Genomic DNA, 60,948 nt, shown 5'->3' on the forward strand with positions numbered 1-60,948 from the left:
GTCGATTTCGAAGTTTGTATCAAATCTACTATTTTTGTCGATTTCGAAATCTTGATCGAGTTGACGATCTTTGTTTATTTCACCATTTTCTTCAATTTGACGATTTCTATCAACTCCACGGTTATTTTCGATTTTGGGATTGTCATTATTTCGGTCATTTCTGTCAATTTGACCATTTCCGTCATTTTTGCAATTTCCATCGTTTTCATCGTTCTTGTCGAATCTTCGACTCTAGTCAATTTTCTGAATCTTATCGTTCTTGTCATCTGCGTCGACCCTACCATTCCCGGTCATTTTACTAACTTTGTTAATTCTGCGGATTCCATCAATCTTTCAATTTCCGTCGATTTCACGAGTTTTATGAATTCCACTATTTTCGATAATTTTTCACTTTTTCTCGTTTTTGTCATTCCTGTTGATTGAATCATTTTCCCAGATTCCGCGAGTTGTATGAATTTCACTATTCTCGTTGAATTTATGGATTCCATCGATCTCTCAATCGTCGTCGATTTCATGAGTTGTATGGATTTCACTATTTTCGTCAATTCCGGAATTTTCATTGTTTTCGTCATTCTCGTCGATCTCGAAGTTGTTATCAATTTCGCCATTTTTGTCGATTTTGACATTTGGAATGTTTTAATGATCTCCGTTAATTTCACCAGTTTCGTCGATTTTACGACTCTGATCAAAATGACGATTCTCGTGGATTCTGCGGTTTCCATCGTTCCAGTCATTCTCGTCAATTCGACCATTTTCGTCATTTTTGCGATTTCTATCGTTTTTATTGTTCTTGTCGAATCTGTGACTTCCGTCAATTTTTCGAATCTCATCGTTCTGGTCGTTAATCCACTATTTTGATTGATTTTGCGGATTCTATCGATCTATGGATTCCCGTCGATATCACGAGTTTTATGAATTTCACTTTTTCCGTTGATTTCGCGATCTTCATCGTTTACGTCATTTTCGTTGATTGAACCATTTTTTTCGATTTCACGATTCCATCTATCTCTCAATTTTTATTGATTCCACGAGTTGTATGAATTCTACTTTTTTAGGTAATTTCGTAACCTTTATCGTTTCCGTCATTTTCGTTGATCGAACCATTTTTTTCGATTTCGCGATTCCATCTATCTCTCAATTTTTATTGATTCCACGAGTTGTATGAATTCTTCTTTTTTAGGTCATTTCGGAACCTTTATCGTTTCCGTCATTTTCGTCAATCTTAAAGTTTTTATCAATTTTTTTATTTTCGTCGATTTCGGAATCTTGATTGAGTTGACAATCTTCGTTCATCTCACTATTTTTTTCGATTCTACATTTTCGATCAGTTTCACGATTATCGTCGATTTTGGGATTTTCTTCATTTCAATCATTTTCGTCAAATTGACTATTTTTGTTATCTTTGCGATTCCCATCGTTTCTATCGTTTTTGTCGAATCTTCGACTCGAGTCAATTTTCCGAATCTCATCGTTTCCGTCAACTTCGTCAATTCTATCATTTCTGTCAATTTCACTATTTTCGTTGATTCTGTGGATTTCATTGATCCTCAAATCTCCGTCGATTCCACGAGTTTCATGAATTCTATCATTCTTGATCATTTCGCAATTCTCATCGTTCTCGTCATCTGCGTCAATCCCACCATTTTCATCAATTTTACTATTTCCGTTGATTTTGCGGATTCCATCAATCTTTCAATTTCCTCCGATTCCACGATTTTTATGATTTTCACTTTTTTGATAATTTTGCAATATTCATCGTTTTTGCAATTTTTGTTGATGAAACCATCTTCCTCGATTATACGTTTTTGAAAGATCTTTTAATTTTCATCGATTTCACGTCGTCGTTTCCATCATTTGTGTCGAATCTTCGATTATAGTCAATATCTCGAATCTTATTGTTCTCGTCATCTGCTTTAACCCTACCATTAACGTTGATTACACTATTTTCGTTAATTGCGCGGATTCCATCAATCTTTGAATTTACGTCGATTTCGCGAGTTTCATGAATCTCACTTTTTTCGTTGATTCCGCAATTTTCATCGTTTCCGTCATTTTCGTTGATTTAACCATTTTTTTTTGATTCCGCAATTTCTATCGATCTTTCAATGCTCGTCGATTTCACGAGTTGTATAAATTTCACTATTATTGTTGTTTTCGAAATTTTTATTAATTTGGTCATTTTCGTCGATCTCAAGGTTTCTATGAATTTTGCCGATTTTGTCGATCACGGAAACATGTTTCAGATGACGATCTTCGTTCATTTTACTATCTTCTTCGATTTCAGTGCTCTGATCAATTTGACGATTTTCGTGGATTCTGCAGTTTCCATCGTTACGGTCATTTTCGTCTATTTGACCATTTTCGTCATCTTTGCGATTTCCATCGTTTTTATTGATTTCGTCAAATCTTTGACTTTTGTCAATTTTTTTGAATCACATCGTTCTTGTCATCTGCGTTTACCCTACCACATTCTTCAATTTTACTTTTTCCGTTAATTTTGTGGATTCTATCAATCTTCGAATTTCCGTCAATTTCTCGAGTTTTATGAATTTTAATTTTTTCGTTCGATTCCGCGATTTTCATCGTTACCGTCATTTTTGTTGATTGAACCATCTTCTTTGATTGCGCGATTCCCATCGATCTTTCAATCGTCGTCGATTTCGCGAGTGATATGAATTTGACTATTTTTTTTAATTTCAAAATTATTGTTATTGTTGAGAAAATGAATAAGACGAGAAGGACGTCGAACTCCTTGCAATAACTTAGATTTCATTCGCAGTTCACGATTACAAAAATAAGCGAACGGTGTGAATGAGTTGACTGAATAGTTTATTATAGAGTTGATCAATTGAGCAGTAACTGATGATTATATTAATCACATGAGATGTCGTTGACCATTATGAATATCATAAGCGGTCTAAACGATTATATTAATCACTTGAGTTGGGATTACTTAACACCAAAAAAGACGTGTTCTAACGGCGAACCGGTGAGTTCGAAAGAATTAGTGATGGCTGAAGCCAGAGACGGAACAAGGGCGCCTCTTTCTGGGACGCGGCAGCGTGTGGCGAGTTCACGCTGATCGACAGCAACAGGTATCGCTATTTTGAGAGGCTTGTTTCCCAAACAGTTATTTTTGTCATTTACATCGATTTCGGAGTTTCCATCACTTTTGCCACTTTTGTCAATTCTGAAATCTAGATTCAGTGAACAATCTTCGTCCATTTCACTATCATCGGCGATTCCACGATTTTCGTAAATTCGCGGGTTTCATCGATTCGGTCTTTTCTGTCAATTCGACCATTTTCGTAATCTTCGCAATTTTATCTTCATCATTTTTTTTGAATCTTCGCATCGGGTCAATTTTGTGAATCTCATCGTTCACATCATCCCCGTCAATTCTATCATTTTTGTCAATTTTTTTATTTTCGTTGATTCCGTGGATTTTATTGATCTCTGAATCTCCGTCGATTTCACGAGTTTCATGAATTCTACTATTTTCGATAATCTTGCAATTTTCATCGTTTTCGTCATTTTTGTTGATGTAACCACTTTCCTCGATTCCGCGATATCCATCGATCTTTCAATTTTCAACGATTTCATGAGTCGTATGAATTCTACTATTTTAGTTGATTTCGGAATATCGATTGTTTTCGTCATTTTCGTCGATCTCGAAGATTCCATCAATTTTGCCATTTTTGTCGATTTCGAAATCTTGATTGAGTCGACGATCTTCGTTCATCTCACTTTCTTTGTCGATTCTACGACTCTGATCAATTCTACGCTTTTCGTGAATTCTGCGGTATTCATCGTTTCGGTCAATCTCAAAGTTTTCATCAACTTTGCCATTTTTGTCGGTCTGGGAATCTTGATTGAGTTGACGATCTTCGTTCATTTGACCATTTGCGTCGATTTCACGATTCTGATCAATTTAACGATTATCGTCGATTTTAGGATGTCCAGCATTTTTGTAATTTTTGTCAATTTGACTCTTCTCATTATTTTCGCGATTTTTATCGTTTTGATCGTTTGTGTCAAATCTTCGACTATAGTTGATATCTCAAATCTCATCGTACTCGTCATCTGAGTTAACCCTATTATTTTCGTTGATTTTACTATCTTCTTGAATTGCGCGGATTTCATCAATCATTGAATTTTCGTTAATTCCACGAGTTTCATGGATTCCACTTTTCCCGTAATTCCGCAATTCTCATTGTTCTCGTCATTCTTGTTAATCGAACTATTTTTCGTGATTCCGCGATTTCCATCGATCTTTCAATCGTCGTCGATTTCACGAGTTGTATGGATTTCACTATTTTCGTTAATTCCGGAATCTTCATCGTTTCTGTCATTTTCGTCAATCTTTCAGTTTTCTTTAGTTCTATTATTTTTGTCAATACTAAAATCTTGATTGAGTTGACGATCTTTGTCAATCCTACCATTCTCGTCGATTTCACGATTCTGATCAATTTCACGGTTACCGTCGATTTTGCGATTTTTATCATTCTTAGGATCTCTGTCAATGTTACGAGTTTCATCGTTATTATCGATTCGACGATTCTTGTTGATTTTGCAATTTTCATTGTTCTCGTCAGCTGCGTTTATCCCATTTTCTTTGTCGATTTCACTATTTTCGTTGATTCTGCGGATTCATCATTCTGTTCCGTTGGTCAACGCAGCCACCAATTTGTTAAGTAGGTAAAAGGTTCACCGGCGTTATTATTCAGGTTCGTTCTCGTTTCATGCAACAGTTTTTAGAAAAGGATTCGAAGTGATAAAGGTGATTGAGAGTTTGTAGATGATTATGACGCGAAGTATATTTATTTGCCAAGCTCGGAAAGGCTTACAGGCGTAATCAGACGTGTTTCAGTCTCATAGAGTGATGATTATTATCGACCAGGCTCGAGAAGGGTTACAGGTGTGTTTAATGAATATTTGTTGAGTGACCGATCCAGGATTTCGGTGTGTGTCTAAGGAACTTTGTCCTGAAAAACCGTACAGTTTGGTTTTATGTTCAGAAATGATTTTGATATGGAGACTAAAAATAGGGTGAACTCGGTTTATTAAAAGAGGGGGTTGGTGAAGTGGAAGTGCACGTGTAGCTGACAGGGTTCAAATAAGAAAGTCATCGCACTTGCATGTCATGCTGATGCAAGGTCGAGCAATGACTGATGGCAATTGTAATAGTCCGGCAGGAAAAAGGATATCGGGTTGCATCCGGTAGAATTGGTGGCAATAATTGATATGTATTGAAAATTGGTAAAAATGGTGTGGCGAGACGTTTGGACTATGGTTCGGACGTAACAAATCTTTCAATTTTCCTCGATTAACCAAGTTTTATGGATTTCACCGTTTCCAATAATTTTGCGATTTTTATCGTCTCCGTCATTTTCGTTGATGTGATCATTTTCTTTCATTTCACGATTTCTATCGATCTTTCAATTTTCATCAATTTCACGAGTTGTATGAATTCCACTATTTCTAGTAATTTCGGAATCTTCATCGTTTTCGTCATTTTCGTCAATCTCAAAGTTTTGATCAATTTTGCTATTTTCGTCAATTTCGAAATTTTGATTGCGTTAACGATCTTTGTTGATTCGATCATTTTCGTCGATTTCACGATTCTGAATTATTTCACGATAATCGGGAAGTCATTACACTTGCATGTCATGCTGATGCAAGGTCGTGCAATGACCGAGGGCAATTGTGATAGTCAGGCAGGATAGAGGATATCGGGTTGCATCTGGTAGAATTGATGGTAATATCGGATATGTTTCGGAAATTGGTACGAATGATTGAGCAAGACGTGTGGACCATGGTCCAGAGGTAACGGATCCATGGAATTCGCAAAATCATCAAAAATAGTAGGATTCATAAAACTCGTGGAATCGACGGAAATTCGAAGATTGATGGAATCCGCAAAATCGACGAAAATAGTGAAATTGACGGAATTGATAGGATCGACGGATATGACGGAAACGATGCGATTCGAGAAAATCGACCAGAGTTGAAGATTCGACGAGAACGATGGAAACGATGTAAATTGCAAAGATAACAAAAATGGTCAAATTGACGAAAATGACCGAAACGGTAGAAACCACGGAATTCACGAGAATCGTAAAATCAATCAGGGTCGTGAAATCGACGAAAATGGTAGAATTAACGAAGATCGTCAACTCAATCAAGATTCAAAAAATTGACGAAGATTGCAAAATCAATGGTAACTCCGAGATCAACGGCAATGACGAAATCGATAAAAATCGCGCAATTAACGGAAAGAGTGAAGTTCATGAAGCTCCCGAAATTTACGGAATTTGGAAGATAAATGGAATCCGCAAAATCAACGAAAATAGTGAATTCGACGCGAATGATGGGATTGACAAAGATGACGAGAACAATGAAATTCGAAAAATTGTCTTCACTCAGAAATTCGACAAAAACGATAGAAATCGAAAGAAAAAACGAAAATCGTGAAATTAAGGAAGATGACCGTCACGATGAAGATTCCGAAAATTAACATACTCGGTGAAATTCAAACAACTGTAGAAAAATTGGAAGATTGATGGGAATTACAAGTTCGACGGAAATAAGTGATTTAAGGGAACTGACGAAAACGATGAAAATTGCAAAATTATCAGAGATAGTAAAATTGATAAAACTCGGGGAATCGACGGAAATTCAGAGATTGATGAAATCCGCGAAATTAGTGAAAATAGTGAAATTGAAGAAAACGATAGGATTGACGGGGATGACGAGACCGATGAGATTCGGGAAATCAACTAGAGTCGAACATCTGAAAAAAACGATGAAAACGATGAAAGTCGCAGAAATAACGAAAATGGTCAAATTGACAAAGATGACGAAAACGATGGAAACCGCGGAATCCACGATCATCGTGGAATTGATCGAAATCGTGAAATCGACAGAAATAGTGAAATGAACTGGAATTGTCAACTCAAGCAAGATTCCGAACTTGACAAGAATGGCAGAATTGATGAAAACTCCAAGATTGACGAAAATTACGAAAACAATGACGATTTCGAAATTAACGAGAATAGTGAAATTCATACGACTCGTCAAATCGATGGAAACTGAGAGATCGATGGAATCCGCAAAATCAACTAGAATAGTAGAATTTATTCTACTCGAAAATCGATGAAAATTGAAGGATCAACAAAAATCGCGGAATCGAGGAGAATGGTTACATCAACGACAATGACAAAAAAGTAAAAAATTGTGAAATTATTGAAATAAAGAAATTCATAAAACTCGTGAAATCGACGAAAATTCAAAGATTGTTGGAATCCGAAAAATCAACGAAAATCGTAAAATTGACGGAGATGACGAATACGATGAAAATTGCAAAATTAACGGAAAAAGTAAAATTCATAGAACTAGTGGAATCGACGGAAAATAAAAAATTGATGGAATCCGCAAAATCAACGAAAATAGTGGAAATAACGGAAATTATAGGATTGACGCAGATGACAAGAACGATAAGATTCGACAAATTGACTAGAGTCGAAGATTTGACAAAAAAGATGGAAACCATGGAAATCGCAAAGATAACGAAAATGGTTAAATTGACAAAAATCACAAAAATGATAGAACTCCCAAAATCGACAATAATCGTGGAATTGATCAAAATCGTAAAATCTACGGAGATGATGAAATAAACGAAGATCGACAACTCAATCAAGATTCCGAAATCGACAAAAATAGCAAAATTTATGGGAACTTCAAGTTTGACGAAAATTACGAAAACGATGAAGATTCCGAGATTAACGAGAATAGTGAAATTCATACGACTTGTAAAATCGATGGAAATTGAAAGATCGATGGAATCCATAAATTCAACGAGAATAGTGAAATTCATACAACTCGAAAATCGATGGAAATTTAAAGATCGATGAAAATCGTCAAATCGACGGAAATGGTTACATCAACGGAAATTATGAAAACAGTGAAAATCGCAATTTCGTATTATTTGGATATTTCCGGGCGCTCAGTCCTCGAGGACTATTGTGCCCGAGCCCTTTCGGGCAACCTACATTATGGGGAAGGTAGTTAGGTTCGCAGCCCTGGCGGAGAGCAGGAGCCTACCAACTCCTATTCCCTCTATACCCACTTCGCCGATGAAGTTAGGTCCGAAGGCCTCCGTACGGGGGCCTACTAGACCCCTTCACCGCACTAAGAGGTTATGTGGTGTTTCCACTTCTTCGCCACACCTGGGACAGCTCGCCTCTTCTCTGAGTCCAAGGTGGACGAGGTGTTTGCCTGTGTACCAGTGGCCCTTGATAAGCCCTGTTACGCTTCTCAGTTCGGTTCTGCTTAGTTTGATCAGCTCCTCACCGAGTCCGCTCGAAGGTCCTTCAAACAGGCCCCTCGTGTGTAGCATGCCCGGTGCATTGCCCCAAACCTCTGCGAACTTATCCGTTGCAATCCTCTTTGCTAGTTTTTTGACATGTTCCGTAGGGACCCCGATTTGGCAACCCCTGTCCGGGCCATGTCGTGAAGCTCCCCCTTTAGCTAGTCGATACGCTTCGATGTTACCCTTGATGCCTTTGTGCGCCGGTACCCAGAGCAGTTTCACGCGGTTTGATTGCGCTAGTTGTCTCAGCAGAGCTGTGCATTCCTGCACGAGTTAGATCTCACCACGCATGCGTCGATCGATCTAAGCGCTGCTCTGCTGTCACTGCAGATGTAGATGTGCTTGCCCCTGTATCCCAGCGTCAGGGATTTCTTGACGTAGGAGAGTATAGCGAACACTTCTGCCTGAAATACTGTAGCGGTGTTCCCTAGTGCCAGCAAAATGCTTAGCCTGGGTCCTCCGGACCAGATTCCAGTTCCCACTCCTCCCCTTTTTTTTGACCCGTTTGTGAACCAGACGAGCCCTTTCGTGTGAAGGAGCGCAAGTTTATCCTTCTTTCAGGATATGTCTTTTTTGATCTGTAACTCGTAGGGCCTTTCAAATTAGTAGAGATTGGGGCATCTGTCGCCTCCCCCTGGAGGGGGGGGGCCCCACCAACTCCTCCATCAGTCGGAGTATACACGTGTGCCCCCTGCCCGAGCCTCGCCGTAACCCAGAGAATCTGAGTCGAAGGGCCGCCCTCCATGCCTCCGTCTCCACCGCAATGTGTGGAAGCGTCAGGTTAACAAGAGCCCCCATGGCGAGTGTAGAGGTGGTTCTCATGGCACCCGTTATCCCCAAGGTCGCTTGTCTGTAGACCCTTTCTAGAGCCTTACGGTTTTCGGCTCTGCCTGTAGCAGGCCACAATATCACGGCAGCGTATGTGATCTGTGGAAGTAAGATTGCCGTGTAAATCCACTTTACCGTTCTCGGCCTCAGCCCCCATGTCTGGCCTATCATCATTTTGCAGGCCCAGAATATGGCTGTGGCCTTCTGGGCCTGTTTCAGGACGTGAGCCTTCCATGTCAGTTTGCTATCCAGGGTCACCCCTTAATAACGTACCTCCGTGGAACGAGTCAGTTCCGCTCCGAAGATCCTGATCGGTCCTAGGTCGAAACGTCGTTTCCTCGTGAACAGTACCATCTCGGTCTTGCCCAGGTTGATCCTGAGCGACTGCGATGTGCACCAATCTTGTACGAGGTCGAGTGCTTTTTGCATCCTATTCGTCATACGTTGTGGGTGATCGCCTGTGACGACCAGAGCTATATCGTCAGCGTAGCCCACTGCCGTCACTCCGATCTCGCTGAGCCCCGTCAGAAGCCCGTCCACGACCAGGGTCCGCAGGAGGGGGGAGAGTACTCCCCCCTGCGGGCAGCCCCTGTCGACCTGAGCTCTAACCTCGGTCCCACCGAGACTGGCAGTGACTGTCCTCGTCCGCAGCATGTTTCTGATCCACTCAACAACCATGCTGTTGATTTTGAACCTGAATGCTGCTTCACATATAGCGTTGGAAGATGTGTTATCAAAAGCTCCCTCCACGTCCATGAACACGCATAAAGCTGCAGCCCCTTTCTGGGAGAGTGGCCCCTCCAATTCCCTTATGAGGGAGTGAAGAGCCGTCTCCGTGGATTTGCCTGCTTGATACGCGTGCTGTGTGTGTGCGATTGGTCTTTCTCCCAATGCCCCGTTTCTTACGTATCTGTCCACCAGCCTCTCCAGCGTTTTGAGTAGGACAGACGTTAGGCTGATTGGTCTCCAGGACTTGGCCACGTCGTAGTGTCCCTTTCCCGGCTTGGGGATGAAGACTACCTTGACGTCCCGCCACGCCATGGGAACGTATCTCATTGCCAGACAGGACCTAAAGATGATGCTCAGCCTGATGGCTAGGTTCTTCCCGCCCTACTGCAAGATTGCAGGAAAGATCCCGTCAGCTCGTGGGCTTTTGAACTTATCAAAGGTATCAATCGCCCATTTGGTTCTGTCTGGTGTCACAATCTCTGCAGCTGTTTTCCAGTCCATCGTTCCGCGCCCGGCACGGGTTGGGCCCGCCCTGATGGGCAGTCCCCCGCCGGCCGGCAACGACCCGGGAAAGTGGGTTTCCAGCATGTGGGTTAGGATTTCTGTGTGGTTTTCGGCTGTTCTGCCATTTGGCAGGGTGAGCCCGTCCAGCTTGATTGGCGGGCCGGAGGTGAATACCTTGCGAAGCCTAGCTACGAGTGACGGGTTCTCGGTCTCGCTGCAGAAATCCCTTCAGCCCTCCTTCTTTGACTTTTTAATCTTTTTCTCGTACGTCTTCTGAGTAGCTTTGTAAGCTTCCCAGTCCAAGTCTGTATCTGTCTTCAGGGCCCTGTAAAGTACTTTCGGAATCTGGTCCTTAGTTGGCCCAGCTCCTTATTCCTCCAGGTCACCTTTTTGCTGCATTTCCGCTGCCTTGTTGGGCACGCTGCTTCGTAAGCCTGGTTAATGGTGGTCTGTAGGGTACCTACTGCGCCCTCAACCATGCCTATCGTTCTTAGTTTGCAGCAGGGGCCCCTGAGTCCCTTTGCTAGCTCCTCCCTGTAGGAGGTCCAGTCGGTTGCCCTGGGGTTCCTGTACATTACCGTCGGTTCCCATGCCACGCCCCCGTCTATGTAGAAAGAGATTCGTCTATGGTCGAAGAGAGTGTCCTCTTCCCTTAACCTCCAGTTTTTGGTCATGTGTACTACCTTACTGGTGCACAGAGTTAGGTCAATCACCTCCCTCCTAAGGGAGTTGATGAATGTGGGCTTCGATTCCCTGTTGATAATTTCCAGCCGCTCCAGAGTGAGGTACTACAATAAAGCTTCTCCCCTCCTGTTTGTATTAGAGCTGCCCCATACCGTGTAGTGTGAGTTTGCGTCGCATCCCACCAGCAGTTCGAGCCCTTCGCTTGTGCAGTACCTTACCAGCGCCTTGAGTTCCTCCGTAGGTGGTGGATCCTCCGAGTCATAGGGCAGGTATGCTGATGCCACCACCATGTTGGTGGTCCCTCCCCGGGCAAGCATTAGTCTTACTAATGCTGCTACCAGGTCTCTGTTGCAGAACTGGTTCAATTTAAGTGCCTGGTGTCTACTCATAATATAAATAGCCGCCCTGGGGCCCGGATCGCTTGCCCCCCCTATTCTGCACAAAATTGCTTCGTTGCTTAATTCCGACACCCTTACAAGCCCCTTGTATACCCATGGTTTTTGTATGAGTGATATGTCTGTGTGCTTCACTGCAAGGTCCCTGCTATATACAGCTGAGGCCGCTTTGCAGTATTGCAAGTTAATCTGCGCGAAGTTAATCCTGCCTGCGGTCATAGGACTGCCTGCCATTCGGATGTACTTTCGCTGTGGGTGGGAGAAAAGGTGGGTCCCTGTTTACAGAGCCTCGCCTGCCCCCTCGGTGCCCTGGGCCCCCGCGTCAGGTGTTACCCCGGGTGCTGTGCCTGCAGAGCCTTCTGCAGCGACAGCAAGGGTCTTTCGGACCCCTGCTGCCACGTTAGCTAGCGCTGCCCTGCCTATCTCGCAGGCCCTAGTCGGGCGCCCCCTAGGCCTGCTTGATCCCCCTTCTACTTTTTTGTAGAGCGGTACCCCTCGGCTTGTGTGCCCTGGTCTGAGGACCTGAGTCCACGAGCTTTTGAGGTCCTTTCCTCCCCCGCTACTTGCTTTTGCGGTGGACGTAGCCTCGCCCCCGATGTCCTTAGCCGCCGATGTCGGCGGACCCGGTCCCCTGGTCTGCGTGACCCCGGCCAGCACAACACCCTAGCCAGTGGGCGCTGGGACCCCCTGTCCCTCGCCGGTACTCGGTCGGGTTTCCTTGAAGGTCACCTTTCCGAGTCTATAGTGGGCCATGAGGCCAGCCCCCCTCAACCAGTCCCTAGATTTTGCGTCCACGCCCAGCACCAGAAGGACGGATTTTGGTCCTTCCTTCCTGTCCCAGACCCGCCAGAGGTGAGTCTGAAGACAAGTGTTGAGGCGCTTCAGCCTGGTCAGGATGACTGCAGTCTTATCCGCCAAGCCGGGTATGACCGTCGTCATCTTGCTTAGCCTTGGGAGTTGTCCCCTCTCCAGGAGCTGGAGTAAGGCAACCTCCCAGGGCTTTATTGTAGGCACCACTCGCCTGAGCCATTCAACGGCGCCTTCGTTGGAGCCGGAAATCCAAAGCATCCCTTGGTCGCACCGGTACTCGTCGAAGCGAGGAATCTCCTCCCCTTCCGGGATAAAGTCCATCGCCCTGTAGAGCGCCTGCGCCACCAGGTCAGCTTTGCCTGAGCTTAGGGTGGCAGCAGGGTAGTCTGAGGATGTAATCGCCACCCGCTTTTCGCCCTTAGCTGCTTCCTAATAGCTCCTCGGCTTGAGGACTTCCCTGCCCCTCTTAGAAGCCGCGTAGGCCTCAGGCGGAGTGCTGTCAAGAGGCCTTGGCCTCTCGTTCTGTGGCACTCCGCTCCCAGGTTGCCCACTTGCTGAGCCTTCCTTGGCGGAGTGCACTGGTGGGGATGTTGCCGTACTCGCAGACTGGGTGACGTCTGAAGAGGTCACGGCAGCCAGCCTGGCCCTGCTCGCCCTCTTCTTCGCCGCCCCGGATCTGTTTTTGGGCTTGTCCCTGTTTATCTGAGTACTTGCGGCGGTCTCAACCAAGGTCGGGCCCTCCGCTGCACCCTGCTGGACCAAAACCGTTAGGCAGGTGCGGGCCCTCGAGGCTAGTGCCTTGATTTCCCCCACCACGCCAGCGGTTTTTTTCTCCAAGGTCCTCGAGTCCCCCTGTGTGGAAGCCTCTTCGGTCCTTGGTAGCTCCGACACCGAATCTGCGAATAAACTATCGCTGCTGAAGCTATTTGTTTTGGTTATACTTGCTGGTTTCATATCTGATCCCACGGGTAAGCAGGAAGGGGTGGTCCGCCCCTGCAGAGCCTGTGTTGCAGGGGTAAAGCTAGATACGATGGGGGGGGGGGGGGGGCGCATGGTACCCCAAGGGCATCGTTTGCGACACTGTGCCCCAGTGCCATTCAGCCCTCGGCACGATAGCTCCCACCTTCGCTCAGGGAGTTGGTCCGCGGTCAGAGCCTTGGTCCCTCTGGGCTGGTTTTTACTCCAGCCGGGTTTCCTATAGCCATCGACTAACCAGGTCATTCACAGTTCTGCTAACCTGCGTTCAAGTTGCCTTTCGACACTCTGGTTCTCGACACTACGCATCCCTGCTTTTATCCTGGCCGTTCTCCTATCCGCCACCCAAAAACGCGCTAAGTTGGCGTTCAACCGCGTCCCCGCCCTCCCTGCAAAGCTTAGGGCTCAGAGTCCCCTTGCTCCTTCCGGAGCTTAGCGAACCCCAGCTCTTCGTTTTCAGAAGTTTAGAGACCCGAAGGAGAATGGTTTAATCAACGAAAATGACGAAAACGATAGGAATCGCGACATCAACGGAGGAGGTAGAATTCATAAAACTCGTAAAATCGACAAAAATTCAAAGATTCAATCAATCCGCAGAAGGAACGAAAATAGTCAAATTGACAGAAATGATAGAAGTTGACGGAGATAACGGAAACGATGAGATTCGAAAAATCGACTAAAGTCGAGAATTCGACGAAAACGAAAGAAATCAAGAAAATTACGAAGATGGTCGAATTTACGGAAATAACCGAAACAATGGAGATCCCAAAATTAACGAGAAGAGTGAAATTGACGAGAATAATAAGATTGACAAAGATGACAAGAACAATGAGATTCGAAAAATTGACTAGACTCGAAAATTCGACAAGAACGATGGAAACTGCAAAAATTACGAAAATAGTGAAGTGAACAAAAATGACCGAAACAATGAAGATCCCGAAATAAACGGAAAAAGTGAAATTCATAAAACTCGTGAAATCGACGCGAATTCAAAGATCAATGGAATTCGCAAAATCAACGAAAATAGTGAAATTGCTGGAAATAATAGAATTGACGGAGATGACGGAAACGATGAGATTCTGAAATAAACAAAAATAGTGGAATTCATACAACTCTCAAACTCAATGAAAATCGGAGAATCGATGAAAATCGCCGAATTGGGAAAAATAGTTACATCAACGAAAATAGGAAAACGATGAAGATTGCAAAATTATCAAAGGTAGTGGAATCCATGAAACTCGTGAAATCGACGAGAATTCGAAAATTGATGGAATCCGCGAAATCAACAAAAATAGTAAAATAGACGGAAATGATAGGATTGACGGGGATGACGAAAACAATGAGATTCGGAAAATCGACGAGACTCAAAAATTCGACAAAAACGATAAAAATCGCGAAAATTACGGAGATGGTTAAATTGACAAAAATGACCGAATCAAGAAAGATCCCGAAATCAACGAAAAAAGTGAAATTCATAATACTCGTAAGATCGACGAAAACTGAAAGATTGACGAAAACCGCAGAATCAACGAAAATAGCGAAATTGACGGAAATGATAGGATCAACGGAAACGACGAAAACGACGAGATCCGGGACATCGCCTAGAGTCGAAGATTTGACAACAATGATGCAACGATGGAAATCGCGGAATCAACGAAAAAAGCGAATTTTATAAAACTCGTGAACTCGACGGAAATCCAAAGATTGATGGAATCCGCAAAATTAACGAAAATAGTAAAATTAACGAAGATGATAAGATTGACGGAGATGACGCGAACGATGTGATTCAAGAAATTGACTGGAGTCAAAGATTCCAAGAAAACGATGAAACGATGGAAATCGCAAAAATAACGGAAATGGTCAAATTCACAACAATCACAAAAATGATGGGAGTCGCAAAAATGACGAAAATAGTAGAATTAGAAAGATTGACTGAAACAATAAAGAACCGTGGAATTCACGAAAATCGTAGAATTGATCAAAGTCTTGAAATCGACGGAAATAGTGGAAACAATGGAGATTGTCAACTGACCTAATATTTCTGAATCGACAAAAATGGCAAGATTGATGGAAACTTCGAGATCGACGAAAATAACGAAAATAATAATCGAAATGAACGAGAATAGTAAAATTCATACAACTCGTGAAATCGACGAAAATTGAAAGTTCGATGGAAATCACGGAATCGAGGGAAATTGTCAGATCAACAGAAATGACAAAAACGATGAAAATCGCGAAATCGACGGAAAAAGTGAATTTCATAAAACTCGTGAACTCGACAGGAATTCCAAGATCAATGAAATCCGCAAGATCAACGAAAATAGTGAAATTGATGTAAATGATAGGATTGACGGGAATGATGAAAACGATGAGATTCGAGAAATCGACTAGAGTCAAAGATTTGACGAAAACGATAAAACGATGGAAATCGCAAAGATAACGAAAATGGTAAAATTGACGAAATCGACCTAAATGATGAAAAACTGCCGAATCTACGGAAATCGTAGAATTGATCAGTCGTGAAATTGACGGAGATAGCCAAATTGACGAAGATCGTCGACTGAATCAAGATTTCGAAATTCGACAAAGGAGGCCGAATTAATGAAAACTTTGAGAATGACAAGAATGACGGAAACGATGAAGATTTTGAAATTACGAAGATAGTGGAATTCATCCATTTCGTGGACTCGACAAGAATTAGAAGATCGATAAAAATCGTGAAATCGAGAAAAATGGTTGAATTAACAGAAGTGACGAAAACGATGAGATTTAAAAAATTGACTAGAGTCGAAGATTTGACAAGAAGGATGAGACGACGGAAATCGCGGAAATAACGGAAATGACCGAATTGACACCAAGCGGGAGAATGGTGAACCGCGGAATCCACAAGAAGCGTGGAATTGATCAGAGTCGTGCAATTGACGGAGAGAGTAGAATTCATAAAACCCGTGAAATCGACAAAAATTGAAAGATTGATGAAATCCGCGAAATCAACGAAAATAGTGATATTGACGTAGATGATAGAATTGACGGAAATGATGAAAACGATAAGACACGAGAAATTCACTAGAGTCAAAGATTCGACAAAAACAATAAAACGATGGAAATCGCAAAGATAACGAAAATGGTGAGATTGACGAGATCGACCTAAACGATGAGCAACTGCGGAATTCACGAAAATCGTAGGATTGATCAGGGTCGTGAAATCGACGGAGATAGTGAAATTGACGAAGACTTCGCGATTTCCATCGTTTTCGTCATTTTCGTTGATTCGACCATTCATCGCGATTTTGCGATTTCTATTGATCTTTTGATTTTTGTCGATTTCACGAGTCGTACGAATTTAACTTCTTCCATTGATTTTAGAATCCTGATCGTTTTTGTCATTTCCGTCAATTTTGAAGTTTACATCAATTTTGGGATTTTCGTCGATTTCGAAATCTTCATTGAGTCGACGATCTTCGTTCATCCCACCATTTCAGTCAATTTCACGACTCCGATCAACTTTACGAACTTTGCGAATACCGCGGTCTCTATCGTTTTCTTCATTTCCGTCAATCTCACTATTTCCGTTTATTTTTCGGATTCCAACAATCTTTGAATTTTTGTCGATTTTACGAGTTTTCCGAATTCCACTTCTTTTGTTAATTCCGAAATCTCTATCGTTTTCGTCATTCCCGTCAATCTCGAAGTTTTCATCAATTTTGCTATTTTTGTCGATTTTGAAATCTTGATCGAGTTGACGATCTCCGTTTATTTTACTATTATCGTCGATTCAACGATTCCGATCAATTTCACGATTATCGTCGATTTCAGGATCCCCATCATTTCTGTGATTCCTGTCAATTTGACTATCTCCGTTATCTTAGCGATTTCCATCGTTTTCATCGTTTTTGTCGAATTTTCGACTACAGTTGATTTCCCGAATCTCATCGTTCTCGTCATCTTCGTCAATTCTATCATTGCCGTCAATTCCGCTATTTTCGTTAATTCTGCGGATCCCATCAATCTTTGAATTTTCGTCAATTTCACGAGTTGCATGAATTCCACTTGTACCGTTGATTTTGCGATTTTCATCGTTTTCGTCATTTTCGTTGATACAACCATTCATCGCGATTTTGCGATTTCTATTGATCTTTTGATTTTTGTCGATGTCCCGATTCGCACAAATTCTACTTTTTCTGTTAATCTTCAAATTTTAATTATTTTCGTCGATTTTACTGATTTCATCAATTTCCCAGATCCCATAAATCTTTGCATCCTTGTCGATTCTACATGTCGTATGAATCTCATTATTTTCGTGAATTCCAAAATTCTGATCGTTTTCGTCATGTTCGTCGATCTCGAAGTTTCCATTAATTTTGCCATTTTGGTCAATTTCAGAATCTTGATTGAAATGACAATGTTCGATAATTCAACCATTTTTGTCGATTGCACGGTTCTGATCGATTCCGCAATCTTCGTCGATTTTGCGATTTCTATCATTTTTGTGATTTTTGTCAATTTCACGAGTTCTATCGTTTTCATCGTTTCCTACTAATTCGGCGATTTCTGTTATTCCTTCAATTTTCATCGTTTCCTTTTTCTGCGTCAATCCCACCATTTTCGTAAATTTCACTTCATCAGTGATTTTGCGTATTCCATCAATCTCCGAATTACCGTCAATTTCACAGGTCGTAGAAATCTGACTATTTCCGTTCCCTCCGCGATTTCCATCGTTTCCGTCATTTCCGTTGATTACACGATTTTCGTCAATTTTACGGTTTCTATTTTCCTTCTGATTTCTTTTGATTTAATCAGTTGCATAAATCCTACTTCCTACGTTGATTTTGCAATCTTGATCATTTCCGCTAATTCCACTATTTTCGTTAATGTTGCGGATTTCATTATTCTCTGAATTTCCGTCCATTTCGCGAGTTTGATGAATTTCACTTCATACGTTGATCTTGCAATTTTCATCGTTTCCGTCATTTTTGTTGATTCAACCGTTTTTCTCGATCGCGCGATATCCATCGATCTTTCAATTCTCGTCGATTTCACGAGTTGTATGAATTCCACTATTTTCGTTGATTTCGGACCCCTGATGATTTTCGTTATTTCTGTCGATCTCGAAGTTCCCATCAATTTTGCTATTTTTGTCGATTGCGAACTCTTGATCGAGTTGGCGATCTTCATTTATCTCATTATTTTCTTCAAATTTACGATTCTGATCAATTTCACGATTATCGTCGATTTCAGGATTCCCATCATTAATGTGATTTCTGTCAATTTGACCTTTTTCGTCATCTTTGCGATTTCCATCGTTTTCATCGTTCTTGTCAAATTTTTGACTGCAGTTGATTTCCCGAATATTATCGTTCTTGTCATCTTTGTCAATCCTATCATTGCCGTCCATTCCACTATTCTCGTTAATTCTGCAGATCCCATCAATCTTTGAATTTCCGTTAATTTCACGAGTTGTATGAATCCCACTCGTACCGTTAATTTTGCGATTTTCATCGTTTCCGTCATTTTCGTTGATTCGACCATTTTTCGCGATTTCCATCGATCTTTTAATTTTTGTTGATTTCACGAGTTGTATGAATTCTTTTTTTCCCATTCATTTCAGAATCCTAATCGTTTTTGTCATTTTTGTCAATTTTGAAGTTTACATGAATTTTGCGATTTTCGTCGAATTCGAAATCTTCATTGAGTCGACGATCTTCGTTTATCCCACCATTTCAGTCAATTTCACGAATCCGATCAACTTTACGAACTTTGCAAAATTCCGCGGTCTCTATCGTTTTCTTCATTTCCATCAATTCTGTAATTTCCGTCAATTTCACTATTTCCGTTTATTTTTCGGATTCCAACAATCTTCGAATTTTCGTCGATTTTACGAGTTTTTCGAATTCCACTTCTTTTGTTGATTTCGGAATCTCTATCGGTTTCGCCATTCCCGTCAATCTTGAAGTCTTCATCAATTTTGCTATTTTTGTCGATTTGAAAATCTTGATCGAGTTGACGATCTTCGTTATTCCCACGATTTTCGTCGATTTCACGATTCTGATCAATTTCACGATTATCGTCAATTCTGCAATTCTTATCATTTTTGTGATTTTTGTCAATTCGACGAGTTTCATTGTTTATATCGCTTAATTGATACGACAACTTTTGTTAATCTTCCAATTTTTATCGACATCGTCATTTGCGTCAATCCTATCATTTCCGCTAATTCTACTATTTTCGTTAATTTTTCGGATTTCATTATCCTCTGAATTTCCGTCAATATTACGAGTTCAATGAATTTCACTTCTTTGCGATTAAAACTTGGAGGCATTCAAAAGGGTCGATGAAAATCGCGGAATTGATGAATTTTCGGCATCGACAACAATGATGAAATCGACAAGAATATAGAACACGATGAGAATCGTGCAAATATCTAGAATCGTGCGATTGATAAAAATCGAGGAACATAGCAAAATAACGATAACGATTAGGATCGGAAGATCAACGAAAGTTGTGAAAAAGCCGGAGATGACGGGAACTACGAAAATCGTGAACTTTACATAAATTAGGAAATCCGGAAAAATTACAAGATCAATGTGGACTGCGAATTTGACGGGAAAAGTGAAATTGGTGAAGATCGTGAAATTAACAAAAACAGTTCAATCAATAGAAATGAAAAAAAAGATGGAGATGGTGAAATGACCCGAAATGACGGAAATCATGAGAATTAATGAATCCTCGGCATCAACGAAGATGATCAAATCTACAAGAATGACGAACACGATGAAAATCAGGCAATAACCAGAAATCGAAAGATTGATGAAAATTGTGAAACAAAGCAAGATCACGATAACGATGTGGATCGCGAAATTAACAAAATTTGAGGAATGGCCGAAAATGACAGAGATCATGAAAATCGTGGAATTGATAAATTTTCGGCATCGACAATGATGATAAAATCGACAAAAATGAAAAACACGATGAAAATCAGGCAATTACAAGAAATCGTGAGGTTAATGGAAAATCGTCAAAGCAAGCAAAATTACAATAACAATGGGCATCGCAGAATCAACGGAAAAATGTGAAATAGCCGGAAATTACGGAAACTAAAAAAATCGTCAAATTCGCAAAATTGATGAAATCGCCGAAAATTACAGAAACAATGAGAAATGCTCATTTGACGGCAAAAGTGGAATTGGTGGGAATCGTCAAACTGACGGAAATAGTACAATGTAAGAAGATAACAAGAAAAATGAAAATAGTGAAATAACCCGAAATGACGGAGACCATGAAAGTCGCGGAACTAATGAATTCTTGGCATCGACAACGATGATGAAATCAAGATAAATGACAAACACGACAAAAATCAGGCAATAACCGAAAATCGTAAGATTGATGAAAATTGTGAAACAAAGCAAGATCACGATAACGATGTGGATCGCGGAATTAACGGAAATTGTGAAATGGCCGAAAATGACAGAGACCATGAAACTCGTGAAATTGATAAATTTTCGGCATCGACAAAGATGATGAAATCGACAAAAATGACAAACACGATAAAAATCAGGCAATTACCAAAAATCGTAAGATTGATGGAAATTGTAAAACTAAGCGAAATCACAATAACAATTGGCGTCGCAAAATTGACGGAAATTGTGAAATAGCTGAAATTCACGGGAACTTGGAAGATCATTCAATTGAAAAGAATGATGAATTCGACGAAGGAAACCAAAACAATGAGAACTGCAAATTTGACGAGAACAGTGAAATTAGTGAAGATCATAAGACTGACGAAAACGGTTGAATGAATGAGAATGTCAAAAAAGATGAAAATGTGCGAATCACCGGAAATGACGGAGACCATGAAAATTGCGGAATTGATGAATTCTCAGCATCGACAACAATGATGAAATCGACGAGAATAACGAACACGATGAAAATCAGGCAATTACCAAAAATCGTAAGATTGATGAAAATTGTGAAACTCAGCCAAATCACGATAACGATAGGGATCGTCAAATTGACGAAAATTGTAAAATAGCTGAAATTTACGGTGGCTAGAGGAATCGTTCAATTGACAAGAATGATGGATTCGACGAACAAAACAAAAACAATGAGAACTGCAAATTTGACGAAAACAGTACAATTGGTGGGGATCGCGAGACTGACGAAGACGGTTCAATGGATGAAAATGACAAAAAAAATGGAAATGTGGAAATCACCGGAAATGACGGAGACCATGAAAATTGCGGAATTGATGAATTCTCGGCATCGACAACAATAATGAAATCGACAAGAATAACGAACACGATGAAAATCAGGCAATTACCAAAAATTGTAAGATTGATAAAAATTGTGAAACTCAGCAAAATTACGATAACGTAGGGATCGCCGAATTGACAAAAATTGTAAAAAAGCTGAAATTTACGGTAGCTAGAAAAATCGTTTAATTGACAAGAACGATGGATTCGACGAACAGAACAAAAACAATAAGAACTGCAAATTCGACGAAAACAGTACAATTGGTGGAGATCGTGAGACTGACGAAGACGGTTCAATGGATGAGAATGACAAAAAAAATGAAAACAGTGTAATAACTGAAAATGACGGAGACCATAAAAATCGCGGTATCGATGAATTCTCGGCATCGACGGAGAAGATGAAATTAAGAAGAATGATGAACACGATGAAAATCAGGAAATTACCAAAAATCGTCAGATTTTTGAAAATTGTGAACTTGAGCAAGATACGATAACGATAGTGATCGCAAAATTGACGTTCATTGTGAGATAACCGAAAATAACAGGCACTACAAAACTCGTAAATTCGACAAAAATAATGAAATCGACGAAAATTACGAACACAATCAAAACTGAAAATTTGACGGGAAAAGTCAAATTGGTGGGGATCGTAAAACTAACGAAAATGGTACAGCGCATGGGAATTACAAGAACAATGGGAATAGTAAAATATACGAAAATGACGAAGACCATGAAAATCGCGGAATTTATGAATTCTTGGCATCGACGAAGATGATGAAATTGAAAAAAATGACGAACACGATGAACATCAGGCAATTACCAAAAATCGTAAGATTGAGGGAGATTGTGAAACTAAGCAAAATCACGATAACGATAGAGATCGCAGAATTGACGAAGAATGTAAAATAGCCGGAAATTACGAGAACTCCAAGGATCGTGAAATTGACGGAAATGATAGAATCGACAAAAATTACGAAAACAATGAGAACTGTGACTTTGACGGGGTCGATGAAATTGGTGGGAATCGTAAAACTGACAGAAGTGGTACAATGGATGAAAATTTTTGAAGAGATGAAAATGAGAAAATAGCCAGAAATGACAAAGACCACGAAAATCGCGAAATTGATGAATTTTTGACATCGACAAAGATGATGAAATCGACAAGAATGACGAACACGATGAAAATCAGACAATGACCAAAAATCGTGGGATCGATGGAAATTGTGAAACTGAGCAGAATCGCGATAACGATGGGGATGGCAAAATTAACGGGAATTGTGAAAATGCCGAAAATGACGGAAACTACAAGAATCGTAGAATTGACAAAGATGATGGAATCGACGAAAATTACGAACACAATCAAAACTGCCAATTTGACGGGAAAAGTCAAATTGGTGGGGATCGTAAAACTCACGAAAATGGTACAACAAATGGGAATTACAAGAACAATGGAAATAGTAAAATATCCGAAAATGACGAAGACCATGAAAATCGCGGAATTCATGAATTCTTGGCATCGACGAAAGTAGATAGGGTCGGGTATGGGGCATCACAACAAACCCCCTCTCTTCCACCCTATGGTGCCATCCCCTCGCCTAGTGGGTTATCGGGCGTCTACCCCTACTCCTCCGCCGGGGTCTTTTTGGGGCATCTTCCCCTCCGTCGGGTCTTTAGCGGGCGTCTTCCCCTCTTCTCCCTGTTTGGGGCCTGCTTTTGGTTCTGGTGACGTCACGCTGGCTTTTTTTTTTCGGGGGCATGGGATGGCGGTATTTGCCTCGTCCTGTTTTTTGACAGAGGGTGGGTGTTTGCGTTGATTATTTGGGTAATAAGTTGCGTACTTGATCGAGCAGGTGACTGAGTCCGTAGCAAAGTATATCGGTGTGTGGTAAGGGAGGAGGAGGAGGAGGAGAAGGAGGAAGGGAACAAGTAGTAAAACTCTGGGTCGACACGTATTTTTAAAAACTTACGATTGATATTTCATTCTACCTCGTGGGTTTTGTAAGAAATGAGTACAATAGTTTTTGGTGATTATATGTAAAGCTTACGTTCTATCGGTAAAAGTAATGTTTAATTTTTCTTATAGCGTTGTAAGAAATAAGTACACTAGTTTTGGTGATTATAAATCTAAAGCTTACGTTCTAATGGTAAATGAGAAAAAGTTGAGAATTTGTACAACATGAGAAGACTAGAAACTATCGTCTGTCGTTCTTTGACAGTTTTTTGGCTTCGCAGCACTGAATGCAGTGTGGTGTTCGCACTCGAGATACATTGTTACAGTGATCAGTGGAGGTCAGCCCTTCATAAAATTCAGCCACGATGCGGTCGTTGTTTTTGTGGTCATTATCGAATATATCCACAAACTGCCCAAGAGTAAAACCAATAGCCATAAAATGCACAAACATAATACAGTATTGTCCACATTCGTCCGAAGATAGACTTTGAAGTTGTTTGACGTTCCAGTGGAGTCTTCTGCAGTTGCGTCGCAGTGTTCGTCTGTGATGTGGTATGAGCGGTGGCATTCCGAAACTGTCGAAGTAGACTCCATGACCGGTGGGACTGACGTAGAACGCCACCCAGTGGCTACCCCCTCTCGTGTGATCATCGGTGTTTGCAACGATGATTGTTGGTGCTGTCCAAACAAGAGGGATTTGATCCGCGGCAAAAACCCCGCGAGTTCCGCTTTGAAGCGCCGGCAGTGCATCCAGAATTTGAATGGTGTTCATCTTCGGTATCGGAGACGATCATACTACCGAATGTGTCTACTACCGTGGCGTACGTAGGTTCTTGGTCGACTGATACAAGGGTAGAACTGCTGGGTGCTCTGTCGTCCACCGAGGATTCGGGTAAATTCGATGCGTGAGACTGATGCTCGGATACTATTGGCGAGGGAGAGTCTCTGGTGGAAGACCGCGATGTCTTATTATTCTGCGGGTACGCTTTGTGGCAGTCTCCTGTGATACGCCTCGAATTCATCCAATTCTTGAATCTGATCACGTTGTTTAGAGCACACGCGTAGAATTCCTCTTTTTTAGCGCCGTGAGAGAAGCAATATTCTTTGCTCCGATCTAATTTAGCGAACACGGGGCAGTCGACTTCTTCCAAGTTCATGATTTCCCGCGAAGTGATGTCCTGTAGATATTTGGCTTTTTCCCGACCGCGTGTGATGATACGATGGGCATGGCGTGCGATTTCTCGTAAATTGGTAGCAAGTTGATGCAGCGTTATGTCTCCTTCGAACCAATCACGGTCACAGAACAGGTCACGTAATTGTTGACGGCACGCTCCTTCCCCGATAGATCGGTAAACGGGTATGGCGGTTGTACGACCCAGTGAGAAAAGTACGGATTCTCGAGTGCAACTTATGCCACTTCTTTCGGCAAGAAACGTCCGTAAACATCCCTGAAGCCTTGGATATCTACGATAAAATCCATCGCTGATGAAGATGTTGTCGAGATGGTGAGAAGCACTTGACTGTTTCTCTCGAATACGAAACTGCCCTTTTTAAAGTCGTCGAGCCGTACCTCCCACTATGCTTCTGTTCGGGGGTGATCCCAACACGTGTCGCTCCGTCTGTTTTTTTTTTTTTTTGTCAGCGTTCGGGCTAACCGCCGAAATCTGTGACAACCTGACGCGATGCATCGACTTCAATAATATTGTCGAATTCCGCGTACACGATACAGTTAATAGTTTCTTTGAGTGCATCGTCGAAGCGTAATTTAATCCTGAGTGTTTCTGTTTGATGAGTGACCAGTGAGACGAACAGTTGGCCGCAAGATCAGGCGTTAGGTCAAATGCTGTGAGACAATTTCCCATTTCGTAGTGTAGCCGTCCGATACCGCAGCTCTCGTTGAGAAAATGTACTCCGGTTCCAGAGAATAAAGTGTGATACGTGTCGACGTATACGCCGTTCTTTCCAAAGCTCGGTTGCAAAGCTTTTGAGGGTATTTGAATGCCGTCGACGTACAACGATAGATAATTCAGCATGAAATGTTGAAAGTTGAAGGGATTCCGTTTTCTGTCACCGTTGAAAGCCTTGTTGCTGACTAGCCCCAAAATGACGCGTTTCGGTAGTTGTCCGAGTATGACGTTGTCCAGCATCTCAGCCTGCACGCCGGCATAAATGGTGAAGGCTTTGACTTCAACTCGGGTAACCGGATATTTTGCCGTACCCTTGGCTAGAGTTCTTGCATGAGCCAGCAATATACCTGGGCTGATTTTTACCCGGCGCACGAGTGAAGATGCTTCTAGAATATGTAGAGTATGCAGCGCTTCAGTTTCCATAAGGCAGAAGCTATCTCTCGAGCGTACGAGGCGTACTCGTAGTTCCACACCGTTCAGTAAAAACTTTTCCTGATTAAAGACGTCGCAGTGGAGATTTCCGATCAAATCTACGACGCGTCCGTTTCGCATGATTTCGTTGCGTTTGATGAAACCGTTCATTAAGAGTACGTCGTTTCCACGCGGTTCGCAAATATCTGTTTCGCCGTTCTTGTTATCGTACCACAGTCCAGCCGTAAGATGCGATTGTTTAGCGTACGGTGCGTAATTCAGCAGCGTCTCTATGTAGGCGCGGTAGGCGTAAGAGTTGTTGGCTGGTGATACCGGTTTTTGATTGGAAAATATATCCACTTGATTGAACATTGAGTGAAGTAAGTTATTTATAGAGGTCACCCATGGTGTAGTAGAAGCGTCCTTGCTCGCTGATGCGGTTGTTTCCTCTTTTGTTCGGCGTAATTGTACGCGTAAGCTCAGCATAGTGTGGACAAGGTCGATCTACTCGTCACCGTGCCCCGGTACAGCGAATTCGATCGGAGAGTCATCGGTTAGAGACGAGACCGGCTTGTAGTGTATCCATTGTCCGCTTTTGATCGAGGTTTGTGTCGGAGGTACAGAGAATAAATCCAATTCGGATTTCGTGCACTCACTCGAACGCGCGTGTAGAAAAGCCATCGTACGGATATAGTGCGACAAATTACGCCGGTTCAAATATGTCCCTCACGGTTCGTTTTTTGGAGTGTTTCTCTCGCCCTCTATTCTTACTTGACGCGGTACGGGACGTCTTCGTCTTCTTCTTGCTCTTCTTAATATTCGAATTCCTCTCCCGCCTGGTAACCTTTTGCGCTGCGACGAGACGATAACCGCGGGCGACCAACGACTTGTCTACTTGGTCCTGTGAGCGCCCCTTCATACCCGGAGCCTTGCATAAGATTGGTAAGTTTTTCTTGGGCCTTTTTCTGCAAATTACGCCCCGATTCGTTGGCCCGTGATTTAACGGCTTCTATGAAGGGTACGTCGCTCTCCATATCAGCCATGACGTTCATCCCTGCTCGCAAGGCCTCCTTTACAACGGCTTTCGCTCCACTTTTCAGTAACGGCAAAACTCTGCGAAATAATCCTCCCAAGAAACTACCGATACCGTGACCTCGTTGATGTGGCACACCGCGATAAAAAGTTCCCGTACCACCACCGCCTTTGAGTTGATTCTCATAATGTTCCGCGTAGTCAACCATATAGTCTGTTTCTTCATCTTCTACCCCTTTCGTATCAACGAACACGTTTGAAGTGAAGCGTTACCGTCAGTGTCCCGTGATCGAATAGGATGGATTTTCCAGTGTGATCTTTTATATTAATCTCTATGGTGCGGAAGTTCGAGTGAAGCAGCGGTAGGTAGTGTGGCTGCGAGAAAATTTTCGTATCAGATTCGCCGCGTATTGAGTGTTGTTCCCCGCAGGCGTGTACGACTCGTAGAAGCGGAGCGTGTACATCACCGACTATACGGGGCTCGACGAGATCGCAGTGGACAAACATTCGACACGACGGGATGTTCGGCAGGATGAAATCTGACGATACATCCTGACCGGCAACCGAGTAGAAATCTTGTGAAAATGTTAGTGGATAATGAATTTCCGCGAGTCCCACCTCCCATTCGCCACTTAGCGCGATCGCGCGTGGTATCTGCGTGATGTAGCAGCAGGAACGATTGTCCGGGAGAAAGGGGACTGAGCTATTGCTCGGAAGTGTGATGTAAAAGTGGTCCTTTGCCATCGCACTGGCGTGTCTTGCGAGGTTCCGCGTCAACGTACGCAGAACGAATGACTGCGACGACACCGTTGATCCAGTCTTTTGTCTCTTTTTTTTTTTCTTCAATTTTGGAGGGCATCGCCATCGGGACCTCTTTTCTCGATACGCTGAAGCTCAGGTTCGTAGAAAGTACCGTCAATTTCTTCGCCGAAGAGATCCTCTAATACATAGACAATCGGTGCGCGAGCGAGTACTCGGCGAATTTTGAACAATTCTTCGCTCCAGTTTGCCTCGTAGCCTTTCTGGAAAGTTCCTTCGGTTTTGCTGATTCGCACGATATCGTTTTCGCGAAATTGGGGTCTGCCGATACGACGTGCTGGATACTGCTTCTGCATGTAAGCCCGCGCTTTTGCAGCGTTCTTTAGCGTCACCTCGGCAGGGGACATACCAATACTCGAGTGACGTGTCTCGTTGTACGCTTGAACGATGAGTGGTAAAACGTCTACGTAGCGCTGACTATTTTTATGCGTAAAATAACGCCAAAGTCGCTTCTTCAGTGTGCGATTGAAGCGTTCGACGATAGCCGCTTTAATATCGGGATTGCGGGTAGTGCGATATCGTATGCCGTTGTCCGAAAGAAGCTTTTGAAATGTTCGTCCGACAAACTCCTTTCCCTTGTCGGTCTGCAGTAAAACAGGTCTACGTGGGGTTGTGGTTAGCACGTGTTGAAATCCTTCCGCTACGGAATTGGCTGTTTTACACTTCAGGGGTACGACCCAGGCGTATTTGCTCAAAACGTCGATGACCACGAGTAAATAGCGATGTCCGTTATTTTTTCTTCCTATCGAGCTCAAATCGGCCAGATCAGCCTCTTACACGTCGTCGATGTTGGAAACGTCGTATCTTGTCCTTTTAAAGTTTCTTCGCACGGATTTGTGCAAAGTGTACGTATCCTGTGCAGCCAGCCATTTCTTCACCATCGCTCGAGTCTTTTCACCGCGAGCCGCCCGTTCCAGATTTCGTGCACCCGCGTAGCCCGCAGGGTGTGCTGGGTCGTAATAGATCTCTTCGAGCATTTGCATCACTTCGAAAAGCGCAGTCTTTTCCAATTTCGTACTCCCGAATAGGGGGATCCCGGAGACACGTTGGTCTCTCTCGAACGACAACGCGTTACTGGAACTTGAGGTTGCGGGCTAGCCGTCTCATCGGTTTCATCGCTGGTGGCGGTGGTGACGGGTCTTCTCCTTTTCGGAACGAGGCTTCTTCGCGTCTCGTCAAACGATCGAATAGTTTTCCAAAATTCATCATTTCCCACACACTCTCGCGGCACATTAATCGCGTGGAGAAACCGTGCAAACTGTATGCTTCCTGCGGGATCAAATGTCTTTCTCGAGCGCATCGTGTGATTGATCAGATTGACAATATTTGTACCAGGAATGATTACTCCGTCGATTGAAACAACACCGGACACATCCCATCCAAAACGCGCAGATGTGTCGTCGCTCATCGTCAGCAATCGCATCAAAAGTCCCGCTTTCGCAGCATACCTGTTCGGAACAGCGTCTACTATCTTCTGATACTCCCGTTTCGCAACCGCTCTCGGTATTTCGTTGGGTAATCGGCTCGCCGTGTTGCTTTCTCCGTTATCGCGAATCAGAACTTCCAACGGCTTTCTATCCTCGTTTGCAAAAAATAAATACCGCTGCATCGCTTGCTGGTAGAGTTTCCACTTTTCCGCGTTGTCCTCCGACTTTGAGTTCAAGATAACTCTCATCTCCTGGTCCAGTCTCGAGACAGGATTGTCGACGGCGTCATTCGTCGTCGGCGGTATAACTTCCGCAGTCGTATTCTCGCTGACGCGAGGTGGAAATCTCTCAATCGTTTCCGCCGGTATTAAAACCATCTTCTTTGCATGCTCCATTCTCTCTCTCTGTGATTTTTCTTTTTACTTTGAAAACAGACTAGAAGCCAGAGTCCCTAATATCGGTGCGAATAAGAGAGTCAGAAATCCGTTTCCTCGTTGAATTAAAATTTTTTTCTTACTCTTCCAACTACCTTGCTTTTTGGCCAGTTGACGAAGCGTTTGCTTGTGTTGAACGAGACGGGTTTTCTGGGCGCGCGACAGTTTCACGTTTCCCAGCAAGACATTGAGAGCGCACTCGCAAATATCTCTCACCAACGTTTTGTCAGCGGTACGGAGCAAAGCCAATTTTTGGGTAGGATTTAGTTTTTGCAGAGCCTGCAGAGCGACGGTGTTTGTCTTGCCAAAGCTGGCACTGCTTCCCCGACGACTTCTTGCGGCATCACAGCTGAATGACTGGGACTTTACCTGTTCCGTTCGACTTTTTATCCTTTTTCGGAACGTATACGTAGTGTTTCTCGTCCGTAGGAAATATTTTCGTCCGAAAGCGACAGTTTTTAGGGGTCGTTTGTTTCAAGTCGAGTAGCAGATATCCGTGCGGAATGGCCGTAGCATCGTGATAGGCCTCTTGAAGAAACCGTGGGTTCTCTGGACAGACCTGACGCGCGAGATGTTGTATCTGACCACGGTCCCGAGGATTTTTGAAAAATACTATACAGTTCGCGTTTAACGAAATGTCGCGTTGACCGTGTCCTTGGTGAAAAAGGTTTTGCGTGATGTAAAAGACGCTGAGGTTTTTGTGGTGGCAAACTTTGGTGAATAAATCGACGACTACGTTGTTGGACGCTTCGCGCATCAGATCGTCGATGATCAGCAGTTTAGGACTCTTGTCGCCGTCGTAGTCAGTGTGTTGCGGTAAACCCTCACGATATTCTATACCACTGGTGGATTCGTACAACGGTTGCCATTCGTCGTAGTACCAGATGACTCGAGTGAATTTCGCATCGCACATCCGATCACAGTGTTTTAAGAAAGTCTTCACGAAATTGGACTTTCCATAAGCCCGATGAACCTGCAACGATGGCAGAGAACGGATGCTTCCAACGTGTATCCAGAGTCATCGTCTAGCGTCGCTTCGCTGTAAAAAGGATACGGGTGAATCAAATTTCTGCAAACATAGTCCTATCGACTGTATTAGCTCTTATTACACGCGGCGGCGGCGGCGGCGGCGTGCTGGCCATGAGCTCACTCCAGCACGCGCGGTACGCGGAGTGTGCTGGCCATGAGCTCGTATTAGCACACGTCTACGAATGAGCTCATCTCCGCGGAGCGCGTACGTCACAAGCTCATACGTACGCGCGTACCCTGATACGCTGAGCCAAAACCGACACTCCGCTACAGCGTGACTACAGACTAATTGCGATCTCCGTATCAAGTTATGTGTACGTACGTACATTGTCAGTGTTTATTGAACGCTGTCTCACCTCTAGCGGAGTCTTGATGCAACTGAGATTGCTTGTCCGTGTATCTCTCCTTCTTCTCCTTCTCTTCCTTCTCGGTCGTGCGTGCGTGACCTCGATTGTCTTCGGTGAATCTGATTCTGATCGTGTCGCACCCCGGCCGCTGTACTTATATGACGAAGAGCTGAACGAAGCTGACGACAGGAAGGGTAGAAACGTGGTCTTGGATCGTTGACGTGATGTACCTAAATTTTATTCATGAAGAGAAAGGTCGAGCGAGAGCGAGCCTCACGAAGCATGCGGTCCTCATTCCACGTGCCTGAGGACGACTTGTTTACCCCCCGTTTCCGTCTTTGTACCCGTACGGTAACGTATCGAATGAATTCGGGCGGCGGAATCTCTTGACGAAGACGGGTTTGCAGGTTTTCGTCTCCGTTCGCGTGACAACATCGTGCAATGCGGTCCGACGAATAGCGCGGTATTCCAGACGCACGGGATCCGCTGATTCCACAACCATTCTCCTAATTTCCGAGAAGTTGATGCGTTTTTTGCTATCGTGATTCAGCGTGATGCCTTTGATTTTACAAATTTTCGCGTCACTGCCGTCGGGTCGCCGTACCATAAACGCGTAGAATTTCGCACCCCCCGAAACAAACGCGTAAATGAAGGAGCCCTTACCGTATGCCTCCAATTCGTCCGTGAGATCACCGAGGAAATTTCCCGTTGGCGGTTCGTACTCGTTCGGATCGAGCATGTTTCGCCGGTAAATTACGGAATCCGTATCGTAATAGAGTACGCGTCTATCGAGTAGTTCGAGATACTCGTACAATTTTAACCCCTTAACCTACAATGACGGGCATAGCCCGCGTACGATGGTTGGGCCAAACCCGAATTTTACGGGCATAGCCCGCGTACGGTGATTGGGCCAGAAGTAAATATTACGGGCATAGCCCGCGGACGGTGATCGGGCCCGATGTAAATATTACGTGGAATATTTGATACGCATTTACAGTCTGATGCAATAATTGTGGTAGGCGCAAGTATTACAAAATATTTATTTATACAAAACTCCAAAATACAAAATTAGTAATCTGTAACGGTATGATATCTTTCGAAGCATTCTGGTACATGTAACGGAACTTTACACTTTTTACACTCCCACGTTGTTTCTTTCCGTTTTTTATTTTTGTGACAAACTGTACAACGTTTTGACGGTCTTAATTTAGAGGGTGTTGGATCAATGTGCTTTGGAAAATGCGCCCATTCCTTCGCGCAAAGTCTGTCTGGCGCATCTCCGGAAGATAATACGCCTCGTTCTTTATAAATCGGTTTTGGCATTTTCTTCAGTAGAGATTCGGCTATGTTGATCTTATAATCGACATAACATTGTTTCTTTCCATCATTCAGTTTTTTCCATAAGATGTAAGAATTAAACAGGCCAATATCAAAGAGATAAAAAAAAATTTTTTTGTATCCTTTCATGTATTTCCTCATTATTGGAAAACATGCTAATATTTGATCTTGGAGATCAATTCCATTCATTCCCTTGTTGTACTCTGTAATACAGTTTGGCTTTAGAGTGCGTTTGGATCCTTGCGAAGTCATTTCGGCTGTTTCATGTTTTGTCGACATCATATAAACATCTCGCTTGTCTCTCCATTTCAGTGCGAGTACTCGGTTGCAGCTTCTTATTACGTACTCCCCCCTTTTTAATTTTACACTGCACAAATCTTTTGGCATATTCTTCCTATTGGAACGTACTGTGCCAATTACATTTGTTTTGTATTTATGTGATAATATCATAAATAATTTTGGGGAAGAATACCAACTGTCTATGTACAAAGTGTGACCCCTGTGCAGCACTGACTCAGAAAGCTCTTTCACAACACTTTCTGAAGCGCTATCTTTACAGTTTATTTTATCGTTGCCGGTATATATTTTAAATTCGTAACAATATCCGGAATCGGACTCACATAATTTATAAAATTTTACGCCAAACCTTGCCCTTTTGGATGGGTTGAATTGCTTATAAGATAAACGCCCCCTGAATTTCATAAGAGATTCATCAATAGAAATGTCTTTTTTCATTATATACAGTTCTTTAAATTTTTGGTTCAAAAAATTAATCACAGGTCTAACTTTCTTCAATTTATCTGTATTGGCAACAAGATTATTGTTTGAAAAATGCAAGAACCTTGTAATTTGTAGATATCTCTTCAAAGGCATTGATTTTCTAAATATAGGTGTTTCGATAACAGCCCTCTTCGACCAATTCATTTGGATTCTTGGTTTCTTTATCTGTGCCATTATTATCGTCAATGCAAAATATCTTTTAATTTCGGTAGAGTCTACAGGAAACCAGGTTTCGTCAATTTTTCGTCTTGTATGTGGATTTTCTCGTAGTTGATTTGCATACTGATTTGTTTCAGTCACAATATTGTTCCAAAATATATCATCAAATGTTAGATTAAATGTATCAAATTCTCCTCTACTTCCTCCTAATTGACATAAGGCTGCCTCGCTTATGCCAGGAGTCATTGTATAGTCCCAGATTTTTGGACTATTTCTTCTTTCGTTCCAAACCCAGGACTCTGGTAGTTGATCGTCATCGGATGTATCATCAACAATTATTCGCCTATACTTTCTTCGAAATTTACATATTTCGTCACTACTGTCACTTTCATTAGCAAAATTAATAGCACAATTCTCACTATCTTCATCACAAAATCTTTTTCTAGAGAACATCTTGTGGGTTTGCTTCTCTAGAATTTATGAACGTAAATTTCGACGTGCGAATGCGATCAAGAACGACTGGAAACTAATTACGATACGAAGAGATGATAGAAATACATCACGAGTCTTGTCTGTGCTATCTACAAACCGCGACCGCTCTACCACGGGCGATGTCCGTCATGTTTACAATTGCCCGGATCGGCGTGTACCCAAGTCGTGCGAACGTCCCGAACGCTGCGCGAACTTGTATACAATTTCGGCCCAACATCTTCGAATCTAAATCGTAGGTTAAGGGGTTAAGCGAGCTTGGGCAGTCGTATACGCGGCGATAACGACGTTGGATAGAGGCGACGGTCCAACGCTTTGCGCGGCGTGTGACCAGTTGACGTACAGTACGGTATCGTTTACTATTAATATGCCCGATACCACGACTTCGGGGTTGGTGATTAACTCCAATAGCTGCTGACGCGTATTCACTATCTCCGTTTTCGTCATATTTTCCCGTTGTCCAAACTTCCCCCAAAACGAATTCAGGCATAACTTAGACACGGAGCGCAGACCGGGATTCTTTGAAATTCTGGAACGGTCTAGCCGAATTCCCTCTACTCTCTCGTACTCGTCGAGATAATTATTGCGCGATGCCTCGTCCTTGCAATCGGCAGGCCAGCCACTGGCCTCCTGCTTGATTTTGAGGAACGTGTCTATATACTTTGCGAAATGGCCGCCTTGCCGAGTGAAAGAATCAAAAGAAGTAATCTGAAACTGCCAGATTTCCAGAATCTTTAAAATCCGGTAGCCCTTCTCTACGGCTTTTCTCAATTCGTCGGATACCCACGTACCCTCGAACTCCCGCTGTTTCTCTTCGCTATGCCGACAGCCGTTTTGTTCGAGGTTCTCGCAGCACGTGCGACACAAGGCAAACATCATTTTTCCGTGCATACGCACCGGCAAGACTGGGTGGTATAGGTTTTGAGGCGGTATGCCCGTACACTTCACCAAGCCGTCGACCCTTGCTATGTCCGTACCGCCTATCCCCGTTAACATGCGGCACTCGTCGGCCACGTAGACGACTGGATGTCCCACCGGGTATCGACCATTCTTACAGACGTAAGGGTAAAGCGAGCACACGTCGACATAGCGTATCTGCTCGGTCGCGACTCCGTCCGCATCCGTTTTTACCTCGTGATAACACGATGTGTCACCTGTACGTCCGCCATAGAAAGCATCCCGCGGGTTTGAAGACTCGGGACGCGAGTTAGTCGAGTGACTCGCAATGTACGCCCTCATCTCAGCATTGTTCTTCAGGAGACGATCGGAAACGCATTTCCACATTTCGGTTACGTGGTATCCCAGTGCGGTCATCCGGGCAGTTTTTGCAACAGTTTCTTCGTGACGCTTGTCGAGCGACACTCCGCTCACGGATCGGCAATCGCGATTGATTTTGAACCAATTACGGCAGCCGTGCCAGATACACCCGTGAAATTCAAAAACTCGCCGCACGCCATCAGGTGTTACGCAATACCCGTTCGCCGCACGCCCCGTCTCGGGTACTCTAAACTCGCGCGAATTACCGGCATGACGGATGACTAGCTGCGACTCGTGTTTCACCCATGCTAACCAGTCTAAAGCCTTTCGCGAATGGTTATCAGCAAAGCGATATCCTCCCACCGGTAGGATGCCTATACGCTCCGGCTGTAAAAAGTTTTTCCGAAAGACCGCGGAGCACGCGGACGCTATGGTTGTACTCTCGGTGAAGGGGCACACTTTGCCGCTTTCCAAAAATATATTTCGCAATGCGATACACGCGCGACGGAGAATGTCTACATCCGACCTACAGTACTTTACAAGCTCCTCGTCAAAGTCAAAGCTGTAACCCTGTTCTTGTGCCTCGCGGTACCAGTCGTCAAATTCTTTTCTCGTCTCGGTGCTCATAGTGTCCGGTGAGTACATTTCGACGGGTGGTAGCGCGCCCACGTAGCCCACACTCTGCGGTGTGTTGACAAGATGCGGAAAGAAGCCTTTAACCGTGCCATTCGGAAGCCCGAAAGCCTTTGGCAGTGACCCGAGAGACATCGGCATGTATGCCAAGGAGTCGAAGAATCGCGTATGCCCAGTCTCCATCATAACGATTTTACTACCGCTTAGAATTACCTTCGAAGGAGTTTTGTTGTTTTCAACGAGATAGCGTGGAATAAACTGCGCGTCCAACCCGCGTGCATTGTGCGCGATGCAAATTATTCGCGAAAAATTTTGGACGGGTCTTGTCGCCAGTTCTACCAATTCCCTGACGGGATCTCTTTGGAAAATAAACTCGCGCACGATACCGCAAGCCGAACAGCCTGAGGTTACTCCGGCTTCACCGATACACTCCGTACACACCTGCTGCGCCACGCAGAGATTCGGAATATGGATATTGGTCGAGGTGTCCCCAACGATTAGGACATTCTGCTGCGTTTCGAAATCATAGAATATGAATATAAAGCGACCGGGCTTGTCCACGCTTTTCAACGGTGCCATGTAACAGAAGTGATTGTAAGAACGTTGACAGCGACATGTACTGCAGTAACGTTTGTTACAGCTTTGTGGTCTGCCGGTGGTGAGATCCACGAGACGCGAGCAATCGGTACATATGCGCAATTAAGCACACATAGTACGTCGTGGGCTAATAGACCCAACTTGACGATGCTTTTGAAAACAATTTTCTCCGCGAAAGCCGCGCCCACAATCCGAACACTTGACCTCACCCAAGTCTAGTTCACAGGGCGGCCTGTTGAAACATTGGGGACAACGGTTCGGACAGCGATGTTCGAAAGGTCTGTTAAAACTCTTGTTACATGGCATGCGAAAGGATTTAACAGCAGCAGCAGCTGTGACGTTTGTAATTAGGCTTTAATGTCTCTTCTCGGGATCGTACAGTAAATTGACGCGGTAACTAACTCCGACCCCCGAATCTACCAAAGAGATAGAGCCGTCGTAAAATATCTTATCGCCGCTACCCAACTTATTCATTTCGAATACGATCAGCGCTATCCCTTCTTGCGCCAAGTTTTCCTGATAGCGGGAGATTTCATAAACGCCGCATCCTTTTTCCGGAATTTAGACATGACTTTCCGCTGTTAAACGCTGCGCTTCGCTACGCTGGAGAGCAGAATGAGGGAATCGGTTGGCCTCGTAACGCTGATGTAATTCTCCGCTACGTACGGCACCCCGTTTAGCATGCGCTATACCGATTACTATTGCACGCGCTAGACACATACCGTCGTTGTTGATGATATTTATAATCGACCTCTTGTTGGTCAGAGCCCTGTTATTCCATACCGTTTTGCCGCGTCCTGCCGGGACTTTGACCGTGTGCACAGTCACCGTATACAATTTGTCCAGCCCGAATTCGGACGCGCTTTGCGTCACGCTGGAAACCAGTTCCCAGAAATCGCTATACGCGGAGTCGCGAACCGGACGAAACGATAGCCATGCAGCCCCCTGATTAAAATTTTCTGCACTGAAGGTAAATCCTATATAATCACCGCTTTGACATTTTCCCGTAGCATAAGTATGTAAATCTTTAAAGGCACCTTCCAGCCACTCTACGGGGTTTACCTCCGGATCCGGTATTCCAATCTTAACAACAAGTTCGCATCCGTCTATTTCGAACCGTCGGATATATTTGCGCGTTCCGCCCACTATCGGAAACCTATTCCCCGGGACCTGTGAAACAGGACCGCTCGCTGCGTGAGGCTCATTCTCGTTCTCGACCCTTTCCGTAATTTCTTCAACGCCTTCGTCCTTATCCTCGTTATCCTCGTCTTGATTTCCGTCGTCGTCATCATCATTTTGCCGAGTGGTGCCGAGTCTTATGCCGGAGGAACTAGCACCTTCGTTGACGCGAAAAGGTTTCCTAGATCCACCGGTTTGAACACGGGTGTAAGTGCTTCCTTCTCTGACGTCGGTTCGCGTGATTCCGAAACCGCGCGAGTCTACTGATTTATAGAATATAACAAAAAAAAGCCTTGAACTATTTTTCACTCTTTTGATTGTTGAAGAGGCATGCGGACGAAAAGCGGAAAAATTCAAAACGCGCGCACACCAAACGAATACCCGCATAGCATTATCGTCAATATTCGGGCGATTCTCGGTCGGAAACAATTGACCAAGTCAGTGAAGATATTCCACTGTCAATACTCAGAGTTGAACCCCTCGACTCAGCATCATCCTCGTCTGTGGACACGGATACATTTTATCACGTTTGGATGTATATCTATGCAATGGTACGCGCCTCGTCAAGAAAAAAGCCCAGACTTCTATGATTCTGGGATAAAAGTACGTGATTTGATGCGGGTACTCGACGGATAAACACACGCACACTTTTTGAATAAGCTTTATTGCTACTCACCCTCTGGAACATTCACCTCCTCAATCACTGCAGCACCTGGTGCCTGAGGCAAAAGAACATTCGGAAGCACTTCACCCACATATTCATTCTCTTCACAGTTTTCGTCATTTTCCTTACTTTCGATATTATAGTCACCACTATCATCACTCCGGCCACACTCGGAGCATTGTTCAGATAACACTTCATCATCTTCCTCCTCTTCTTCTTCATCATCTTCTTCCTCTTCTTCATCATCCTCTTCTTCTTCTTCTTCTTCTTCTTCTTCTTCTTCTTCTTCTTCATCTTCTTCTTCTTCTTCTTCTTCTTCTTCTTCTTCTTCTTCTTCTTCTTCTTCTTCTTCTTCTTCTTCTTCTTCTTCTTCTTCTTCTTCTTCTTCTTCTTCTTCCTCGTCACCCGCCTCGTACTGACGGACGTTTTCATCCCCATACTGACCCCCGTCTTCCGTGCAGACCTCCTCGAAATTAGCGATTTCCATCAGCTCGCAAACTTGCTTCGGTTCGTCTGCCTGCTCAGGTATTACTTCTTTTTCTTCTTCTCCGACACCGTCATCAAGACGGTCCTCCCCGAGGTTACTCAACTCCATCGCTTCGCAAATATACGCCGCCTGGGCAAGCAACTCATCCGTTGACTCGTCGTCGTTCAACATAGCCATCAGCGCTGTCAGAAGAGAGAATAACATGCGATTCAGGCTGTTTTAAATTTTTCCGTTGCAGCGGCATACAGAGAGAGAGAGAGAGTGATGTGATTTTTGCAATATTGAAAAACGACATGTACTTACCAGAACGTTCTACGTATTCCCTCATCAAGGGTTCCAGGACAGCGAGGTCCGCGGTACCACGCCTTCTAAATATGTCTACCACGATCGCCAAGCACTCGATTGAATTGCCAAACACACCGGCGGCGTGCATTCGCGCTATCACTCGCCCACCACATACCGTCAGGAGCCGTCGCACTTGCCGCAACAATTGCGCTAAAGACATTCGAACAAGAGAACGTCGCTACCGAAGATCGCATTCACGATCGATTAAAGCACTTTGACGACGAGCTGAGCTCAGAACCTTTAGCACGACTGTTCGGCACAGTTTCACGATACCAGACATGATGAGAAAATTCAAAAAGTCTGTAAGACAGAGAGCTGTTGACTGCCACGCAAAATGTCTAAGACTGACAGTTCCTTCGCCGCATCGATCCATTTATGATCTTTCTGGATCTAGGAGCCAAGGAGGAGCAGGGATGATTCGGGGGTGTTAACGCATTTTCCCATAGTAGTCCAAAAGCCTGGCATATGGGCATCAATGAGTTTCAAGATGGGTACGTACACGTGTGGATAAAATCTGCGTAAGCTCCTCATGAGAACGACATAAGATGGGAAAACTCCTTCGCTGCCGATTCCGGAGGTGCGCTGTAAACCCGTCAACCTATAACTGATAACATTGCGTGAGAGGCTTTCACAGGGACTTTTCCAAATTTCAGCCTCTGCTTTTACTGCACCTCTCTATCCCAACCATCTGCCGCCGATAGTTTTTAAAAAATCGTTACCAAATACATTGACCACACGACTGTTGCAGCATACAGAAAATCTCGTGATGGTCATCGTCACCCGTAATCGAAACGCTACCGAGCACCTTAATTCTTGTCCGATGTTTTGTATTAAAATTGCACAGGTGCCCGAGACCATTAAGTTACGTTCATGACACTTTCTTAGAAAGTGTAAAACTTCGACGATAATTCGAGAGGATGACCGATTCCTTCGTACGTCCGTCCGTCCAACAATCGTTGTTGACCAAAACAAGTTCACGAACGAGCGTGTTGATTGTGCAACAGATGATGTGCATAAAAGCCGCGGGTGGTAGAAAATGACCGTTACACAAAGGGACGCGTTCTCGGTAACTTTTATGACTTGCAAGCCGACACCCCTTTGGATGCGCCGGTGCCCATGTCATTCGTCACCATGCACTCAAGTCCAAGCACCGAGACTAGTGAAATAAAACGATGCCGCGTGGCCGGCGTGAGATCAGGTGTAACGGATTTTTCCACATTTCGTATATTGCTTCCATTAAGCGAGCTGGTAACTATTCAGCTGACATGATTGACGGGCACCAGCCGTCACAGCAGCGGTATACGCGGGTGGTAAAGTGTAACAATCGCACTTGCATGTGAGTGGGTTGAAACTCGCGGGTGTATATAACGACTAGCCAATGGTACGGGGTAACGAGTAAGACGCATCGTAATCATCATCATCATATTCAACATATAAACAACATGGGATCCCCGACAGAGCTCAGTCTTGCAGTTGTCGTGAAAGTATCAACCACTAGCGATGGCCACGTCCAAATCCACTTCACCAATGGGCAACGCCAGTAGGATATTCAAAACATTCGCCAGAGCACTAAAGAAATCTGAAAAGAATCTTCTCCTATCGACTACGTACGGGCTCAACAGCTCTTTTACGAAAAAAGTGAACGTCAGGCTCGGACTGCGAACAGACGAACAATTTGAACCAATCATCAGATTGATCAGCAACGCGTCATCCACAGGAATCACCTTCAAACCATCAACGTGGTCGAGACTCGCTGATTCGTTGGATGAGATATCTGATTCTTTCGAATTCGACTGTAACGAGGGTGCTCAGTGGCCGGACGAGCGAATTGATCTCGGTGAGTGTACCGTAGAGTTCACTTCAGCTCATGAAGAACGCGCAGTCCGATTCGATGTGTCGGATGGTATAGAAGACTACGCGCCATGCGGAACATTAAAGAATGAAGAAGACACGAACAACTGTGATTTGGACACCACACACCCCCATGCGAAGCGTCAAAAGCTCTATCGCCCCTCCATTGTGATGCAAAAAACAACGTTCGACGGTCTGAAGTCAGTGTTTGTCTGCGTGGATGAACGGATTCGAAGACTCGAAAGAATAACTGAAAACGTTAATCGGTGCAAGCTGCTGTTCGTGCAACACGTAGCAGCAAAATTAGAATATACGGGACTAAGGGAACCATCTCTTCTTCGTATCGCTCGGGCACTGAACACAGAGTTTGAAGCCGCGACAACAAGCATCAGACCTCAAACGCTGCAAACATTCGCCGAGCATTATCTCGATATCACTCTACTGGAAATGACCAAATTGTTCCCGTCTTATCTCGTCGCCGAAATCAAGCAGTCCATGGAGCAAACCACTTGAAGCCGGAAAGAAAATTTTTCCCAAGTCACGGAAACTCACGGTTACATCTACTTAAACAGTATTCACGATGGCCTCGTCAACCTCAGTGACGACATCGTCATCCTCTTCACACGTCGCCGTACAAATCATTCCATCATCCGACAATAGAAGACATACCCGGTTAGCCGTTTCGACTGACCAGCATCCATGGGACGCCATTGAAACACAACCGGAGCCTGACCCGAAAATAGCCATCGACGCCGCGGAATATGAACAACTTACAACTTCGTTACGGTGGGGTGTAGTGGGTGTGTGGGTTATCTACTTTGTTCTGCTGATTATCATGGCCCTTTGGGTGGCGACTGTGATAGTAGAAAACAAGACACTTGTAATTGCGAAAAAGACAATCTCGTAACGACACAATGCATTGTTAAATCCACATAACATTATTTAAGGGTTTTTATTTCTACTTGATCCAAACACCCAATGCTGTACAAATTCATATTCATTCCTCATTTACCGATAGAACGTAAGCTTTATATATAATCACCAAAAACTTTTGTACTCATTTCTTACAAAACCCACAAGGTAGAATAAAATATCAATCGTAAGTTTTTAAAAACACGTGTCGACCCAGAGTTTTACTACTTGTTCCCTTCCTCCTCCTTCTCCTCCTCCTCCCTTACCACATACCGATATACTTTGCTACGGACTCAGTCACCTGCTCGATCAAGTACGCAACTCATTACCCAAATAATCAACGCAAACACCCACCCTCTGTCAAAAAACAGGACGGGGCGAATACCGCCATCCCATGCCCCCAAAAAAAAAAAAGCCAGCGTGACGTCACCAGAACCACAAGCAGGCCACAAACAGGAAGAAGAGGGGAAGACGCCCGCTAAAGACCTGACGGAGGGGAAGATGCCCCAAAAAGACCCCGGCGAAGGGGTGGGGGTAGACGCCCGATAACCCACTAGGCGAGGGGATGGCGCCATAGGGGGGAAGGGAGGGGGTTTGTTGTGACGCCCCATACCCGACCCTATCTACTGACGAAGATGATGAAATTGGAAAAAATGACGAACACGATGAACATCAGGCAATTACCAAAAATCGTAAGATTGAGGGAGATTGTGGAACTAAGCAAAATCACGATAACGATGAAGATCGCAGAATTGACGAAGAATGTAAAATAGCCGGAAATTACGAGAACTCCAAGGATCGTGATATTGACGGAAATGATAAAATCGACAAAAATTACGAAAACAATGAGAACTGTGACTTTGACGGGGTCGATGAAATTGGTGGGAATCGTAAAACTGACAGAAATAGTACAATGGATGAAAATGTTGGAAGAGATGAAAATAAGAAAATAGCCGGAAATGACGAAGACCATGAAAATCTCGAAATTGATGAATTCTTGACATCGATAAAAATGATGAAATCGTCAAAAATTACGAAAACGATGGAAATCAGGCAATGACCAAAAATCGTGGGATCGATGGAAATTGTGAAACTGAGCAGAATCGCGATAACGATGCGGATGGCGAAATTAACGAGAATTGTGAAAAAGCCGAAAATGACGGGAACTACAAGAATCGTAAAATTAACAAAGATGATGGAATCGACGAAAATTACGAAACCTATGAGAACTGCAAATTTGCCGGGAAAAGTGAAATATGTGGGAATCGTGAAACTGACTAGAAAAGTACAATGGATGGGAATTAAAAGAAGAATCAGAATAGTGAAATAACCGGAAATGACGGAGACCATGAAAATCGCGGAATTGATGAATTCTCGGCATTGACAAGGATGATGAAATTGATAACAATGACGAACACGATACAAATCTGGCAATTACCAGAAATCGTGAGTTGGATGAGAATCGTGAAACTAAGCAGAATACCGATAACGTCGGAAGTTTCAAATTGAACGAAAATCGGAGAACAGCCGGAGATTACGGAACCCACAGAAATAGACCGATTGACAAAAATTATAAGAACGACGAAAGTAATAAGAACTATAAAAACCGCAAATTCGACGAGAATAGTCAAATTGGTTAAGATCGTAAAACTGACAAAAATAGATCATATGATTAAAAATGACAAATAAGATAAAATTAGTGAAATAAACAAAAACGACGAGGACCATGAAAATTCGCGAAATTGATAAATCCGTGGCATCGACGGAAATAATGAAATTGTCAAAAATGACGAGAACAATGAAAATTTTGCGATGACAGAAAATCGTGAAATTGATGAAAATTGGAAAACTAAGCGGAATAACGATATCGGTAGAAATCGCAAATTTGACAAAAATCGTATAATAGCCGGAGAATCGGAAAACGATGAAAATCGTCTGATTGACGAAAATATGAATTCCACGAAAATGACGAAAACGATAAGAACTGCGAATTTGACGGAAAAAGTAGAATTGGTGAAGATCGTGAGACTGACGAAAACAGTTTAATGAATGAGAATGACAAAAAAAAAGGAAAAAGTGAAATGAGCGGAGCTGACGGAGGCCATAAAAATCGCGGAATTCATGAATTCTCGGCATCGAAAAAGATAATGAAATCGACGAAACTGACGAACACGATTGATGAGAATTGTAAAACTGAGCAGAATAACGATAACGATGGAAATCGCAAATTTGACAAAAATCGTAGAATAGCCAGAGAATCCGAGAACGATAGAAATCGTCTGATTGACGAAAATATGAAATCGACAAAAATGACGAAAACAATAAAAACTGCGAATTTGACGGATATAGTTGAATTATTAAAGATCGTGAAACTGACGGAAATGGTTCAATAGATGAGAACGACAGAAAAGATAGGAATAGTAGACTGAACGGAAATGACGAAGACTATGAAAATCGCGGAACTGATGAATTCTTGGCATCGACAAAGATGATGAAATCAAGACAAATGACGAACACGATCAAAATCAAGCAATAACCGAAAATCGTAAGATTGATGAAAATTGTGAAACGAAGCAAGATCACGATCACGATGTGGATCGCGAAATTAACGGAAATTGTGAAATGGCCGAAAATGACAGAGACCATGAAAATCGTGGAATTGATGAATTCTCGGCATCAACAAAGATGATGAAATCGACAAAAATGACAAACACAATAAAAATCAGGCAATTACCAAAAATCGTAAGATTGATGAAAATTGTGAAACTAAGCAAAATCACAATAACAATGGGCATCGCAGATTTGACGAAAATTGTAAAATAGCTGAAATTGACGGTAGCTGAAAAAATCGTTCTATTGACAAGAATGATGAATTCGACGAAGAAAACAAAAACAATGAGAACTGCGAATTCGACGAGAACAGTAAAATTGGTGGAAATCGTGAGACTGACGAAGACGGTTCAATGGATGAAAATGACAAGAAAAATGAAAATGTGGAAATCACCGGAAATGACGGAGACCATGAAAATTGCGGAATTGATGAATTCTCGGCATCGACGGAGAAGATGAAATTAACAAGAATGATGAACACGATGAAAATCAGGAAATTACCAAAAATCGTCAGATTTTTGAAAATTGTGAACTTGAGCAAGATTACGATAACGATAGTGAACGCAAAATTGACGTTCATTGTGAGATAACCGAAAATAACAGGCACTACAAAACTCGTAAATCCGACAAAAATAATGAAATCGACGAAAATTACGAACACAATCAAAACTGCGAATTTGACGGGCAGAGTCAAATTGGTGGGGATCGTAAAACTAACGAAAATGGTACAACAAATGGGAATTACAAGAACAATGAAAATAGTAAAATATCCGAAAATGACGAAAACCATGAAAATCGCGGAATTTATGAATTCTTGGCATCGACGAAGATGATGAAATTGAAAAAAATGACGAACACGATGAACATCAGGCAATTACCAAAAATCGTAAGATTGAGGGAGATTGTGAAACTAAGCAAAATCACGATAACGATGGAGATCGCAGAATTGACGAAGAATGTAAAATAGCCGGAAATTACGAGAACTCCAAGGATCGTGAAATTGACGGAAATGATAGAATCGACAAAAATTACGAAAACAATGAGAACTGTGACTTTGAAGGGGTCGATGAAATTGATGGGAATCGTAAAACTGACAGAAATGGTACAATGGATGAAAATGTTAGAAGAGATGAAAATGAGAAAATAGCCGGAAATGACAAAGACCACGAAAATCGCGAAATTGATGAATTTTTGACATCGACAAAGATGATGAAATCGACAAGAATGACGAACACGATGAAAATCAGACAATCACCAAAAATCGTGAGATTGATAAAAATTGTGAAACTTAGCAGAATTACGATCACGATGGGGATCGCAAAATTAACGGAAATCGTGAAATAGCCGGAAATAACGGCAACTACCTGAATCGTAGAATTGACAAAAATGATGAAATCGACGAAAATTACAAAAATAATGAGAACTGCGAATTTGACGGGGGGAGTGGAATTAGTGGGGATCGTGAAACTGACGGAATTGGTACAATCATAGATATATTGAACTAGATCGGACAAGATGCTGGCAAATTGTAGTGTCGCAACGTGAATGTAGTCAGCGCGCCCGGCGAAAATATCTTTTTTGAGGATTTTGCTCCAGGATGCTTCTTTACTCACAGAATTACTTGAAACCCCATGATTTGCTCAACAGGTCGATATGATAATTTTATGAAACTGTTCGACTTGACCGACAGATATGTGACCAAGCGACATTAGCCATGTTATACACGGTATCCATGAATTTTTAACGTAATATATTAGATACAGTTATACATGCCTGTTTCACCCGTGATAAATTATCGCAGTCATGTCTCAACAAGCAGAACACAAAATCCAAAAATGCACGAATGCACGGCATAGTGAATTGTACCCTCCATATATACAGGATATATTTTTCGAAGTGTTACAAGGTGTTTTCTCAAAAACTGAGGATTATTTTGGAAAATTTTTGAAACAAAAATTGCAGAATCATAGAAGGAATATTCAATAATACTATAGATCTTGAAATTTAGCTGGATTGTATGGGGGTTTCGAGGGTCACTTGGTTTTCCGAGCGGAAATCCATATTTTGTATTGCAGATTCGTAATCTACGAGAAAAGCTAAGCAGCATTCGTACAAAACATTTTTTTCATGATCATCATTTTGCAATTATAAAATACAAAATTAATTTCACACGCAGAAACTAAAACTTCTGAAGAAAAATCGTAAAAGACGAAGAGAAGATATTAGAAAGTTTTGAATTCTATAAATTTCTGAACGAGGAATTTTGGCACTTGAAATGACCGAGAGGGTCATTTTAAAGGCCATGGAAAGTCAAAATCATATATCGATCGATTTTAAACCAACTCCCCAATGACCTGGATATTTGAAACTTCAAACACACCTCATAACTGGATGACAATACAATATGAACTCCTTTTGGTGAAAAAAAAAAAAAAAAAACGGATCGATAATCAATGAAATTTATAATAATGAAATTTAACGAAATATAGTTGTTGACACGATTAAAAGCAGATAGCTTGTTCTTCGAATAAATTTTTTTTTAATATACCACGTTTGTTTTTTTGCGGATATCTCGAAACTATTGCAGATATCCCAAATTTGAAAGAAGGTTCATGAAGAGCAGAAAACATACTAAAAAAAGTCCAACCTTCCTGAACCGTACCGCGAATATTCATAACTTCAATTGAGCTATGAAAAAATGACCGATGACGCCTGATTCAGCTTCCGCGCGCGATGATTGTTAAAGAGGCATATGCGAAAAAAATGTATCCAACAGTTTAAATATCAATATTAAGGAATGAAAAAATTTAAGTACTTACTGGACACTCTAGTCAACAATAATCAGTTGGAAAAAAAATTCAATCATCATTTTTCTATGAACTATGCTTTTGTGAATTGAAAACTCTTTCTCAATAGGCAAATAACAAAAAAACTCGGATAATTAACAAACCGAAAGTTTCAAATTCCTTCCACTTCTTGAAGCTATGGAGAAAAATTAAAAATATAAAAAAAGGAGTGACATTTTCTTTTCAAGGAAACATTTTCTTGTCTAAATCATAATTTCAAGTGTTATTTGACATTCTAAGGGAAAAAAATTTCTCAATTATTTTCAAATTGTTTTTCGCATAAACAATTTGTTATAAACAAATGAATTTTTGAGCGAGATTTTTTTTCAATACTGAATATGATACAATAACAACTGTGTGTGGGTTTTTAAAAAAAAAAAATTCTAGTTTTTTTTCAATTTAAAAAATTTATGGATCTTGAATTTTTTTGTTCTCTTCGAGTTTCTTACCTTCGTTACCAAAATTACTACTATCGTATTATGACTTGCCGTATTAACAGTTGATGAGTAATTCTGGTTCTAATTTGTGTTAGCGAACATGAAATACTACTTTTTTCCAAAGCCGTAACATTGCGAACTATACTGAGATTTTTTTCAACCGAACAAGAATAATTCTCCTTACAGAAAATATTGTATTTGAGACTTTAGTATTCAAATGTGAACAAATTATCATAATATCCATTTGCACTGGAATCATCCTAGTGATAAGAGAAGCTCATCTGCTGCACCGTAATACCGATAGTCCGGACGAGCGTGTTATATTTGTCGCGCGTCACCGTCTATGAGGATGAATTTGAAGATTGGATCTACAGATCGCTCGTGCAGTTGACCGATAATCTCTCAGAGGTCAATGAAGGGTCTGTTCTACCATGAAACGCAGAGGGCGCTCTAGGCTGGCACTCTTCTTTTGCGACTTCATACCCTATGACTCTCACTTTTCGCAACTTGTCCGATCTAGTTCAATATATCTATGGTACAATGAATGAGGATGACAAGATGAATAAAAGAAGTGAAATAACCAGAAATGACGGAGACCATGAGAATCGCGAAATTCGATGGATTTTTGGCATTTACAAAGATGATACAATCGACAAGAATGACACGAACGATGAAAATCGCGAAATCACAGAAAATCGTGGGTTTGATGGAAATTGTAAAACTTAGCTCAATATTGATAACGATAGGGATCGCAAAAACAACGGAAATTGTAGAATAGCCGGAAATGACGGGAAATATAAAAATCGTTCGAATCACGAAAATGATGAAATCGACGAAAATTTTGAAAACAATGAGAACTGCCAATTTGACGGGAAGAGTAAACTTGATAGGGATCGTGAAACTGACGGTAATGGTTCAATGCATAAAAATGAAAAATAAAATGAAGGAATTTAAATAAGCGGAAAAGACGGAGACCTTGATGATTGCGGACTTCGATAGATTCTCGGCATTTACAGCGATGATAAAATCGACAAGAATGACAAAAACGATAAAAATCGAAAAATCACCGAAAATCATAGGTTTGATGAAAATTGTTCAACTTAGCTCAATATTAATAACGATAGGGATCGCAAAATCAACGAAAATTTCAGAATAGCCGAAAATGACAGGGACTAGAACAATCATAAAATTGACGAAAATGATGAAATCGACGAAAATTACAAAAACAATGAGAAACATGATTCCGACGGAAAAAGTAAAATTGGTGGGGATCGTGAAACTAACGGAAATGGTACAACGAATGAGAATGACGAAAAAAATGAAAAAAGTCAAATGACCGGAAATGACGGAGACCATGAAAATCGCGAAATTGATGAATTCTCGGCATCGACAAAGATGATGAAATCGACCAAATGACGAACACGATGAAAATCGCGCAATTACTAAAAATCGTAAAATGGATGGAAATTGCGAAACTAACTAAAATAACGATAACGATGGAGATCGCAAAATAACAAAAATATTGAAATGACCGGAAATCACGGAAATTGTATTGTATTATTTGGATATATCCGGGAGCTCAGTCCTCGAGGACTATTGTGCCCGAGCCCTTCCGGGCAACCTACACTATGAGGAAGGTAGTTACGTTGGCAGCCCTGGCAAAGAGCAGGAGCCTACCACCCCCTATTACCTCGATACCCACTTCGCCGGTGAAGTTAGGTCCGAAGGCCTCCGTACAGGGGCCCACTAGATCCCTACACCGCACTAAGAGGTGATGTGGTGTTTCCGCTTCTTCGCCACACCTGAGACAGCTCGCCTCTTCCCTGAGTTCAAGGTGGACGAGGTGTTTGCCTGTGTACCAGTGGCCCGTGATAAGCCCTGGTACGCTTCTCAGTTCGGTTCTGCTTAGTTTGATCAGCTCCTCACCGAGCCCGTTCGAGGGTCCTTTGAACAGGCTCCTTGTGTGTAGCATGCCCGGTGCATCGCCCCAAAGCTCTGCGAACTTATCCCTTGCAATCCTCTTTGCTAGTTTTGTTGAGAAATGTGGAGATTCATGGTTGAAATAATATTACAATTTACTTTATTGTAACACTTGGATTATTTATCCGTCTTATTTATCTTAACATAGTTAATGATTACAATGTTTATCCCAACGTGTGATCCGGCTCTCTTTCAAGCCATCTTGGACGCTTTCTTTCTCTTGTCCGTCTATCGTCCCTAGTCTGTACTATATCTAGTAGCATAGAAATTACTCCTATTCCAACACACCTCCTTAATTTTTATGCTACTTAAACTTCAAACAATTTTCAGAAGCATTCGGAATTTTTCAAATTTATTTCTTCCCAGAGCCTTTGTTAAAATATCTGCAATATTGTTTTCGGAGTCTACTTTTACAATTTCAATTTCTTTCTTTTCGTAGCATTCATTTACAAAATGATAATGTACTTCAATGTACTTCGAGTTTTTCGTCATGTTTCCAAACTTTGCTATTGCTATGGCTCCTGAATTATCCTCATATATTTTTATCGGATTTTCTAAATTTATATTAAAGTCTTTTGACAAATTTCTAACACCTTTAATTTCGCTTACTGCTTCTGATAAAGCTACATACTCAGCGGCTGTTGACGATTTTGTCACACTGCCCTGTTTTCGGACTTTCCAGTATATTACATTCCCAAATAATCTTATAATATATCCTGTCGTAGATTTCCTATCGGATTTATCTCCTGCCCAATCAGCATCAACAAAACAGTCCATGACTTCTGCATTTACATTCTTTTTATAAGTTAACTTTAATTCTTTAGTCAAATACAAATATTTTAAAACTCTCAACGCATATTTGTAATGTGTCTCATTGTAATTATTTTGGAATCTACTTAAGTAGTTTACACTATAACTAATATCAATTCTTGTTCCAGTACTTATATATAATAATGCACCTATGAGATTTCTATATTTTATATCATTTGATGCTGTTTGTGCGGATTCAAGACTTAAATTTTCTTCCATCGGAGTATCAAATAATTTACTATTTTCAATACTATACTGTCTTCCTAATGACTCGATATAATCACTTTGGTCTATAGTCATCTTACAATTTTTATAATCATAGTTAATATTTACTCCTAAGTAAGTCTTTACTTCGCCTTAGTCTTTCATTGAAAATTTATATGACAGTTTGTTCTTAATTTCATTAATTTTTGGCATTGTTTTTCCGCAAATTGATGAATCATCTACGTGTAAAATCAGATAAATTGTTTCGCTGTTCTCACATTTTGTATACAAGCAATAATCACTTACACTTCTTTGAAATCCTAATTTTTGTATATAATCGTCGAAACATTCGTACCAAGCTCTCGGGCTTTCTCGCAGTCCATACAATGCTTTTTGTAATTTACATACTCTATCGGTTTTGTCATGGTAACCTAAAGGTTGTTCTACAAATACTTCTGATTTTATATTTCCATTCAAGAATGCTGTTTCAACATCCATCTGTATAATCATTAAACCATTTTGGCAACAATATGATAACAGTAACTTTAATGTTTGAATTTTAGCTACTGGGGAATACAAGTCTTCCAGTACTTCTCTTTGTTGAAAACCTCGAACAACTAATCTCGCTTTTTTATGATTATCAGATTTATTTGTAAATACCCATTTTAAATCTAAGATTTTTTTATCTTTCGGCTTTTCTACTAACCGCCAAGTTTTATTTTTATATAAACATTATATTTCCTTATTCATAGCCTCTTTCCATAAATCACAATCATTTCCTTGTAAAGCTTCTTCATATGTTTTCGGGCTATCCGCGCTCACAATGTTCACATATACATAGTGCGAGTCAGATTGGCCATATCTTTCGGGTTGTTTTCTTTCCCGTTCTGACCTTCGCAATACAGTTTCTTGATCATCTATACTTCTGTCTGATCTGTTACTTGAATTTCTAATTCTTTTATTTTTTCCTTTGTTTCTTTCGTCATTTACTTCATTTTCAATTACTTCGTTTGATACAGAGTTTCCATCAGAATTATTCACAGATTCATTATCACTTTCATCATCACCTTCAAATTCAACTAAATTTTCATTTTCATCTACAAACTCTACATGTCTTGCGACTATAATTTTATTATTCACTAAAATTCTGTATCCAACGCATTTATATCCTACGAGTATGCCTATGTCAGCTTTTCTATCCCATTTAGACTGTCTTTTTACTTCAGGAACTCTAACAAATACTTTACTCCCGTATAATTTTAAATTACTAATGTTAGGCTTTTTTCCAAAAAATATTTCAAACGGAGTTTTATTTTCGGTCGTATTTGTTATAGTTCTGTTTTTTAAATACGCTGCGGCTTTTACAATTTCTGGCCAATATTTAATATTTAATTTCGAATCGGAAAGTAAACATCTCGCCGCGTTCATTATTGTTCTATTATAGCGCTCCGCTGTTCCGTTTAGCTCGTGTACATATGGTGGACATGGTTCTATTACAATACCTTTTTCGCTACATAATTTAAACATATTTTTGTTTATATATTCTTTTCCATTATCGCACCTCAGTCTTTCAATTCTCTTGCCAGTTAAATTCTCTACTTTATTTATATAATCCAATAAACAATTTAATACTTCATCTTTTGTTTTTATCGTGTATATTAAAGCGCATTTACTGAAGTCATCTATAAAAGTCAAGAAATATTTAGATCCTTCAAAACCTGTATTCTTGTGCGGCCCATTTAAATCTGTATGCACTAATTCTAAAATTTCATTTGATTTACTTCTTTCATTCTGGAAGGGCAAATTGTGCATTTTGTTTTGTATACATGTCCCACACTTTAATAATATTTGCTCGAAATTTCCTGGCATTCCATCTACTGCTTTTTCTTTGCACATTGTGTTTAAATAGTTGAAATTTACGTGACCTAATATTCTATGAAATTTTTCCTTTGTTGACATTTTTTCTATATTATTTACAACATTATCTACTCTTTCATTATAGCTCTTTATTTTATACAATCCATTTTCTTTAACAGCAATTCCCATCAGATTGTTTTTATTGTTGCAAATCTTTGCCAATCTTCCCATCTGAACTATTTTATTTTTGTTATCATCCGTTACTTTGCCAGAACTAATTATATTTTTATCCATCTCTTTCACGTAAATTACCTTTGTTATTGTGATTTTCATTTTGCGATTATTTACCATAAAATAAGTTATGACTGTTCCCAATTTAGTGCCTTCTAAAATTCTACCGTCCCCAACTTTGACGTTAATAGGCTTTTTCAACATTACGCTTTCCGAGTAATACGAATCATCATTAATTATATGATCTGTGCAACCGCTATCTAAAATCCATTCGATTCCATCTCTATCTCTATCACAATTGTAAACTACGGTTCCGCTTTTATCATCATTTTTGCGTTTTACCTGAGTTAAGAATAATCCCGAATCATAATTATTATAATCTTCAGCGCACGAATACCTCGCTTCATGTTCGTCGGCACGTGGCTGCCAACCTCTGCCTCTTCCTTGACCGTATCCTCGTTGATTGTAGCCTCGTTGACTGTATCCTCTTTGACTGTAGCCCCGTTGACTGTAGCCTCGTCCTCCGCGACCCCTATATTGTTGCGCCCAGGGTCGTTGTTGTTGCTCTTGTTGCTGGCGTGCACCTCCTTGCCACGGTGCTCCGCCGTTGGCTCCATCTTGCCATTTATTTTGACAATTTGTCTTCACATGGCCTTTCATTCCACAGCCAAAACACTGCATGACCTTCTTCTCGACTTTGAATACACTCGACTTTTTATTGCCACTTTCATTCGGGCTTCGTGTTTCCCACATTTTTATTTTACTTTTCAAAAATTCACAAGTGCGATCACTTTCTTGCATTGAATCAATTAAATCACCAACATAGCTCAGTGAATCCGGTAGCGTCTTCAACATATAGTCGAGTTTTTCTCTTTCTGTGACTCTTGCACCAGCACTCTTTGAATCATTTATTATTTTTTCGAATTCTGAGAAAAATGTACTTGATTCTTCATAATCTTTTAGTTTCATTCTATCTATTTTATTTCTTATACAAATCTGTAATGCAGTCGACTCTTTTAAATACATTTGATCGAATTTTTGTAATATTTTTAAAGCACTTTCTTCGTCGACAATAAATTCCAATTGTTCATTTGTAATACTACAGTAGATGGAGTTCATTGCTTTTAGATTTTCTTCATCCCAATCGGATTGTGTATCTGTATCTAATTTCTCACATGTAGCCGGTTCATCACACTTTTTCCATTTCAAATATAATAATATTCTTTTCTTCCATATATTATAATCACGTGCATCAAAACTATGGATTTTTATTTCCTTACTTTTGGACATCTTAATACTTCTTGTATTTTCACTTTTAATCTCAAAAATTATTTTCTTGAAAATCCAGATTTTCTTAATCTGCTTTATTAATAACTTTGTTAACTTTTCGGGATTTATTTTCCGCTCTTCTAGGCTCATCAACACCGATAACTTCACTAACCGCTACACGTGGTCACTTTTCCTCAAAACTTTCTAACCATAAAACTGTTGAACCAACGCTCTGCTACCATGTTGAGAAATGTGGAGATTTATGATTGAAATAATATTACAAATTACTTTATTGTGAAACTTGGATTATTTATCCGTCTTATTTATCTTAACATAGTAGATGATTACAATGTTATCGGTGGATTATCCCAACGTGTGATCCGGCTCTCTCTCAAGCCATCTTGGACGCTTTCTTTCTCTTGTCCGTCTATCGTCCGTAGTCTGTACTATATCTAGTAGCATAGAAATTACTCCTATTCCAACAAGTTTTTTGAAATGTTTCGTAGGGACCCCGATTTGGCAGCCCCTGTCCGGGCCATGTCGTGAAGCTTCCCTCTTAGCTAGTCGGTCTGCTTCGATGTTACCCTTGATGCCTTTGTGCGCCGGCACCCAGAGCAGTTTTACGCGGTTTGATTGCGCTGGTTGCCTCAGCAGAGCTGTGCATTCCTGCACTAGCTTAGATCTCACCACGCATGCGTCTATCGATCTAAGCGCTGTTCTGCTGTCACTGCAGATGTAGATGTGTTTGCCCCTGTATCCCAGCGTCAGGATTCACCTGACGCAGAAGAGTATAGCGAACACCTCTGCCTGAAATACTGTAGCGGTGTTCCCTGGTGCCAGCGACATGCTTAGCCTGGGTCCTCCGGACCAGATTCCCATTACCGCTCCTTCTCTTTTCTTTGAACCGTCTGTGAACCAGACGAGCCCTTTAGTGCGAAGGAGCGCAAGTTTAACCTTCTTCCAGGATATGTCTTGTTTGATCTGTACCTCGTAGGGCCCTTCAAATTGGTAGAGATTGGGGCATCTGTCGCCTCCCCCTGGAGAGGGGTCCCACCAACTCCTCCATCAGTCGGAGTATAGACGTGTGCCTCCTGCCCGAGCCTCTTCATAACCTAGAGAATCTGAGTCGAATGGCCGCCCTCCATGCCTCCGTCTCCACCGCTATGTGTGGAGACGTCAGGTGAACAAGAGCCCCCATGGCGAGTGTTGAGGTGGTTCTCAATGCACACGTTATCCCCAAGGTCGCTAGTCTGTAGACCCTTTCTAAAGCCTTACGGTTGTTGGCTCTGCCTGTAGCAGGCCATCATATCACGGCAGCGTATGTGATCTGTGGAAGTAAGATTGCCGTGTAAATCCAGTTCACCGTTCTCGGCCTCAGCCCCCATGTCTGGCCTATCATCCTTTTGCAGGCCCAGAATGTAGCTATGGCCTTCTTGGCCTGTTTCAGGACGTGAGCCTTCCATGTCAGTTCGCTATCCAGGGTCACCCCTAAATAAAGTACCTCCGTGGAACAAGTCAGTTCCGCTCCGAAGATCCTGATCGGTCCTAGGTCAAAACGTCGTTTCTTCGTAAACAGTACCATCTCGGTCTTGCCCGGGTTGATCCTGAGCGACTGCGATGTGCACCAATCTTGTACGAGGTCGAGTGCTTTTTGCATCCTATGCGTCATACGTTGTGGGTGATCGCCTGTGACGACCAGAGCTATATCGTCAGCGTAGCCGACTGCCGTCACTCCGATCTCGCTGAGCCCCGTCAGAAGCCCGTCCACGACCAGGGTCCACAGGAGTGGAGAGAGTACTCCCCCCTGCGAGCAGCCCCTGTCGACCTGAGCTCTCACCTCGTTCCCACCGAGACTGGTAGTGACCGTCCTTGTCTGCAGCATGTTCCTGAACCACTCAACAACCATGCTGTTGATTTTGAACCTGGATGCTGATTCACATATAGCGTTGGAGGATGTGTTATCGAGAGCTCCCTCCACGTCCATGAACACGCATAAAGCTGCAGCCCCTTTCTGGGAGAGTGGCCCCTCCAATTCCCTTATGAGGGAGTGAAGAGCCGTCTCCGTGGATTTGCCTGCTTGATACGCGTGCTGTGTGTGTGCGATTGGTCTTTCTCCCAATGCCCCGTTTCTTACGTATCTGTCCACCAGCCTCTCCAGCGTTTTGAGTAGGACAGACGTTAGGCTGATTGGTCTCCAGGACTTGGCCACGTCGTAGTGTCCCTTTCCCGGCTTGGGGATGAAGACTACCTTGACGTCCCGCCACGCCATGGGGACGTATCTCATTGCCAGACAGGACCTAAAGATGATGCTCAGCCTGATGGCTAGGTTCTTCCCGCCCTACTGCAAGATTGCAGGAAAGATCCCGTCAGCTCCTGGGCTTTTGAACTTATCAAAGGTATCAATCGCCCATTTGGTTCTGTCTGGTGTCACAATCTCTGCAGCTGTTTTCCAGTCCATCATTCCGCGCCCGGCACGGGTTGGGCCCACCCTTATGGGCAGTCCCCCGCCGGCCGGCAACGACCCGGGGAAGTGGGTTTCCAGCATGTGGGTTAGGATTTCTGTCTGGTTTTCGGCTGTTCTGCCATTTGGCAGAGTTAGCCCGTCCAGATTGATTAGCGGGCCGGAGGTGAATACCTTGCGAAGCCTAGCTACCAGTGACAGGTTCTCGGTCTTGCTGCAGAAATCCCTCCAGCCCTCCTCCTTCGACTTTTCAATTTTTTTCTTGTACGTCTTCTGAGTAGCTTTGTAAGCTTCGCATTTCGAGTCTGTACCTGTCTTCAGGGCCCTGTTAAGTCGTTCTCGGGATCTGGTCCTTAGTTGGCCCAGCTTCTTATTTCACCAGGTCACCTTTTTGCTGCATTTCCGCTGCCTTGCTGGGCACGCTGCTTCGAAAGCCTGGTTAATGACGGTCTGCAGGGTACCTACTGCGCCCTCAACCATGCCTATCGTTTTTAGTTTGCAGCAGGGGCCCCTGAGTCCCTTTGCTAGCTCCTCCCTGTAGGAGGTCCAGTCGGTTGCCCTGGGGTTCCTGTACATTACCGTCGGTTCCCATGCCGCGTCCCCGTCTAGGTAGAAGGAGATTCGTCTATGGTCAGAAAGAATGTCTTCTTTCCTTACCTTCCCGTTTTTGGTCATGTGTACCACCTTACTGATGCACAGAGTTAGGTCAATCACCTCCCTCCTAAGGAAGTTGATGAATGTGGGCTTCGATCCCCTGTTGAGAATTTTCCGCCGCTCCAGGGTGAGGTACCCCGGAAGAGCTACTCCCCTTCTGTTCGTATCAGAGCTGCCCCATACCGTGTGGTGCGAATTCGCGTCGCACCCTACCAGCAGTTTAAGCCCTTTGCTTGTACAGTACCTTACCAGCGCCTTGAGTTCCTTTGTAGGTGGTGGATCCTTCGAGTCATAGGGCTGGTATGCTGATGCCACCACCATGTCGGTGGTCCCTCCCAGGGCAAGCTTTAGTCCTACTCATGCTGCCAACAGGTCTCTGTTGCAGAACTGGTTCAATTTAAGTGCCTGGTGTCTACTAATCATATTAATAGCCGCCCTGGGGCCCGGATCGTCTGGCCCCCCTATTCTGCACAAAATTGCTCCGTTCCTTGATTCCAACCCCCTTACAAGCCCCTTGTATACCTATGGTTCTTGTATGAGTGATATGTCTGTGTGCTCCACTGCAAGGTTCCTGCTATGTACAGCTGAGGCCGCTTTGCAGTGTTGCAAGTTAATCTGCGCGAAGTTAATCCTGCCTGTGGTCATAGGACTGCCTGACATTCAGATGTACTTTCGCTGTGGGTGCGGGAGAAAGCTAGTTCCTGTTTACAGAGCCTCGCCTGCCCCCCCCCCCCTCCCCCCCCCCGGTGCCCTGGGCCCTTGCGTCAGGTGTTGCCCTGGATGCTGTGTCTGTAGAGCCCACTGCAGCGACAACAAGAGTCTTTCGGACCCCCGCTGCCACGTCAGCCAGCCCTGCCCTGCCTTTCTCGCAGGCCCTAGTCAGGCGCCCCCTAGGCCTGCTCGATCCCCCTTCTACTTTTTTGTAGGGTGGTACCCCTCGGCTCGTGTGCCCTGGTCTAGTGACCTAAGTCCACGAGCTTTTGAGGTCCTTCCCTTTCCCGCTACTTGCTTTTGCGGCGGAGGTGGCTTCGCCCCCGGAGTCCTTAGCTGCCGATGTCCTTAGCTGCCGATGTCGGCGGACCCGGTCCCCTGGTCTGTTTGGCCCGGCCACCGCAACACCCTGGCCAGTGGGCGCTGAGACCACCTGTCCCTCGCCGGTACTCGGTCAGGTTCCCTTGAAGGTCACCCTTTCGAGTCCAGAGTGGACCATGAGGCCAGCCACCCTCAACCAGTCCCTGGACTTTGCGTCTACGCCCAGCACCAGAAGGACGGATTTTGGTCCTTTCTTCCTGTCCCAGACCCGCCAGAGGTGAGTCTGAAGACAAGTGTTGAGGCGCTTCAGCCTGGTCAGCATGACTTCAGTCTTATCCGCCAAACCGGGTATGACCGTCGTCATCTTGCTTAGCCTTGGGAGTTGTCTCCTCTCCAGAAGCTGGAGTAAGGCAACCTCCCAGGGCTTTATTGTAGGCACCACTCGCCTGAGCCATTCAACGGCGCCTTCGTTGGAGCCGGAAATCCAAAGCACCCCTTGGTCGCACCGGTACTCGTCGAAGCGAGGAATCTCCTCCCCTTCCGGGATGGAGTCCATCGCCCCGCAGAGCACCTGCACCACCAAGTCGGCTTCTTCTGAGCTCAGGGTGGCAGCAGGGTAGTCCGAGGGTGTAATCGCCACCTTTCTTCCGCCCTTGGCTGCCTCCGCATAGCTCTTCGGCTTGAGGACTTCCCTGCCCCTCTTGGGGGCCGAGTAGGCCTCAGGCGGAGTGCTGTCAAGAGGCCTTGGCCTCTTGTTTTGTCACACTTCGCATTCAGGTTGCCCACTTGCTGAGCCTCCCTTGGCGGAGTGCGCTGGTAGGGATGTTGCCGTACTCGCAGACTGGGTGACGTCCGAAGAGGTCACGGCAGCCAGCCTGGCCCTGCGCACCCTCTTTTTCGCCGCCCTAGATCTGTTTTTGAGCTTATCCCTGTTCATCTGAGTACTCGCGGCGGTGCCAACCAAGGTCGAGCCCTCCGCTGCACCCTGCTGCTCCGAAACCGTTAGGCAGGTGCGGGCCCTCGAGGCTAGTGCCTCGATTTTCCCCACCACGCCAGCGGTTTCTTTCTCCAAGGTCCTCGAGTCCCCCTGTGTGGCAGCCTCTTCGGTCCTTGGTAGCTCTGACACCGTATCTGCGAACAGACTATCGCTGCTGGAGCTATTAGTTTTGGTTATACTTGCTGGTTCCATATCTGATCCCACGAGTAAGCAGAAAGGGGTGGTCCGCCTCTGCAGAGCCTGCGTTGCAGGGGTCAGGCTAGATACAATGGGGGGGCGCCTGGTACCCCAAGAGCATCGTTCGCGACACTGTGCCCCAGTGCTATTCAGCCCTCGGCACGATAGCTCCCACCTTGGCTTGGGGAGTCGAATCGCGGCCGGGGCCTTGGTCCCCCATTGGCTGGTTTTTACTCCAGTCAGGTTTCCTATAGCCACCGACTGACCAGGTCATCCACAGTTCTGCTGTTCCGCGTTCCAGTTGCCTTTCGACACCCTGGTTTTCGAGACCACGCATCCCTGCTTCTAGCCTGGCCGTTCTTCTCTCCGCCACCCAGAGACGCGCTCGGTTGGCGCTCAGCCGTCCCCGCCCTCCCTGCGAAGCTCAGGGTTCAGAGTCCCCTTGCCCCTTCCGGAGCTTGGTGACCCCCCGCTCTTCGCCCTTCAGGAGTGTGGCGACCCGAGGGGAATCGTGAAACTGACGGAAATGATACACGGAATGAAATTGACAAGAGAAGTGAAAAAAGTGAAATAACCGGAAATGACGAAGACCATAAAAATCGCGGGATTGATGAGTCTCGGCATCGACAAAGATGATAAAATCGACAAAAATGACGAACACGATGAAAATCGCGCAATTACCAAAAAACGTGAGATTGATGAAAATCGTGGAACTTAGCAAAATAACGATATCGATTGGGAACGCAAAATTAACAAAAATTGTGAAATAGCCAGGAATACCAGGAAATATAGAAATCGTTCGTAAGACAGAAATGAGGAAATCGACGAAAATATGCGAAACAATGAGAACCGCAAATTTAACGAAGAAACTGATATTGGTGGAGATCGTGGAACTGACGGAAACGGTTCAATAATTGAAAGTGACAAAAAAAATGAAAATAGTAGAATAACCGGAGGTGCCAGAGACCATAAAAATCGCGGAATTGATGATTTCTCGGCAACGACAAAGATGATGAAATCGCTGAAAATGACAAAAACAATCACGACTGCGAAATCGATGAAAATAGTGAGATAGGTGAAGATCGTGAAACTTACGAAAACGGTCAATTAAATGAGAAAAACAAGAAACATGAGAATTGTGAAGAAACAGAAATGACGGGGACCATGAAAATCGCAGAATTGATGAATTCTCGGCAACGACAACGATGATGAAATCGACAAAAATGACGGACAAGATAGGAGTCAGGCAATAAGCAGAAATTGTGAGATTGATGAGAATTGTTAAACTAAGCAGAATAACGATATTGATGAAAATCGCAAATTCGACAAGGATCGTATATTGGCCGGAGAATCCGAGAACGATGAAAATCGTCTGATTGACGGAAATATGAATTGGACGAAAATGACGAAAACGATGAGAACTGCGAATTTGACGAATATAGTTGAATTATTGAAGATCGTGACACCGACGGAAATGGTTTGATGGAAAGGAACGACAGAAGTGATAGAAATAGTGAACTGAACGGGAATGACAGATACCATGAAAATCGCAAAACTGATGAATTTTCGGCATCGACGAAGATAATAAAATCGACAAGAATGACGAACACGATGAAAATCGCGCAATTACGAAAAATCGTGAGATTGATGAAAATTGTAAAACTCAGCTAAATATTGATAACGATAGGGATCGCAAAATTAACGGAGATTGTGGAATGGCCAGAAATGACGAGGAATATAGAAATCGTTCGAATGACAGAATCGATAAAATCAACAAGAATATTATAAAA

At 43.0% G+C, this 60,948-nt stretch overlaps 3 protein-coding genes and 1 pseudogene across 3 annotated transcripts; all 4 read right to left on the reverse strand.

Annotated features, from left to right (window-relative positions):
* Window positions 1-31,928: 31,928 nt before the first annotated feature.
* LOC125500778 lies at window positions 31,929-33,915 on the reverse strand (annotated as a pseudogene).
* On the reverse strand, window positions 33,909-36,137 carry LOC125500688. The gene has a single exon (XM_048654296.1). The coding sequence runs from the start codon at window positions 36,135-36,137 to the stop codon at window positions 33,909-33,911; it is 2,229 nt and encodes a 742-aa protein (XP_048510253.1).
* A 579-nt stretch (window positions 36,138-36,716) lies between these two features.
* LOC125500689 (MATH and LRR domain-containing protein PFE0570w-like) lies at window positions 36,717-38,836 on the reverse strand. The gene is made up of 2 exons (XM_048654297.1): window positions 38,011-38,836; window positions 36,717-37,594 (listed from the first exon to the last, which is right to left on the reverse strand). The coding sequence occupies exons 1-2, from the start codon at window positions 38,687-38,689 to the stop codon at window positions 36,717-36,719; spliced, it is 1,557 nt and encodes a 518-aa protein (XP_048510254.1). The 5' UTR covers window positions 38,690-38,836.
* Window positions 38,837-56,175: 17,339 nt separating this feature from the next.
* LOC125500690 lies at window positions 56,176-57,273 on the reverse strand. Its single transcript, XM_048654298.1, has 2 exons — window positions 56,678-57,273; window positions 56,176-56,623 (listed from the first exon to the last, which is right to left on the reverse strand). Exons 1-2 carry the CDS (start codon window positions 57,271-57,273, stop codon window positions 56,176-56,178), a joined length of 1,044 nt encoding a protein of 347 aa, XP_048510255.1.
* Between the last annotated feature and the right edge of the window lie 3,675 nt (window positions 57,274-60,948).

The sequence above is a fragment of the Athalia rosae genome, chromosome 4 (genome assembly GCF_917208135.1).
Source record: "Athalia rosae chromosome 4, iyAthRosa1.1, whole genome shotgun sequence".
NCBI lineage: Eukaryota > Metazoa > Arthropoda > Insecta > Hymenoptera > Athaliidae > Athalia > Athalia rosae.

Coding starts and splice junctions, on each gene's coding strand:
- LOC125500688 (XM_048654296.1), bottom strand. CDS start 36,137: ATGGCACCGTTGAAAAGCGTGGACAAGCCCGGTCGCTTTATATTCATA.
- LOC125500689 (XM_048654297.1), bottom strand. CDS start 38,689: ATGTTATTCTCTCTTCTGACAGCGCTGATGGCTATGTTGAACGACGAC. Junction 37,595..38,010: donor GGAGGTGAATGTTCCAGAGG/GTGAGTAGCAAT, acceptor ATAAATCAGTAG/ACTCGCGCGGTTTCGGAATC.
- LOC125500690 (XM_048654298.1), bottom strand. CDS start 57,273: ATGGTGGTGGCATCAGCATACCAGCCCTATGACTCGAAGGATCCACCA. Junction 56,624..56,677: donor TGCAGCAAAAAGGTGACCTG/GTGAAATAAGAA, acceptor ACGACTTAACAG/GGCCCTGAAGACAGGTACAG.